This window comes from Emydura macquarii, unplaced genomic scaffold, assembly GCF_026122565.2.
Source record: "Emydura macquarii macquarii isolate MOO-44397 ecotype Brisbane River unplaced genomic scaffold, CSIRO-AGI_Emac_v2 contig_439, whole genome shotgun sequence".
NCBI lineage: Eukaryota > Metazoa > Chordata > Testudines > Chelidae > Emydura > Emydura macquarii.
Window position 1 is genome coordinate 86,485 of NW_027130576.1, and position 71,348 is coordinate 157,832.

The window sequence follows — 71,348 nt, forward strand, 5'->3', positions numbered from 1 at the left end:
CCTCCCACTTGCTGGACACAAAACGCTCGCAGAAGAAGCCAGCATTGAGGTGTTATTAGTATGAGGAAAGCAAGGATTCATGGTAGCTATTCTTGAGCACAATCCGCTAGTATCTGATCTAGTCACCATTTAGAGATAAGCAGCTATAGAGAACACACCTCTAAGAGTGCTTTGTAAATGAAAAGATTCGTAGATTCCAAGGCTAGACTGAAAGATCGTGATGCTCTAGTCTATTCTCTCCTATAACAGAGGCCAATCCACATCCCCCAAATAATTCCTCGATCACATATTTTGGAAAAAAGAATCCAATCTTGATTTAAAAATTGCCACTGATGGAGAACCCACCACAGCCCTTGGTAAATTGTTTCAATAATTAATTACTCTCAGTGTAAAAAATAACACCTTCTTTCCAGTCTGAATTTGTCTAGCTTCAATTTCCAGCCATTGGATTGTGTTAGAACATTCTCTGCCAGATCGAAGAGTCCGTTATAAATATTTAGCCCCCAGCTGGGAACTTAGAGTCTTGGATCAAGTCACCCCTTAACCTTCTTTTTGTTACACTAAATAGATCCAGCTCCTTGAGTCTATAATTATAAGGCATGTTTTCTAATCTTTTAATCATTCCTGGGGCTCATCTCTGAAGCAGTTCCAGTTTATCAACATCCTTCTTGAGCTGCGAACCCCAGAACTGGACACAGGATTACAGCAGTGCCAAATACAGAGATAAAATAACCTCTCTGCTCCTTCTTGAGATTCCCCTGTTTATTCATCCAAGGATTACATTAGACCTTTTAACCACAGCATTTCACTGGGAGCTCATGTTCAGCTGGTTTTCTTCCACGGCCCCAAAACCTTTTTCTGAGTCAAGGCTTTCCAGGGTATAGTCCCCCATCCTGTAAGTATGGCCTACAGTCTTTATTCCTAGACTTATTTATTCCTACATGTACATTTACCCACATGTAAACACATATTATTATTATTATTATTTGCTTACATCCAGTTTACCATGCAACCCATATTTCGGTACATCAGTGACCTTGTCTCTTCATTATTTACCACTCCCCAATCTTTGCATCATCTTTAACGTTGTGATTTTATGCTTTAATCTAAATAGTTTGTGAAAACGCTAAATAGCATAGGGCCAACAACCAATCCCTGCAGGAGTACACTGGAAACACACCAGCTAGACGATGGTTCTCCATTTGTAATTACATTTTGAGACCTATCAGTTAGGAAGCTGTTAATCCATGTTGATTTTATGTATGAAGTGCCGCTCTAGCTGTGTCAGTCCCAGAAAACTAAAGACACAAACATCTTTTACTGGACCAAGTTCTGTTGGTGAGAGAGACCATATTTTGAACTTTCACAGAGCTCTTCTTCAGGTCATAGCTCTGTATAAGATAGCAAGCTTGTCACCATGAACAACAGAAGTAGATCCAATAAAAGATGTTACCTCACCCACCTTGTCTCTTTATTGTTGATTTTATATCATTCTAGGGCTTTTTAAATTTGTAATGTCAGAAGGTACCAAGCCAAAATGTCTTACCCCCTAAGTCCTTTATTAATAGAGTCCTCTATCAGCTGCTCTGTTATCTAGCCTGAGATTGATGTCAACTGACAGGTGCATAATTACCCAGGTCATCCCATTTCCCCTTTTTAAATATTGGCCCAACATTAGCTTCTGTAACTTCTCTGAGGTGCCAAGGTTTATTGAAAATCATTAGTAGCAGTCCAGTGATCCCTCTGCCAGCTCTTTTAAAACTTTTGGATGTAAATTCTCCGGACCTGCTGATTTGAATATGTTTGACTATTGTGGCTGCTGTTTAATATCCTCCTGAGATACAAGGGGAAAAGAAATAGTGTTGTTATTATCATCATATGATATGATTACGTCATCTGTTTTTTCCCCAAATGCAGACTACAAATATTTATTGAACATTTCTGTATTTCTCATTATTACTGATAATTCTACCATTTCTATTTAGTACTGGATCAATATCATTGTCAGGATTCTTTGTGTAATATATCTAATATTAATTACTATGTAATATATATCTCTTAATATTATTTATATTCTATGTACTATAACAAAAAACTACTTATTTTCCTTAAGTTGACTGTCTGTAGATTTCTTTTTGAGCCTCTTGGCTTCCCATATCAGCTTTCTAAAATTCCTATCTTCTCATCATCAGCATATGTCCATTTGATAGGATGGTCATCAGCCAAGTGAAGAGCCAATAGCCCACCACTGAAGTAAGTGAGCGGGCACTCATCAAGGATATGCAGTCTGAAGTTGACCGCATCTACAGCATGGGTTATTAGAGAAACCCCCTTTGAAGAGATTGGCTGCACAATTGCCTTGTCCTGTTTGTAACTGATTCAGGGAACACCACAAGTGCCTTGACTGGTCAAAACAAGGCAGGCATATGATGGGTTTGATGAAGAGAAGGTGATTAATGACTGTCATCACTTACCACTCGTTATACCAAACAGATTCTACCACCATGTCCTATGGTGGCCTAAGTGACCATTAAGGACATTTAGATGACAGGTGAATTGGCAAATGGTTGAAGAGGTCTGAGTGCAGAGGCAAGTCACTCTTCTCATGGATCTTGGCCAAGAACACGATGAAGGCCTCTTCATGATGAATATGGGGCACTGTTGTGTTACTAAATATTGGCAGCCACGGAAACAGAGTTGCACGTAAAGTCCTGGTAGCAATGTGCATAGTCAATGATGCCTTTAGCTGAGCTTTTCCAAGATGGCTCCTGGCATATTTCATGTGCAGAATGCAAATGCAAGTCATGAGTGAAATATTTTCTTAAACAGCCAATGCCTGCAGCCCAGCCTCACTTGGTTTACCTCTCCGGGACATTGGATAGGTCATTGACATAGCACAAACACTTTAGGAAGACAATAGCCAAAGTCAGCGTTCCTAGCTTCTGATTTATATTCATTACTATCAACTTGCCCTTTCTCCCACTTGTTTTATTGGCCATCTTTTTTACCAGTATGGCCTCGTTCCTTGAAGATGCATGGCATCACTCAAGTTCCCACTAGTGGAAAACAAAGTTCATATAGTAAACATAAGGAGAGGAACTAGAGTGTGTAAGTGGGATTTTCAAAGAACATAAGAACAAGCATACTGGATCAGACCTATGGTCCATCTAGCCCAGTATCCTGTCTTCTGTACCAGATGCTTCAGAGGGAATGAACAGCACAGGACAATTATTAAGTGATCCATCCCCTGTCATCCTGTCCCTGCTTCTGGCACTCAGAGGTTTAGGGACACACCTGACCGCATCCCTGACCATCTTGGCTAATAGCCAGTAATGAAGCTATCCTCCATGAAAGTATCTAATTCTTTTTTGAACCCTGTTATACTTTTGGCCTTCACAACATTCCCTGGCAATGAGTTTACAGATTGACTCTGCTTTGTATGAAGAAGTGTTTCCTTTCTTTTATTTTATAACTGATGAGTATTAAAATCATCCAGTGATCCCTATTCCTTGTGCTCTGTGAAGGGTAAATAGCATTTCCTTATTTACTTTCTCCACACCATTCATGATTTTATAGACCTCTATGATATACCCCCTCAGTCATCTCTTTTCCAAGCTGAACAATTCCAGTCTTTTTAATCTCTCCTCACAGAGAAGCTATTCCATACCCCTAATCATTTGAGTTGCCCTTTTTTTTTAAACTTTCCCAATTCTAATATATCCTTTTTAGGTTGGTGAGACCAATACTACACTCAGTATTCAAATCATTGGTTTATATAGTGGTATTGTTCTGTTTTCAGTTTTATTATCTATCCTTTTCCTTATGGTTTCTAACATTCTGTTAGCACTTTTGACCACCACTGCATATTGAAAGAATGTTTTCAGAGAACTCTCCACGATGACTCCAGGACCTCTTTCTTGAGCAGTAACAACTGATTTAGACCCCATAATTTTTATATGTAGAGTTGGGATTGTGTTTTCTAATGTGCGTTACTTTGTTTGATCAATATTGAATTTCATTTGTCATTTTGTTGCCCTGTCACCTAGTTTTGTGAGATCCCTTTATAGCTCTTCGCAGTCTGCTTTCGACTTGTCTATCTTGAGTAATTTTGTATCATCTGTGAACTTTGCCTCCTCACTGCTTATTCCTTTTTCCAGAACATTTATGAATATGTTGGACAGCACTGGTCCCAATACAGATCCTCAGAGGACACCAATATTTACCTCTCGCTGTTGTGAAATCTGACCATTTATTCCTAGACTGTGTTTCTTGTGTTATAATGAGTTAATGATCATGAAGGAACCTTTCCTCTTATCCCATGACTCCCCACTTTGCTGAAAAGATTTTGGTAAGGTACATTGTCAAAGGCTTTCTGAAAGTCCAAGAACACCAGATCCACTCGATCCCCGTTGTCCACATGTTTGTTGACCCCTAAAATAGGGTTGGTCCTGCTTTGAGCAGGGGGTTGGACTAGATGACCTCCTTAGGTCCCTTCCAACCCAAATATTCTATGATTCTATGAAATAATACTAACAAATTGGTGAGGCGGGATATCCCTTTACAAAAGTTCTGTTGATTCTTCCCCAACATATCAGGTTCATCTTTGTGTCTAATTAGGCTGTTCTTCACTATAGTTTCAACCAAATTGCCTGGTACTGAAGTCAGGCTTACTGGCCTCTGGAGCCTCTGGAGCCTTTTTGAAGAATTAACATTATGTTAGCTAGCCACCAGACATCTGGTACAGAGGACTATTTAAGCAATAGTTTAAATGTCAGAGTTAGTAGGTCTGGAAATTTCATATTTGACCTCCATCAGAACTCTTGTCTGAGCAATATCTGGTGCTGGTTAATGTATTGATTTGTTCCAAACCTTCTCTATTGACACCTCAAGCTGGGAAAGTTCTTCAGAAGCCTAAAGAAGTTTGCTACCTAACATCTATTCAGATTCAATGGGAGTTGGGCAATTAATTCCCACAGGCTGCTTTGAAAATGCCACCAATAAACTAGAGCTGACATCTGTGCTTCTGTGTGTCTGTGCTCTTCTCATAGCGGTGCCAGTACGGGAGCTCCATTGTCACCTGCACGAGGGTAGCTTGCAGCTGGTTGATTCTACAGACTTCGACGTTACTGATAAAAAAAGACCACACGCTCGGTTTGATGGAGAAGGCTCAGCTTGTTTTTGGTCAACAAAACACACACGAAGCTCTGGGTTCACTGACACATGTATACCCGTGACAAGGTGTTGGCTCAATCAATATAATGTTGTCCCCTCGGCCAATACAAAGTTGTCCCTCCTATTACTTTTATACACTTTTATCCTTTTATACAGGGACACAAACAAATTATGTATTACATCCACATGTTACTGCCCTTGTACCTTGTAGTCCTAACAAAAAATCCTCTTCTATTATCCTGTCATCCTGTCCTGATCTTTACAAGGCATCAGTGTGTTCCTCTACCACCCTGTAGGAATTTGTTTATATAGTTACTTAAGTATTCTGAGTTTTCTCACAACATGCTTTCAGGTGAGGAACGTGCTTATTGGTTAGCTGACATTCTGACAAGGCCTACTTTGGTTAAAAACATAAGAACATCAGAACAGCCATACTGGATCAGACCAATGGTCCATCTAGCCCAGGATCCTATCTTCTGACAGTGGCCAATGCCAGGTGCTTCAGAGGGAATGTACAGAACTGGCAATCGAGTGACCCATCCTGTGTTGTTCACTCCAAACTCTGGGCAATTGGAGGTAAGAGAGACTCGGAGCATGGGGTTGCATCCCTTCAGAACTCTAGGGCGTATCCCATCTAATCCTGGAAATGTATTACAGTTTAATTTAGTAATTTGTTCCAACATCTCCTCTACTGACACCTCAGTCTGGGAAAGTTCCTCAGATTTGTCACTTGAAAAAAATGGCTCAGATGTGGAAAACTCCCTCACCTCCTCTGAAATGAAGATTGATGCAAAGAATTCATTTAGCTTCTCTGCAATGGCCTTATCTTCCTTGAATGCTCCTGTAACATGTCGATCAACTAGTGGCCCCACTGAATGTTTAGCAGGCTTCATGCTTCTGCTGGGCTTAATTTATTTTTTGCTGTTAGTCTTTGAGTCTTTGGCAAGTTGCTCTTCAAATTCTTTTTGAGCCTTCCAAATTATACTTTCACAAATGACTTTCCAGAGTTGATTCTCTTTTCTAGTTTCCTCAGTAGGATTTAAGTTCCTATTTTTAAATTATGCCTTTTTGCCTCTTACTGCTGTTTTTACCTTGTTGGTTAGCCATGGTTGCATTTTTAGGTCCTCTTACTATGTTGTTGTTGTTGTTGTTGTTGTTGTTTTTAATTTGGGGTATACCTTTAATTTGAGCCTGTATTATGGTGTTTTTAAAACTTTTCTGTGCAGTTTTTTAACATCACTTTTGTGACCGTATCTTTTAATTTCCATTAAACTAGGTTAATAATATTAGCTATGCCACAGGCTCCAGCAAGGCCTAAAACACCCAAAGGGAGTTGGGAACCTAACTTCCTTAGGCATAACGTAATTAACAATGCATCGATCCACAGAGATCTTGAGAAGAAACATTCAAACCTAGCATGGAGGGTGGTGAAGCACTGGAATGGGTTACCTAGGGAGGCAGTGGAATCTCTATCTTCAGAGGTTTTTAAGCTGTGGCTTGACAAAGCCCTGAGTGGGATGATTTAGCTGAGGTTAGTCCTGCTTTGAGCAGGGGGTTGGACTAGCTACCTCCTGAGGTCCCTTCCAACTCTAATATTCTATGATTCTATTATCTTGGAAACTCCAGCATCAAAAAATTTACCTCTTCCCACTTGAGATCATCTGTGAGTGAATAGCAGGTGCTTATAGTAAAACAAAGAGAGAATGGCATGCACAAAGGAAATATTATATTAGGTTTTGATGTAGGTGTCCAAGTGCCATTGCAAGATAAAAGAAATTGGCTGTCCTTTGAAAAACCCATGACTTTATCGTTTTGCCTCATATTTAGCTATATCAATTGCCTTCAGGACATTGTAATTAAAGCTCTGTCCTTTTGATAACATTTCTACTAGACCCTGGCTTTTCTAAAATCACTTAACATTCCCCTGACTGTCTTTCCCAAGGCTTCCTTCACCTCTTTGTTTCTTAGAGTGTAAATGAAAGGGTTTAGTAGAGGAGTGACAATAGTGTTAAAGATGTTGACTGTTTTGTTCAAGTCTAATGTGTCTTTTGCAGAAGGCTTGACAAAAAGAAAAATGGTGGAGCTGTACCAAATGGTCACGACGGTAAGATGGGCAGAGCAAGTGGAAAAGGACTTTGCCAGCCTTCAGCTGATGGGAGTCTCAGGATGGTGGCGATAATGTAAATGTAGGAGACCAGGGTTATGATGCATGCAATCATGATAACAATGAATGAGTCGATGAACGTTGCCAGCTCGATGAGGCGTGTGTCAGTTCAGGAGAGCGCTATCCAGGAATCTATGTTACAAAGGAAATGATTGATGACGTTAGGGCCACAGAACGACAACCTGGATATTAGCGACACCAGCACAGAGATAGCCAAGAACGTACACAGCCAAGAGATGAGGGCCAGCTGAGCAGAGAAGGTGCTGTTCATGAGGCAGCTATAGCGCAGTGGGTGGCATATGGCCAGATAGTGGTCATAGGCCATCACAGCTAGGAGGAAACATTCTGTGGCCCCCAAGGAGAGGAGAACAAACAATTGCAGGAGGCAGGCAGTGGAAGAAATTGTTTGGCTCGTGCCTACCATGACAGCAATAGCCTTGGGGACACATGCTGTGGTGTACCAGATCTCCAGGAAGGAGAGATTGCAGAGGAAGAAGTACATGGGGGTGCACAGGCGTTGGTGTGTCCTCACTACAGCTATGATGGACACGTTCCCCATGATCATGAGGAAGTACATAACAGAAAAAATCCCAGCAAGGGACATCTGGAGATACCAAGTGCCAGGAAAGCCCAAGAGGATGAACTTCTGCACGCTGGTTTGGTTTCTTATTTCTGTCCCAGCCATGACATCCATCTGTCAAGACACAAGAGCTCATAAAGCATTTTAACATGTTGAACACACATTTGGATATGGAAAGTGCAGACTGCAGATATCTGATACTAAAACTATGAGAAGAGACGAGAAAATGGGTGCTACTCAACACTGTCCTGCCTTATGCATCTCTCCACCTCCACAGTAGAGATGGGATCTCCACTCATCATTCTTCTAAGGCCCATGAGGATGCACTGGGGTGGCTGACCCTATGGTGTCTTTTCTCTCTTGCTGATTTAGTCCATCAACCCCACTCCACCCACTCATGAGAAAGCCTTGTTATTAGGCCTATTCTCTTCATGCCACACCTTGGGAGATAACTTTTCTCTCTGTTCCCCACAGAGTGGCAGTTTTTGCACATGTCCCACTGAAAGTTGACAGGATTTCTACTCTTAAATCACTTACAATCTTCTGACCTTCACAGGGGCTAGTGTTCCTTAGACCTAGAGCTGGTCAAAAAAAGATCGACAAAACTGCTTCACTTTGAAAAATACCGTTGTGTTAAAATTGAATTAATCACAGATATATGCTAGGTTTAGCTGAAAATCTCATCAAGGTGGTGTCTCAGATCCAACATGGAATATCTGATTAAACCAAAAACCTGGAAAATATCAGCTCTTTAGCCCAGGGATGGGGGCACTTATTTGAGATGTAGGGGACTCATTTTTGTGCCATGTTGGAATAAAAACAAAGTGTGAAGCCGGGGCATTTTCCACAAAATGGAAATCTTGTTTTTTGGCAAGCACCACTTAGTCCATTTTGAAAAGCATACCTCAAATTCTCAGCAACGTGGAAACTACACTGGAAACTAACATTTCTATTTATTATTTCTTGTGTGTCTTCTGGTAGAATCTTAAGGTCCCACCTATGGTTGGGAAACAGTTTGTACTAAGCACTGGAAAAACGTATCATAGAAGCCGTCCCTACTCCAAAGAGCTTACAATCTAAACGACAAGACAGACAAGCTGGTAGAAACAAACAACAAAAATGCAGCTTCCCGGATCTACAGTGCAGATGTACAATCCCCCTCTTCCACTCACCTCCCCTGGGTCAGCTTCACTCAAAGCTGACAGTCTAGGATAGACCAGAACAATATTTAGGAATCATGTTCCAAGCGCTATTCAATGTCAAATGCTTAAGAAACAACCTATAACCCACCCCACTATTGCACATACTTTTGCCACATTCTGCAAAGGCCATTGCCCCCCGAACTGAGAAAGATGTCAGTTTATGGCGTGAAGAATAAATGGGTGATCGTTGTTGTAGCCTGGTATTTTCAAAGGGGTCTAAGGGAGTCAGGTACCCAGCTCTCAGTAACATTCGGTGGAAGTTGGGTGATTAACTCCCGTATGCGTCTTTGAAAATCCCAGCTGCACAGTTTGAAATCCCTCTCATAGAGATAATAATTCTTGTGTAGTTCTTTACACCTACAATGTGTAGAGAATGGCTATTCAGTCACACCACACATCTGAGTGCTAGAGGCCTGAGTTAAGGCACAGTGGGGTGAATGGTTGACCAGGCAAGTATCACTACTCCTATTGTACAAGATGGGCAACTAAGTCAGAGAGTGGAAGTGATTTGTCCAAATCAGAGACACAACTGGGCAGAGAACACAAGAGTTCAGATCCCTCCTTCTGTGCCCTGCTTTCAGATATAAACACTCCAAAACCTCCAGCTGCCAGAAGCTGGGACTGAAGAACAGGCATGCATCACTCAGAATTGCCCTGTTCTGTTTTTTCTCTCTGAAGCATCTGACACTGGCCACTGTCGGAAGACAGGAGAGTGGGCTAGGTGTACCACTGGGCTGATCCAGTAGGGCTGTTCTTATATTCATTGTATCTACACTTCTCTATTTTCCTGAGCTTAATTAATGAACCAGTAAATTTGAGAGGTGAATTTGTTAGCGCTCCTGGAAATATTTCCATTTCCATTTAAACATTTTGGATGGAAACTCTCTCTTTGATGAAATGGAGACTTTAGCAAAAAATATTTTCATAGAACAATTTTGGATTTTCATAAACATAAAAATTCAGTTTCCAGTATCTGAATCTTAGAAATGTAGGACTGGCAGAAGTCATTAAGTCTAGCCCTATTTCCTTTTGTTCCTCCTAGACTATATACTATATTGAAACAGAGGAATGAGCTATAACCATTCTTCCAGTACAGATAGGGTGGGCAAACAATGAGGCAAACTTTTGGGACAGCAGGGGGCTTTTCAGGTATCTCATATTACCAAGAAAAAAGAAGCTATTTCCCTATACAGTTACTTTGAATTACAATTCCAGCAGTATCTGGCTAGTGGATCTAACTTACCAGCTCTGTTGATGGAGCTTGCCAATATAAATTCCCTTCACAATCTTTTTCTCTCTAGAGGATGCACAATAGATCTGGCTGCTGATTAATGGCGCTTTGTAAGGTGGTATATTTTGCTTTTCCCGCACCTAGATTTATATTTGTTACAGAAAGATTTCATACCTGATTCTTATTTCCAAGAAGGTCACTTTCAACCACTGTAGCAGTGTCAAAGGGGACTTAAAGTCTGTGTGATCATTTTGAATCATTTCCATTGTATGGACCCCTTACACTGCTGGAGTGGCGTGAAGTATTGTCGGTATAAAAGAGAATCTGCCACTTCAAAACCAAAGACTGGCAAATTTGGTAGATATCTACATCTCTTTCGATCACCATCCAACTATCTTTACCCCTACTCACCTTGTTCATGCACTGCAGCTCAAATTGATCAGATGAGGGGAAGTGTTTTGTACTCCACCGTCAGCTCCCCATCACCCTGGGGACACCTGATCTCAACAGAATTTCACAGACTTCCCTGGATAATATAACACATTCTACTAGGTCAGGATTCTCTCCTGGCTGAAGTACAGAGATGGAAGGCTGGAGACCAGCACGCTAGTTCAGCCTTTCCCAAATGCTCCCTGCACTGCGTGAGCCTCCGTGTGTTACTCAAACCCATCCCTCAGCCTCATTTTCCCCATCTGTGAAATAATGAGAAATGCCCTCATTTGACCCCTCCCACTTCCTGTGCATGGACAAAGAGCTCACAGAAGAAGCCACCACTGTGAGCTTTATTGGTCGTAGAAAAGCAACGATTTATGCTGCATATACCTGAGTGCAATCCACGAGCAGCTGATCTATTCACCATTCACAGATATACAGGGATAGAGCAATCCTGTAACCAAGGAAAACATCAATACGTACATACATAGATTCATAGATTCGGAAGCCAGAGGGGAAGATTGTGATCATCTAGTCTGACCTCCCATATAAAACAGGCCATGCAGCACCCCAAAATAATTCCTGGAGCAGATCTTTGAGAAAAAAAAATACCCAGTGTTGATTTGAAAATTGAGAGTGACATTGAATTCACCACTAAACTTGCTAAATTGTTCTGATGATTAATTATTCTTACTTTAAAAATTAACATCTTACTTCCAGATTGAATTTTCCTAGCTTCAACTTCCTGCCAGACTGAAGAATTTGTTATAAATATTTGTTCCCCATGTAGGAACTTTCAGTCTGTGATCAAGTCAACCCTTAACCTTCTTTTTGTTAAGCCAAATAGTTTGAGCTCTTTGAGACTATCACTATAAGGCAAGTTTTCTAGTCCTTTAATCCTTCATGTGGTTCTTCTCTATACATTCTCCAATCTATCAACATTCTTCTTGAATTGTGAGTACAAGTACTGGACACAGTATTCCAGCAGCTGTCGCACCAGTTCCAAACTGAGATTAAAAATAAATTCATCTGTTCCTATCTGAAATTCCCTCTTTATGGATTAACTTTTTAGCCACAGCATCTCAGTGGGAGCTCACTTTCAGCTGACTATCCATCCTGGTCCCCAAATCTTTTTCAGAGTTGCTGCTTCTCAGGATAGAGTCCCCCACCCTGTAATTTTGGCCGACAATCTTTGTTCTGAGGGGTATAAATTTACATTTACCCATGTTAAAACACTCATCGTTTGCTTACATTCAGTTTATCAAGCTGTTCATATTGCTCTATATCAGAGCCCTCGCCTCTTCATTATTTACCACTCCCCCAGTTTTTGTGTGATCTGCAAACCTTATCAGGGATGATTTTATGTTTTTTTATCGATCACTGATAAAAACACTAAATAACCTAGGGCTAAGAACTGAACCCTGCAGGACACCTGCTCAGTGATGGTTTCTAATTAACAACTACATTTTGACACCTAGCAGTGAGCAAGCTGTAAATCAATTTCATGTTTGCTCTGCTGATTTTATATCTTTCCAGTTTCTTAATCAAAGTGTCATGCGGTTCCAAGTCAAATGCCTTATAGAAGTCTAAGTCTATTACATCCGCACCATTACCTTTATCAGCCAAACTTGTCATCTCATCCAAAAATGATATCCAATTAGTCTGACAGGATCTATTTACCATAAACCCATGTGGACTGGCATTAATTATTGTATGCTATGTTAGTTATTTATTACTTGAATTTTGTATCAGCAGCTCCATTATCTTGCCTGGGATCCATGGCAGGTAGACAGGGCTATAATTATGTAGGTCATACTATTTTCTTTTTTTAAATATTGGCCCAACATTAGCTTTCTTCCAGTCTTCTGGAACTTCCCCAAGTGTATTGAAAATCAATATTAACAATCCAGTGATGTCCTCAGCCAGCTCTTCTAAAACTCTTGTATGCAAGTTCTCCAGCCCTTTTGCTTTTAAAATGTCTCACTATAATATATGATATAATAGTTGATATTTTACATCCCTCCATGATATTAGTGGACAGCAAATTGTGTTATTATCATGATATGATATGACTACGTCATCTGTTTTTGTTTCCCTGAATGCAGACAAGAAATATTAATTGAACACTTTTGCCTTTCTGCATTATTATTGATAATTCTATCATTTAATCCAATAAAGGACCAATATCACTCCAAGGACTCTTTTATACTTAAAAATATCTTATTATCCTGAACTCTGCTGGTCATAAACGTATTCTTGTGTCCGTTTTGTGAAGAAGTACTTCCTTTTGTTTGTTTTAAACCCACTGCGTATTCATTTCACTGAGTGACCACTAGTTCTTTTGTTATTTTCTTATGTTAATTTTTATGTTACGTGAAGGAGAAAATAGCACTTCCTTATTCACTTTCTTCACACCATTCCTGATTTTATGGGCCTCTATTGTATCCCAACTCTGTCATCTCTTTTCCAGGCTGAACAATCCCAGTCTTTTTAATCTCTCCTCACAGGGAAGGAATTCTATAGCCCTAATAATTTTTGTTGCCCTTTTCGCTCCATTTTCCAGTTCTAATATATCTTTTTTGAGGTGTGATGACTAGAACTACTTTCAATAGTCAAGGTGTTGGTTTATATAGTGACATTATGATATTTTCTGTCTTACTATCTAACCCTTTCCTAATTGTTCCTAATATTCTGTTAGCATTTTTGACTGCTGCTGCACATTGAGTGGATGTTTTCAGAGAACTATCCATGATGCCTCCAAGATCTTCTTCCAGAGTGGTGACAGCTAACTTAGACCTCAAAATTCCGTATGTATAGTTGGCATTGCATTTTCCAGTGTGCATTACTTTGCCTTTATCAGTATTGAATCTCCATCCTTAGAGGTTTTTAAGGCCCGGCTTGACAAAGCCCTCACTGGGATGATTTAGCTGAGGTTAGTCCTGCTTTGAGCAGGGGATTGGACTAGCTAACCTGCTGAGGTCCCTTTCAACCCTAATATTCTATGATTCTATGATTACTTTAGCTTAGGCGTCAGGCCTCACACCTGGCCTGTTATGCTAGGTCTCATGTCTCAGGCTCTGACTTTCTGCTACAATGTGCTTGGCCATCAGCAGGATGCACATGGACAGTTAGTCCGTGGCATCTTGGGTGGGGTAGGCTAAGTGTCTCACTACCGCTGCAAATCATTAGGAGTTAGAGATCAGATTTTAAAGGGAATTTAGGTTCCTAACGCCCATTTAAAACAGTGGGAGTGGGCCTTCTAAATACCTATAGCAAACTGCTCCTGGGATCCTAAGCAGGGTAAATGCCACTAAGCACCTAGCTGCATCTTTAGGTGCCTAAATAGCTTGGAAAATCTGGCCTTTGACTCCCAGCTCCCACTGACTTTCCATGGGAGCGGGGCCTCTAAATCCCTTACGCCCCTTTGAAAATCTCAGCCCTGATGTTTACTCCCTTCTTTGGTCTTCATTATGAATGCTATCTTGTATGGTGTACTCCGGCCTAGTTTGACAAAGCCCTGACTGGGATGCTTTAGGTGGGGTTGGCCCTGCTTCGAGATGCAATGATAGCACATTCTGCACCTACATCTCATGACCATGATTTTGCCAAGGATGTGTACAGGTCTGAAGGCCCTGAACCCTCTTATAACTGTTTGAGATCTGAAACTTGTGCCATGTGTGCCTGGTCTCCTATGTCATGGGGCGCCTTTTTCTGTCTGGCCTAAATAAACCCTTCAGGAGAAGTTCCAGAGGGGTAGCCGTGTTAATCTGTATACAGCAAAAACAAGCTTATGTCTGCACAAATTTGTTAGTCTTTAAGGTGCTACAGGACTCTGGTTGTTTCTTCAGGAGAAGAACATCTGTACTGTGCTAGGCACACCGTGGCATCTAGATGGTGCGATTGTAATAAGAAAGCCACCAAGAAGGATGGAAACTTAAAAGCCCTCGAGGTTTTTGAGTCTACTCTAGTGATTGCCCCTTATTGAATATTTGCACAGCAGTGTTGTCTTGACAGCTTCTTACTGCACTATGAATAAATCAGTCTGAATTTGGGGCAGTCACACAGGTCGAGCAGAACTAAACAAGCAGCTCTTCACCAGCTTGTGTGTTGCCTGGATATTTAAATGGCCTGGAGTTAGCGAGAGTGCAGGCCAGATCCTCACCTAATGTTGATCATCAAGTCAAGAGAACGATGCTAATTGACACCAGTGGAGGATCTGAGCCCGTGTCTGCAAGAGGCATGACATCAATACATCATTACATGTGTTTGTATAGTATTCTAGGTTAGTGACTCACAGATTTACTTGCAGGCGTCAGGGCACTGGAGAGCTGGGAGATGAGACTGATTTATGAGACACTATTGCTCATTGCCTTGTAAAGTTACACCCAAAATAAAAACGTTGGGGAACCACTAGTCTAACAATGAAAGAACCTTTGGACGTTTACCTCCAGATCCTCTGCTGGTGTAAAGACTTCATCTGAGCTGTCTATTTACATCACTTGAGACTCATACTCCATTGACTCAAACTGAGCTACACACATTTATATCTACTCAAAATCTTCCCATTGACATCAACAGAGCGAACCTGATTTACATCAGATGGGGATCTGAAATAACACCTTTTTAGTGATGCAGAAAATTGCTTTCCAGATCACATAACATATATGCCAACTAAAATGACCCCAGAAATTTTGTTCTACCCCCCACTACCAGAAGCTTAATGCAGTGTCATCACTGGGGATGATTCGCCAATTGCTTTTGACATCTGCTGGCTTTTACATCATGAAAAGTGAATGTAGAGTGGCCGTCTGATGCCATCATTAGTGTGAGGAGGAAATAGTGGAAATAGTGATCTGACCAACCACTCTGAACTAATTTTCTACAAATAGAAATGACAACACAAGATGCGAGACCATGGAAAACAGGGGTATCTATGCTGTGTACTAGGTGTGACGTAGAAGCGGAGGCTAAGGGATGCACATGGTGCTACTATACGATATAGTATATATAATATACGATTCCCCTCTATTTGGCATTGGTGAGGCCGCATTTGAAGTATTGTGTCCGATTTTGGGCCCCCCACTATAGGAAGGATGCAGACAAATTGGAGAGAGTCCAGCGGAGGGCAACAAAAATGAATAGGGGGCTGGAGCACAAGACTTATGAGGAGAGGCTAAGGGAAATAGGCTTGTTTAGTCTGCAGAAGGAAGAATGAGGGGGGATTTGATAGCAGCCTTTAACTACCTGAAAGAGGGTTCCAGGGAGGATGGAGCTAGGCTGTTCTCAATGGTAGTAGAAACAGAACAAGGAGAAATGGTCTCAAGTTGCAGTGAGAGAGGTCTAGGTTGGATATTAGGAAAAACTTTTTCACTAGGAGGGTGGTGTAGCACTGGAATGGGTTACCTAGGGAGGTGGTGGAATCTCCATCCATAGAGCTTTTTAAGGTGCAGCTTGACAAAGCCCTGGGTGGGATGATTTAGTTGAGGTTGGTCCTGCTTTGAGCAGGGGGTTGGACTAGATGACCTCCTGAGGTCCCTTACAACCCTAATCTTCTATGATTCTGTGATTCTAAGTGCAAAAGCTTGACTCCCTCACCAACAGATGTGGGTCTAATAGAATATACCACCTCACCCATCTTATCCCTTTAATATCCTGGGACCAACATGACTGCAACAAATTTGCAAACACCTACATCTCTCTCAATCTGCCTTCTCATCCATTCACCATTCATCTGTCTAATCATCTCTCTGCCCACCTGATCTATCTATCTATCTATCTATCTATCTATCTATCTATCTACCTATCACTTAAGTGGGCACATTTGCTGTGTTGTTGTAGCTGTATTGGTCCCAGGATATGATAAAGAGAAGGAGGGTGCGGTAATATATTTATTGGACCAACTTCTGTTGGTGTATGAGATACTCTTTTGACCTACACAGAGCTTTGATTCAGTGGGGGATAGTTAATATGACACCATTTTTTTAAAAAATGGCTCCAGAGGTGATCCTGGCATTTACAGGCCAGTAAGCCTAACTTCAGTACGAGGAAAACTGATTGAAACTATAGTAAAGAACAGAATTATCAGACACATTGATGAACACAATTTGTTGGGGGAAGAGTCAACATGGCTTTTGTAAAGGGAAATCATGCCTCACCAATCTATTAGAATTCTTTGAGGGGGCCAACAAGCATGTTGACAAGGTTGATCTAGTGCAGGGCGTCCAGCCAGTTTTTTTGAGATGTGCTGCCACCCAAAGTGAAGGCATTGACACTTAAAGAGATTTCTCTGCGTACGGCATTGCCGTTTAAGAGTCCGTGAAATATCTTAAAGCATCAATGCCGGATGCAGAGAAATCCCTTAAAGCGGCAATGCACTCAGTCCGGCAACACGGTCCCCCGTGAAATCCCGCTGCTGTGAAGTGAAGTGAAGTGCAGTTTATGAGAATTTGGCCTGTCACCATCAGCGAGTTTGACACTCCTGATCTAGTGGATAGAGAGTACTTGCATTTTCAGAAAGCCTTTGACAAGATCCCTCACCAAAGGCTTTTAAGCAAAGTAGGGAGTCGTGGGATAAGAGGGAAGGTCGTCTCCTGGATCAGTAACTAATTAAAAGACAGGAAAGAAGGGATAGGAATAAATGGTCAGTTTTCACAATGGAGGGAGATAAGTAGCAGGGTCCCTCCGGGATCTGTACTGGGACCAGTGTTGTTCAACATATTCATAAAAGATCTAGTAAAGCGGGTAGACAGTGAAGTGGCAAAGTTTGCAGATGATACAAAACTACTCAAGATAATCAAATCCAAAGCTGATTGCAAAGAGTTACAAAGGGATCTCACAAAACTGGGTGACTTGGTAAGAAAATGGTAGATAAAATTAAATATTGATAAATGCAATGTAATGCACATTGGAAAACATCATCCCAACTATACATACAAAATGATGGGATCTAAATTAATGTTTGCCACTCAAGAAAGAGACTTTGGGGTCAACATGGATCTCTGAAAACATCCCCTGAATGTGCAACATTAGTCAAAAAAGCTAACAAAACCACTAGGAAAGGGACAGATAATAAGTAAATATTATAATACTACTGTGTAAATCCATGGTATGCCCACACTCTGAATACTGCATGCAGTTTTGGTTGCCCCATCTTAAAAAAAGATACATTAGAACTGGAAAAGATTCATAGAAGTGCAACAAAAATGATTAGAGTTATGGAACAACTTCCATATGAGGAGAGATTAAAAAGATGGGGACCTAGTGTTCAGCCTGGAAAAGAAATGACCAAGGGGGGATATGATAGAGGACTATAAAATCATGAATGGTGAGGAGAAAGTGAATCAGGAAGTGTTATTTACCCCTTTGCATAACATAACAACCAAGGGTTGCCCAATGAAATGAATAGGCAGCAGGTAGAAAACGAACAAAAGGAAGTGCTTCTTCACACAAAGCACAGTCAACCTGTGGAACTCCTTGCCAGAGGACGTTGTGAAGGCCAAGACTATCACGGGGCTCAAAAAAGAACTAGATAAGTCTATGGAGGATAGGTCCATCAATGGCTGTTAGCCAGGATAGGCAGGGAGTAATAGCCAGTAGGTTTAAAACTAACATAGGAAGTATTTCATTATACAAAGCACAGTCCACCTGTGGAACTCCTTTCCAGAGGATGTTGTGAAGACCAAGACTATAAGAGGGTTAAAAAATAATTAGATATGTTCATGGAGGATTGGGCCATCAATGGCTATAAACTATAGGGATGCAACCCCATGCTCTGGGTGTCCCTAAGTTTCTGACTGCCAGAAGCTTGGACTGAACAACAAGGGGTGGATCACTCAATAACTGCTCAGTTCTGTTCAATCCCTCTGATCCATCCGGCACTGGCCACTGTCAGAAGACAGGATACTTGAGCGGAATGACCTTTGGTCTGACTCAATATGGCCGTTCTTATGTTCTCATGTAGGCAGGGGCTGATGACATTTCAGTCGTGGAGATTAAATTTCCCAGTCATGGAGATTAAATTTCATGTAAAAATATACCATGCTCTTAGGTAACTGACATATATTCCTTCTCACTCCATTTGCAGCTGATTTCACAGTCAAAGCAGGTGGGAATTGGAGCTGAGAAGAGGCTCCAAGTATCACGATCCCCTGGGGGCTAATCAAAGAGGTGGCAATGAAGACTGTCCATAGTGTGTAAGGCACTTGACTTTAAGTATGCAGCTGTTTCTATAGGTCTGATCACACATCTGGAGTGACAGCCGCCTAACAAGAAGGAAACCTGATCAATTTCATTTGAAACGTTAATTTCATTGACTCTCACTTGATTATTACATTAAAAAATCCTTGTTTCATTATGTGCTCATTAAAATAATACCCGTTAGCAACGTATCTACTAAGAAGTAATTTCTCCAATTAGCCAGGCAGCACCCGTGACTCTATAGAGATTTACAGGAGGAGACACAGGTTGTTATAACGTCACTTGCTCTAAACTGCACTTTGAGAAATGTTACACTCACCTGAGATCCAGGCACTGCCTGGAGATCCAACAAACCTCTCAAGCAACTAAGCACCAGCGGCAGAAACAAAGTTACTCCTTGTTTTAATGGGTCCCGGAGAGGGCCGTTAGATGGAAACATTATTGAGAAAAGCAGGTCCCGGCGGCAGTCCCATCGGGGCTGATTAGGAAAGAAAGTCAGAAGCATGGATTAAAGTTAGACAAAGAAGTGTAAAGGGAAAGGGTCAAGCCAGTTCTGCCAGCCCCTGTGAAAGCTGATCCTTCATTCAGAAATTCCACCAGAGTGCCCCCAAGTGAGGGAATGCAAGGGGAGGAGGGAATGCTGTGAAACTGACATGTAGACAAACCAGAGGTTCCCACTCAGTTGGCTAAGGCAGCATGGCCCAGGCACAGTGAGCGAAAGGCAATTCCAGGATTCTAGGCCTCAGTGACAGAGATCAGCCAACGCACCTGGATTGTGATAGGCTTTGCTGTCCCGCCAGCAATCCCCAGCTCTGCCCTCAGCCCTAACCCACAGCCCACCCCACCTAGTGCTATTAATGTCTGGGCTCACACACACACACAGGTGCACCTCAGTCCTGACTCTATACTGCCCTGGCTGTCACAGCCCGCGCCACACCTCTGCCAACCCGCAGCCTCCTGCTATCCCAGTCCTGGGCTCCTCCTTGCCCCCTAAAGCTCTGCCAATGCCCATTAATCCTGGCTTGTAACCCCAGCTTCTATCCCATGTCTGGGCTAGCACTCAGAACACACACAGCTCTGCCGCTGCGCTTCAACCCCGACCCGCAGACACCTGCTGTCCTGTCCTCTCCCTCCACCTCTGCCAGGGCCCTCTCACAAATTGTGTGGTCAGTTGCTTGACCGCTCTTTGGTTCAGCATGAAATAGGTTCAAGAATCATAGAATATCAGGAGGTATCTAGTCCAACCCCCTGCTCAAAGCAGGACTAACCTCAGCTAAATCACCACTCCAGCCCCTCACTCCAGGGACCAACCCCTCCTCGATGTGTCCTGATTTCCCCACCTCGACCCTAGGAGCCAACCTCCACTGTTGTGCCTCGATTTCCCCACCCCGGCCCCTTGCTCCAGGGACCAACCTGAACCAATCCAGCCATTGGATCATGTTACACTTTTTTACACTAGATGGAATTGCCCATTATGAAGCACATGTTCTCCATGTAGATACTTATACACTGTAATCTAATCACCCCTTAACCTTCCCTTTCTTAAACTAAATACACTGAGCTCCTTGAGTCTGTCCCTAGAAGGCATGTTTTCCATCCTTTAATGAATCTCATGAGCCGTCTCCAATTTATCAACGTTCTTCTTGAACTGTGAATACCATTAATGGACACAGTATTCCAGCCGCATACCTAGGTACAATCTAATGCTTTGTCTAGTTAAGACCTGATCCAATTCCCACAGAAGCTAATGAAATTCTTTCCTTTGAGCTGTGAATGATCTGTTGTGTGACTGTCTGAAGCATAGTTTATTTAGATGCAGTCTAAACTAAATCATCCTAGCCAAGGCTTTGTCAAGCTGCACCTTAAAAAGCTCTATGGATGGAGATCCATCACCTCCCAAGGTAACCCATTCCATTTCTTCATCACCCTCCTAGGGAAAAAGCTTTTCCTAACATCCAACCTAGACCTCCCCCACTGCAACTTGAGACCATTGCTCCTTGTTCTGTCATCTGCCACCACCGAGAACAGCCTAGCTCCATCCTCCCTGGAACCCCCTTCGGGTAGTTGAAGGCTGCTATCAAATCCCCCCTCACTCTTCTCTTCTGCAGACTATGACGAAGATCAAAGAATTAGTCTGGTCTACGACGAGAATGACATGGCTTCTCATGACAAAGTGAACACAGCCTACCTGGTGGGAAATACTTTATTACAGATGAGAGTGTCTTTAAGTCTAGGGTCTAGAATGTGGGCTGTGATTTTATTTTATATGTAACCGTGTGTTTCCAATATTTCTACTTGGTGTCATATCCATATGCTTTGTTAAATAAATGTTTATTTGTGTTCACTATCAACACATCTCAGTGCTGTGTTTTCAGCAGAGGGATTGAGGTAAGGTGTAATGAGGAAGCTGCAGTGTTTTCATTTGGGAGCTGGAACCGTGAATATGGCGCACGCAGAGTGCACCAGTGGCTTGGAGATGCTTGGAGGGTGCCTATCGCTGGCCTGCAGAGGGACAGCAGAGCCTGGGTAGGCTGAGAGAGGAGTGGCTTGTGTTGCCCATGGCTGGTGGAGTTGGGGAGCTGACCCCCAGCTGGTAGAGACACGCTCAGGGCAGGTGGCAGAGGGGTGCCTCATTGCCCTGGGTACCCGGGAAGCATCAAAGTCTCCTGAGAACTGTCAAATTTTAGTCTAACTAAAGTCTCAGCACAGGGGCACTTGGGTGACGGTGAATGGCCTATGTTATAGAGGAGCTCAGACTAGATGATCTAACGGTCCTGTCTGGCCTTGCAATTTAGGAATCCATGACTTTTCCCATTTACACCAGCTGAGTAGGTCATTGACTCCAGTGGATCTATGGTTCATTTACACCAGCTGGGAATCTGGCCCATGGACTCCAATGGAGCTCCAGCCAATTTACACCAGCTGGCGATCTGTCTCAGTGACTCAAAAGGAGCTGTGGCTGATTTACACCAGTTGCAGATCTGGACCATTTACTCCAAGGGTGCTATGCTGGGGTTTGGCCCATAGGCTGCAGTGGTCATGGAAAGTGGTCATGGAAAGTGATGGAAAGTGGTCATGGAAAGTGATCATGGAAAGTTTGCTGGAATGCAGAAGGAGAGGAATGCAGAAGGAGATAAGCCTTGGCCGGATTAAGCAAGCTACGTAGCCTTGATAGATAAGATGTAGCTAACTGTAAAGCATCAGCAAAAACACCTTATGAATAATGCATATCTTTGTAAGTAGAAATAGATATAATATAGGCCAATAGTGAATGAGGGAATAGGTTTAGGCCCTTGTAAGGGCGATATGTATGGTCTTGTCATGAATGTTTAAGTAGCAATAAGGTATAAAACTGTCTATAATCCACTGAATTGCCCCCCCCCCCCCCCCCCGAACCCCAGCCTGCTACCTCCTGCCCCCCTCTGCAGTGCTGGAGGCAGCAGGGGCCAGATTGGGACTGCCTGGGTGAGGCACATGTCCCATCACAGACTGCCGCCTTCCTCCCCTGAGCAACCCTGTGGGGCAGTGGAGCTAGAGTAGGCCACTCACTGGCAAAACAAAAAATCAGCACCTATGGACCCTTATGAAGAGCACAGCCTTCGGGAATCGGGGTCAGGGCTGGTGGTGGGCGCAGGTTCCTCACTTCTGAGTTTGGCCCGTGTAACGCTGACATCACTGGAACAGTCTCCGATGCTGCTCGGATGCAGCTCATGGGACCAACTCCCCTGGTAGCATCCCCAGTCAGTTTCGAACACTGCTAACGATGCCCTTTGGAAAATGGGTGAGCAGCAAAATAACCAACGCTCCCTGCTCTGCCTCTCCGCTCGAGATTACTGGCTACGAGTACACAGGTACGTGAGGAAAGACTTGTGGAAAGTCCTTCAGCTCAAGATAGTCAAGTGTTTTCCAACAGCTGCACAAGCAGGAGAGCCGAAGCATGTCTCTTGCTGGGATCGTGGACTAAGGGGCCTCACTCTTGCATCTTTGCTCCTGATGCAGGTAAAAACCCTCTCATTTATTTCACTGATCTTTTCCCCCACTAGGCTAAGGGAAAAAATATCTATCAATCCGGCTGTCTCAGAAGAACAGGTTGAAAGACCTGAGGGGCATAGGCAGTAACGTCCCTTGCATATTATCAGCCTCGGACAATCTACAGCTCAGTCAATCTACTCACCTGGCCTGCCATATCTGACCAAGCCTCAGTAGCCATCTCTCCAGGCCCGATCCTACAAAACCGATGCCCATAAGTCTCTGCACTCATCTGAGTGACCCTGCCGAGCTGATGTGAATGAGGTCACACGTGTGTAAACATTACGTCTTCTTGTGCAGTTGGGAGATGAAATGTAAAATCACTGGATAAGCCTGGGCTAGATAGAATCATAGAATCATAGAATATTAGAGTTGGAAGGGACCTCAGGAGGTCATCTAGTCCAACCCCCTGCTCAAAGCAGGACTAACCTCAGCTATATCATCCCAGTCAGGGCTTTGTCAAGCCTCAGCTTAAAAACCTCTAAGGATGGAGATTCCAACACCTCCCTAGGTAACCCATTCCAGTGCTTCACCACCCTCCTAGTGAAAAACTTTTTCCTAATGTCCAACCTAGACCTCCCCCGCTGTAACTTGAGACCATTGCTCCTTGTTCTGTCATCTGCCACCACTGAGAACAGCCTAACTCCATCATCCCTGGAACCCACTTTCAGGTAGTTAAAGGCTGCTATCAAATCCCCCCCTCATTCTTCTCTTTTGGAGACTAAACAAGCCCAGTTCCCTCAGCCTCCCTTCATAAGTCCTGTGCTCCAGCCCCCTCATCATTTTTGTTGCCCTCTGCTGGACTCTCTCCAACTTGTCCACATCCTTTTTGTAGTGGGGGGCCCAAAACTGGACACAATATTCTAAATGCGGCCTCACCAATGCCGAATAGAAGGGAATAATCACTTCCCGCGACCTGCTGGCAATGCCCCTCCTAATGCAGCCCAATATGCTATTAGCCTTCTTGACAACCAGGGCACACTGCTGACTCATATCCAGCTTTTCATTCACCGTTACCCCCAGGTCCTTTTCTGCAGAGCTGCTGCCCAGCTCGTCGGTCCCCAGTCTGTAGCTGTGCATGGGATTCTTCCATCCTAGGTGCAGGACTCTGCACCTGTCCTTGTTGAACCTCATCAGATTTCTTTTGGCCCAATCCTCCAGTTTGTTTAGGTCCTTCTGTATCCTATCCCTACCTTCCAGGATATCTACCACTCCCCCCAGCTTAGTGTCATTAGCAAACTTTCTGAGGGTGCTATCTACCCCATCCTCCAGATCATTAATGAAGATGTTGAACAAAACCGACCCCCGGGGAACTCCGCTTGTGACCGGTTGCCAGCTAGACATGTGTGGGAGTGTATTATCCATACACTGACCTGATGGCTACTTAAGTGGAAAGTTACAGCAGGCCTGGTGGTGGACACCGGGTCAAGTGAGGCTGCCTACAGGGAGCTGGAAGGTGGCCACTTTCACTCAGGCGCCTCACTGGCGGCAGTTCCGCGGACTTGGCCGCCATCCACTAGATAGTAGAAAGTATCCAAGGTCGTAAACAAGAAAGCTATGTAAGCTAAGAAGCTACCAATAATATGTAAGCTGTTCCCATGCTAAGTGTGTGAAATTATATAATAGCCAATCAGCAATTGTGTGACCATTGTATGCAGAGATGATAAAAAGGTATATAAGCTGGAGAACAAGATGGAATAAACGATTCTGCTTGCAATCGTATTGGTTGTTGTGCTTTATCCGTCCCGCATCCTCTGCCATCAGCAGTGGAATCCTCCCTCGTCCTCTGCTATCAGCATTGGAACCCAACAGACATGGAGCCGTTGATCACTACTCATTGAGCCCTATGCTCTAGCCAGTTCTCTATCCATTTTATAGTCCATTCATCCAACCCATACTTCTTTAACTTGCTGATAAGAATACTGTGAGAGACAGTATCAAAAGCTTTGCTAAAGTCAAGGCATATCACATCCACCGCCTTCCCTACATCCACAGAGCCAGTCACCTCATCATAGAAAGCAATCAGGTTGGTCAGGCATGACTTTCCTTTGGTGAATCCGTGTTGACTTTTCCTGATCACCTTCCTCTCTTCCAAATGCCTTAACATGGATTTCTTAAGGACCTGCTCCATGATTTTTCCAGGGATTGAAGTGAGGCTGACCGGTCTGTAGTTCCCTGGATCCTCTTTCCTCCCTTTTTTGAAGATGGGCACTATATTTGCTTTTTTCCAGTCCTCAGGGGCCTCCCCCTGTTGCCACGAGCTTTCAAAGATAATAGCCAATGGCTCTGAAATCACCTCAGCCAATTCCCTCAGCACCCTCGGGTGCATTGCATCTGGACTTGTGTATGTCTAATCCTTCTAAATAGTCTTGGACCTGTTCCTTCAGCACTGCGGGATGCTCACCTCCTTCCCATTCTGTGCCACCCAGCACATCAGTCTGGGAGCTGATCTTGTCTGTGAAGACAGAGGCAAAAAAGGCATTGAGGACCTCAGCTTTCTCCACATTCTCTGTCACTAGGTCACCTCCCTCATTCTCTAAGGGGCCCACACTTTCCCGAATCTTCCTCTTCTTGGCAACATGCCTGTAGAAACCCTTCTTGTTCCCCTTCACGTCCCTTGCTAGCTGCAACTCCAATTGTGCTTTGGCCTTCCTGATTTCATTCCTGCATTTTCGAGCAGTGTTTTTATAATCCTCCCTAGTCATCTGACCAAGCTTCCACTTCTTGTAAGCTTCTTTTTTGCGTTTAAATTCACCAAAGACTTCTTTGTTAAGCCAAGCTGGACGCCTACCATATTTGCTATTCTTTCTGCACATCAGGATGGCTTGCTCCTGTGCCCTCAATAAGGTCTTTTTAAAATACAGCCAGCTCTCTTGGGTTCCTTTCCCCCTCATACTAGCCTCCCAGGGAATCCTGCCCATCAGTTCCCTGAGGGAGTCAAAGTCCGCTTTTCTGAAGTCCATGGTCCGTATCCTGCTGTTCTCCTTTCTTCCTTTTTTCAGGAGCCTGAACTCGACCATCTCATGGTCACTGCTGCCTAGGTTGCCACCCACTTCTACGTCCTCTACAAAATCTTCCCTGTTTGTGAGCAGCAGGTCAAGAGAAGCACGGCCCCTACTTGGTTGCTCCAGCACTTGCACCAGATAATTGTCCGTGACACTCTCTGAAAACTTCCTGGATTGTTTGTGCTCTGCTGTATTTCTCTTCCAGCAGATGTCAGGGTGATTGAAGTCTCCCATGAGAATCAGGTCCTGTGAACTGGAAACTTTCCCTAGTTGAGTAAAGAAAGCCTCATCTACCTCATCCTCCTGGCCTGGTGGTCTATAACAGACACCCACCACGACATCACCCTTATTGTTCTTGCTTCTAAGCTTAACCCAGAGACACTCAACTGACTTATCTCCAGTTTCATACTGGAGCTCAGAGCAATCATAGTGCTCTCTTACATACAGTGCAACTCCTCCACCCCTTTGCCCATGCCTGTCCTTCCTGAACAGTTTATACCCATCCAAGACAGTGCTCCAATCTTGTCAGTTACTCCACCAAGTCTCAGTTATTCCAATCATGTTGTAGTTTCTTGACTGTGCCAGGACTTCCAGTTCTCCCTGCTTGTTTCCCAGGCTTCTTGCATTTGTGTACAGGCACTTGAGATAAGTAGCTGATTGGCCTACTTTCCCAGTATGAATCGGGAGGCCTCCCCTGCTGCTCCCTCCTCCTTCTGCTTCCTTGTGGTGTCCCTTTTCCCCACTTACCTTCGGGCTTAGGTCCCCGTCCCCCGTCGAACCTAGTTTAAAGCCCTCCTCACTAGGTTAGCCAGCCTGTCTGCGAAGATACTCTTCCCTGTCTTCGTTAGATGAATCCCGTCTCTTCCTAGTAATCCTTCTTCCTGGAACAGCATTCCATGATCGAAGAATCCAAAGCCGTCTCTTCGACACCACCTGCGTAACCACGCATTTACTTCCACAATGCGACGGTCCCTACCTGGGCCTTTTCCCTGAACAGGGAGGATGGATGAGAACACCACTTGCACTTCAAACTCCTTTATCTCTTTTCCCAGAGCCATGAAGTCCACAGTGATCCGCTCAAGATCATTCTTGGCAGTGTCATTGGTGCCCACATGGAGAAGTAGGAAGGGGTAGTGGTCTGAGGACTTGATGAGTCTTGGCAGTCTCTCCGTCACATCCGTAATCCTAGCTCCAGGCAAGCAGCACACTTCTCTAGTTTCCCGGTCTGGACGGCAGATGGATGACTCTGTCCCCCTTAGGAGGAAGTCCCCGACCACCATCACCCTTCTCTTCCTCTTGGGAATGGTGGTCGTGGAACTCCCGTCCCTAGGATAATGCATCCCTTGCCTTCTGATCAAACGGGTCTCCTTCTGATCCATTCCCTCCGAAGGGTCCTCCAAATCGGTCTCCGCCGTAGTACTTGTGCAGGGAGGATGAAAATGATTCCTTACTTCTATCTACATGGTGGGCACATAGGTTCTCTTTCTTTGGGAGGTCACATGATGCCAATTTTCTTCCCCGTTCTTCAGTTTCGCCTGCCCGGCCTTCTCTGAATCTTCCTTACACTCTGCCTGTGCGTGATGGAAAATGACATTGTTTTCTTTAATGCAACGCAGGGTTGATATTTGGGTCTCTAGTCCTTTAACCTTCTCTTCCAATAAGGAAACCAGCTTGCACTTGGTACACATGAAGTCATCTCTATCCTGTGGGAGGAAGACAAACATAGCACATCTAGTACAGGTGACAACAACAGATCGCTCCCTCTCCATATCTTTACTCTGAGAGCCTCTTCAGATGCTGCATTTCCTGCTCAGTAACATCTGAAAGGCAAAAACCCGCTGTGGGATCTCTCCTCAGGCGAACTCCCAGGCAAACTCCTTCCTTCTCCTCCTGTTAGCCGCCCCTCTGTTCTCCGCTCAGCTGGTTCACAGCTGGCTGCTTTTTATAAGGCTGGGGCAGTTGCCCCGTCCCTGCAATTACCCCTCAAAGCCCTGCCCCCACAATTAACCCCTCAAAGCCCACCTGGATCAAAGCACTCCCAATCAATCAATCAATCAATCATTCAATCAGACACACCCTCACCTGCCAAACGGTCCCTGTAACTGCACCAGTCACAAGCACACACACACAGTCAGCTGTAACTTGCACCAGTCACACAACTGGTCTCTCAGATACTCCCCCCTCTAGCACAGCACACACAACACAGCTCCCCTCACTTAGCACTCACCTGGGCTCCTCTCGGACAGATCCCAGGCAAACTCCCTCCTTCTCCTTCTGTTCGCTGCCCCTCTGTTCGCCGCTCAGCTGGTTTACAGCTGGCTGCTTTTTATAAAGCTGGGGCAGTTGCCCCGCCCCTGCAATTAACCCCTCAAAGTCCACCTGGACAGTCCCAATATTTGGGGTTTTGTCTTATATAGGTACCTGTTACCCCCAAACACGGTACCAATTTTTCACACTTGCCATCTGGTCACCCTATTGTTAGGGTAGTTCCCTGCACTATAGCAGAATCAAGTTCCAACCTCTGTGCCAATGAACAGTTCATTATTTTACCCAAAGTGCTGCAACTGGGACAGGCCTTCCCCAGAATATGCCATAAATTCCAGTGAGGGCGCTCACCTACAATGAGGGACTCTGAGCTATAACTCCCATGAGGCTTTGCTGAGGAATTTATGAATCCAAATAGTTCCGCTTTGGGATTTTCAATGAAAAAACAGAAGTTTTCCATGAAAAGCTTTTCACAAAAAAAAAAAAAAAAAAAAAAAAACAAAGAAAGAAAGAAAGAAAAAAGAAAAGAAAAGAAAAGGAAAGGAAAAAAAAGAGTGACAAAGGCAATTTTCAGTTGAAAACTGGAAGTAAATTTGTCTACCAGCCCTTCTGGTGGGTGGTGCTCAGTTCTTGTCATAATGACTTGCCCTGTCTCATTGTTGTCTTTGTTTGTTGTATCCACCTGTCTTGTGTCTTATACTTTGATTGTACGGTCTTTGGGGAAGGGACTGCAGCTTTGTTATGTGTTTTTGACATCGTTTTTTGGATCTATGACTGGGAGTCCTATGCACTAGCTTCATATAAAATTATTATTATTATTAATAATAATAATATCAAATGTAATTTGTTACATGTTGTGATGGCATGCAGAAACCCGGGGGTAGTTTGGCTCCCTCTCACACTGTGATGCTGTGAAAAACCACAAACCTCTAGCAGGTATTGCACTTATATAGCCATCCAAAAGCAGGGACTTCACCCAGCTCAGTTCAATGAATGCTTTCCAGCTGCTCATGAACCAACAGTAGAGAAACTCCAGCTGGATCCTGAGCCCAGGAGCCCAGGACCACACCGTCGATCCTGGTCAAAAAGCCTGACCAGTGGAGATTGTTAGCCAGTCTGCTCTTCCTTCAAAGTGGAACAGGTATGCACCAGCTTCTCTTACTGAGTAGTTTGGCTAAACCCTTCACTCAAAGACACACTGATTTAAGATAAAACATTAAACAAGTTTATTAACTATAGAAAACTAGATGTTCAGTGATTATCAGTGGCAAGTGTAAAGAGATTAAAAGATGTTACCAAATGAAACAAACATAAGATCACAGTTTAAGTCAGGATATGTCTATACTGATGGTAGCAAAGTTGCTACAGTCAGATTGACTTTTCTGAATTGATTGAGCGGTCAGCAAAGACCTGTTCAATCGATCCAGAAATCGACCTAGTTAAACCACTTCCTGAAGTGGTGTAGTGCTGTGTCAATGGGAACGCAGTTTGCATCGACGCAGTGCAGTGAAGACACAGTGCAGAAGGGAAGCACAGCAGTCGATAGGAGTTACACAAGCTACTCTGCATAGTTTGTGTAACTCCCGTCGAATGCTGCCGAATCCCCAGGTAAGTGTAGACCAGGGTATATAAACACTAACAAACTCAGGCCTTGTCTATGCTAGCACTTATGCCAGCAAAACCTTTGTAGCTCAGGGGTGTGAAAAAAACACCCCGAGTGACACAAGTTTTGCCGTCATAAGCACTAGAGGGGACAGTGCTTGTTTGGCGGGAGATGCTTTCCTGACGACATAACTGCTACCACTCGTTGAGGTGGTTTCCTTATGTCGGCAGGAGAGCTCTACTCGTTGACATAATGCAGCCACACAAGCTCTCTTTTAGGTGTAGTCTAGCCCATAGCAATGTCTCACACTTCTTAGCTGGTACAAACTGTTTCTTAAAGGTAGGTTGGGCAACCTTCTTTGCCTGGGATTCCCATCCTCCCTTGTAAAGTCCTTTTGTTTTCCAGATGACCCGTCCGGTGTTGAGTGGACTGGGAGTGGAGCCCAGCCATGATGCCTCATGCCCCCTTTTATAGTCCATTGCAGCTTGCTAGCACAGTCCATGCATGTGAGAAGGTGGCTGCTTCCCATTGATCAAGGAACCTCATTGCGAACACGCATCCTACGGTAAAGCCTTGCTGTAAGCTTAATCCCCGGTAGTGGAAACTTTCCTGAATGGGTCTTTACCAAGTCTGGTCATCCACTGTTGTACCTGAAAAGCCGGGATAGGTGGTTCCCATCTCACGCCATGTTCTAATAGCATTTACAACACTATTTTATAACTTCCCATACTATAGCAGCAGGAACAATCCAACAGACTATGAATGTTTAGCAAATCAAGACTTTTAAAATAATACCACACAAGGCGTACTTTGTACAGAACATATTAAAATTACATGACATTGGTCAGTCATATGGAGTTTCTGAGGTGGTGTTTTCAGACGCAGAGTGTCACACATATTAGTTGTAGGAGAGTAAAGAGTTAAAAGCTGGACAAGTAGTCAGGCCTAAATTACAGGGAACAGGGTCAAGGGAAGGGCAAACCTTGTTTTGATTAATTGGTGTAAATTTTAGCTAGAGTCTGTTATCTCTTTTCTTCTCCTTCTTTTCTGGCCATCTGTGCAGGGGAGAAGTCTATTGATATTTCTGGACAAGGCCTTTTGGTGGGAAAAAGTATTATCTTCTTTCTCCCCCTGGCATGCCTTTATTTCAAAGAATGTTAGTGTAAAATGTATAGGTTTTAAGGTGATGTGCCTGACCTCTGTCTGGTAATCCTGTAAACAGCAAACAGGGGCAGGTATAATTATATTCACTATGTACTTGTTAATATTAATTTTATAGGTGTCAAGGTAACCAAATAAGGGTCTATGGGGAGTTGCTGAAAATGTATACATTTACATACTGCTATGGATAAAAGAATTGTAAAGTAATTCCCTCGTTGCTCTCTCCCAGCGTGGAGGTTGAACGAGCAGGCAATAAAGGTTCCATCTTCTCAATCCACCCCCGGGACAATCTGTTTGATTATTTCTAACATTAATAGCTACTTTTCAATAGAAGTAATATATTATTGATTACTTTCGGAATACTTTGAAAGGATTATTCTGCAGGAAAAACCCTCCAAATAGATCTATAATTCACGGACACCTTAAATATTTATTCCACTCAGCCTCATCACTTTAACATCTATTCTGCTTCAGATTTACAGGAATTTATTTTTTTCATACAAAATACATTGTTTCTAATATATTGTGATGGCTAGAGTCAACAGATGGCACCATTACTCATTGTCTTACAAGATCTTTTTCTTAACATGTGAGCAACTGTTCAGCCTTTGAAGAAATGCTCTATTGTTGTTAGTTTGATGATGCCGTTCTTTTGGAAGGAGCTGTTGCAAGTTGAAAATAGCAAGAGGGTTTGCTCTCAGCTTCAATCTCTCTAACTAGAGGCAATTCTTGAGGTGGAGTTACTGGAGTGTGGGCTGAGATTTCTAACAGAGGGGGATTGCCTGTGTGTCATTTGTGACCACCTCTGTTCCAGGTCTGGCGTATAGAGTGTAAACAAACAAATTGCAGAAGAAAATATTCATAGGTTCTCCTTCAGTGATAAGCCAACCTGCATGGCCTCAACATCAGATAGATAGATAGACAGACAGACAGACAGATAGATATGACAGTGTATACTAATGGCACCTAAGGATGATCTCATTGAAGTTGACAGGAGCTGCATGTGCTCAGTGCTTCAGACATATCAGGCCCAAGGTGTTGGAAACTGGGTGCGCAATAATTGATCCAGCTTAAAACTGGGAAATGTGTTGGTCATACTGACACTGAGTACTTTTAAAGTGAATTTTCCCTTGTTCCCCTCAACCCCCGACCTACTTTTCTTTTCCTGTTTCGCAGTTTTGGGGAGCTTGGGGGCACATTCCTTTAATTAAAAACTTAATTTCTGTGGCACAAAATTTTCAGTAAAATCTACATTTGAAGAAAAAAAAATCTTCCAAACCTTCCCTGACCATTTTTCACCAGATCTAACAAAAATAAGCATAGATATTAATGTAATTACCATTCTTTTCTTTTAATTTCAAATCAAATTTGCAATAAAAATATTTTAAGATGGCGGCGCTAGTCGAAGTAGTGAAAATTCACTTCAGTTTTTGTTGGCTGTTTAAGATACATAGAACAGTTTCGTCATGTGCTTTTTCTGCCAACATAGTCTCAGAAGTCACTTAACTGTTGCCTCCTTTCTATTAAAAACTTTATCAGAAGCCACCCGAGGCATCAGACTATTAAAAACCATGTGAAAATTCCTGTGAATCTTTGTCGAAAGAAAACAACCAGCTCTCACTTTGTCTGAAATTTTGACTATGATCAAATAAACATTTTAAAATGTTTTTAATTTGGAGAAATTCCTCTTTCCTCTCCCTTTTCTCACATTCTAATTTTCCCAATTTTTTGAAATTATCCCTCGCTCTTCCCCCCACTCACACACTTTCTCTTAGTTTTCAGGTCTTGGTTCTTGTTCTTTTAAAGGCAGGGAGAGGAAGGATGTAGAAAGTATAATTTTTTCTGACTTTCAAATTTTCTTTTGCTTTTTCATGTTTCAAAGAAAGAGAGAAAGAGATGAAAATAAAAAGATTTTTTCACAATTTACCACTGGGGAAGGGAATTAAAATATATGAGAAAGTAGCTCAAAACGGCTCTTCACAGGGAAGTTAGTAGGAAATAGCTCGGGTGTGACTTTAAAGTGCAATCACTATTCTGCACTGACGCCCCCACTGCACACCAATATGATTTGCACTAGCTATGCCGGGCTTTTCCCCAGAGGCACAAACCCTTAGTTTGAACTGTCTCAATTCCTGTGAAAATTAGCAATGAGTTGACAGCTCTTCTCAGGGCTTCCTTGACCTCTCTGTTCCTCAGGCTGTAGATGAGGGGGTTGACCATGGGAGTGAGAATGGTGTAGAAGACAGAGAACACTTTGTTAAGGACCCTCAGTGTGTCGGTGTCTGGCAGCACGTAGACAATGATCAGGGCCCCATAGAAAAGTGTCACCACGATGAGGTGGGAGGAGCAGGTGGAAAATGCTTTCTGCCTCCCGGTGGTGGACGGGACTCTCAGGATGGTGGCGATGATGTACACGTAGGACACCAGGGTTAATAGAAATGAGGGCAGGATGATTATTGAAGCCAGAATGAAAGTCACAGTGTCCACTAGGCTGGTGTCACTGCAGGACAGCTTTTTTACTGGGGTGATGTCACACAAAAAATGGTCAACTTCGTTGGGGCCACAAACCGATAACTGTGATATTAAGGATGTCAATGTGCTAGTAGCCAGAAGCCCACTGATCCAACAGCCAGCTGCTAGCTGGAGGCAGAACCTGCCGTTCATGAGTGCTGCGTAATGCAGTGGTTTGCATATTGCTAAATACCGGTCGTAAGACATCACAGACAAGAGGTAACACTCAACACTTACCAGAAAAGCAAAGAGATAATATTGTATGATGCACATTCTGAATGAGATGGTCCTGTCCCCAGTCAGGAGACTGGCCAGCATCCTGGGCAGGATGGCGGAGGAGTAGCAGGTCTCCAAGCAGGACAAGTTCCCCAGGAAGAAGTACATGGGGGTCTGAGGTGCTGATCAGCCACAACTAGCACAACAATGAGGATATTCCCAGACACAGACATAATGTAGATCACTAGAAACAGCAGGAAAAGAAGGATCTGTAGTTCTGGAAGATTTCCAAATCCGAGGAGGATGACGTCTGCGATGGACGTTTGATTTCCCCATTCTATGGTCGCCATTGGGTGTATCTATAGGAAGGGAAACAAATTATAGGGCTGTTATCAAGGGTCTCCTATGGACTGTCAAATCAGGAAGAGAAGGTGGATGAGGCATTTCTAGAACAAATAACAGAACTATCCAAACCACATTGCTTGGTACTAACACCCTGGCATCAGTTGGAAAAGTACAGCAAAACACAACATTTCCAATAAGTTCTTGGAATGTATTGGGGACAATTTTTTTCTTCAGAGAGTGGATGAAGTAGCCAGGGGGAAAGCCAGTGTAGATTTGATTCTGAACAACAGGGAGGAATTGGTTGTGAATCTGCAGGAGGAAGGCAATTTGGGTGACAGGAAACATGAAATGATAGATTTGATGATTCTAAGCAAAGGAAGGAGAGAGAGCTGCAGAAAAAGGATGGACATCAAAAGGAGCAGACTTTAACAAACTCAGAGAACTGGTAGGTAAGGTCCCATGGGAAGAAAATCTACAGGATAAAGTAATTCAGGAAAGCTGGCAATTTCTGAGGGCACAATATTAAAGGCACAACTGCAAACTATTTTGATAAAAAGGAAAGATAGGAAGAATACAAGAGGCCAACATGGCTCCATCAGGAGCTCTTTAATGACCTGAAAATCAGAAAGGAAGCCTTTAAAAAGTGGAAACATGGGCAAATTACTAAGAAGGAGTACAAAAGAATAGCAGAATCACTGAGGGAGAAAACCAGAAAGGCTAAGGTACAAAATGAGTTACACCTAGCAAAGGACAAAAAAGGCGATAAGAAGTGGTTTTTTTTAAATACCTTTGGAGAAAAACAAAGGAAAGTATCATAGAATCATAGAATATTAGAGTTGGAAGGGACCTCAGGAGGTCATCTAGTCCAACCCCCTGCTCAAAGTAGGACTAACCTCAGCTATATCATCCCAACCAGGGCTTTGTCAAGCCTCAGCTTAAAAATCTCTAAGGATGGAGATTCCACCACCTCCCTAAGTAACCCATTCCAATGCTTCACCACCATCCTAGTAAAAAACTTTTTCCTAATGTCCAACCTAGACCTCCCGCCCTGCAACTTGAGACCGTTGCTCCTTGATCTGTCATCTGCCACCACCGAGAACAGCCTAGCCCCATCCTCCCTGGAAGCCCCTTTCAGGTAGCTAAAGGACGTTATCAAATCCCCCCTCAGTCTTCTCTTTTGCAGACTAAACAAGCCCAGTTCCCTCAGCCTCTCCTCATAAGTCCTGTGCTCCAGCCCCCTAATCATTTTGGTTGCCCTCCACTGGACTCTCTCCAACTTGTCCACATCCTTTTTGTAGTGGGGGGCCCAAAACTGGACACAATATTCCAAATGCAGCCTCACCAATGCCGAATAGAGGGGAATAATCACTTCCCGCGACCTGCGGGCAATGCCCCTCCTAATGCAGCCCAATATGCTATTAGCCTTCTTGACAACCAGGGCACACTGCTGACTCATATCCAGCTTTTTATCCACTCTTACCCCCAGGTCCTTTTCTGCAGAACTGCTGCCTAGCTCGTCGGTCTCCAGTCTATAGCTGTGCATGGGATTCTTCCTTCCTAAGTGCAGGACTCTGCACTTTTCTTTGTTGAACCTCATCAGATTTCTTTTGGCCCAATCCTCCAGTTTGTTTAGGTCCTTCTGTATCCTCTCCCTACCTTCCAGGGTATCTACCGCTCCCCCCAGCTTAGTGTCATCCGCAAACATGCTGAGGATGCAATCTACCCCATCTTCCAGATCATTAATGAAGATGTTGAACAAAACCGGCCTCAGGACCGACCCCTGGGGCACTCCGCTTGTGACCGGTTGCCAGCTAGACATGGAGCCATTGATCACTATTCGTTGAGCCCGATGCTCGAGCCAGTTCCCTATCCATTTTATAGTCCATTCATCCAACCCATACTTCTTTAACTTGCTGATAAGAATACTGTGAGAGACCGTATCAAAAGCTTTTCTAAAGTCAAAGTATATCACATCCACCGCCTTCCCTACATCCACAGAGCCAGTCACCTCATCATAGAAAGCAATCAGGTTGGTCAGGCATGACTTTCCCTTGGTGAATTCGTGTTGACTGTTCCTGATCACCATCCTCTCTTCCAAGTGCCTTAAAATGGATTCCTTAAGGACCTGCTCCATGATTTTTCCAGGGATTGAAGTGAGGCTGACCGGTCTGTAGTTCCCTGGATCCTCTTTCCTCCCTTTTTTGAAGATGGGCACTATATTTGCTTTTTTCCAGTCCTCAGGGACCTCCCCCTGTTGCCATGAGCTTTCAAAGATAATAGCCAATGGCTCTGAAATCACATCAGCCAACTCCCTCAGCACCCTCGGGTGCATTACATCCGGCCCAATCCTTCTAAATAGTCTTGGACCTGTTCCTTCAGCACTGCGGGATGTTCACCTCCTTCCCATTCTGTGCCACCCAGTGCAGCAGTCTGGGAGCTGACCTTGTCTGTGAAGACAGAGGCAAGAAAGGCATTGAGTACCTCAGCTTTCTCCACATCCTCTGTCACTAGGTTGCCTCACCCATTCTGTAAGGGGCCCACACTTTCCCTAATCTTCCTCTTGTTGGCAACATGCCTGTAGAAACCCTTCTTGTTCCCCTTCACATTCCTTGCTAGCTGCAACTCCAATTGTGCTTTGGCCTTCCTGATTTCATTCCTGCATGTTCGAGCAGTATTTTTATAATCCTCCCTAGTCATCTGACCAAGCTCCCACTTCTTCTAAGCTTCTTTTTTGCGTTTAAGTTCACCAAAGACTTCTTTGTTAAGCCAAGCTGGATGCCTACCATATTTGCTATTCTTTCTGCACATCGGGATGGTTTGCTCTTGTGCCCTCAATAAGGTCTCTTTAAAATACAGCCAGCTCTCTTGGATTCCTTTCCCCCTCATATTAGCCTCCCAGGGAATCCTGCCCATCAGTTCCCTGAGGGAGTCAAAGTCCGCTTTTCTGAAGTCCATGGTCCGTATCCTGCTGTTCTCCTTTCTTCCTTTTGTCAGGATCCTGAACTCGACCATCTCATGGTCACTGCTGCCTAGGTTGCCACCCACTTCTACTTCCCCTATCAAATCTTCCCTGTTTGTGAGCAGCAGATCAAGAGAAGCACGGCCCCTAGTTGGTTGCTCCAGCACTTGCACCAGGAAATTGTCTGTGACACTCTCCAAAAACTTCCTGGATTGTTTGTGCTCTGCTGTATTGCTCTTCCAGCAGATGTCAGGGTGATTGAAGTCCCCCATGAGAATCAGGTCCTGTGAACTGGAAACTTTCCCTAGTTGAGTAAAGAAAGCCTCATCTACCTTATCCTCCTGGTCTGGTGGTCTATAACAGACACCCACCACGATATCACCCTTATTGTTCTTGCTTCTAAGCTGAACCCAGAGACATTTAACTGACTTATCTCCAGTTTCATACTGGAGCTCAGAGCAGTCATAGTGCTCTCTGACATACAGTGCAACTCCTCCACCCCTTCGCCCCTGCCTGTCCTTCCTGAACAGTTTATACCCATCCATGACAGTGCTCCAGTCGTGTGAGTTACTCCACCAAGTCTCAGTTATTCCAATCATGTTGTAGTTTCTTGACTGTGCCAGGACTTCCAGTTCTTCCTGCTTGTTTCCCAGGCTTCTTGCATTTGTGTACAGACACTTGAGATAAGTAGCTGATTGGCCTACTTTCCCAGTATGAATCGGGAGGCCTCCCCTGCTGCACCCTCCTCCTTCTGCTTCCTTGTGGTGTCCCTTTTCCCCACTTACCTTCGGGCTTAGGTCCCCGTCCCCCGTCGAACCTAGTTGAAAGCCCTCCTCACTAGGTTAGCCAGCCTGTCTGCAAAGATACTCTTTCCTGTCTTCGTTAGATGAATCCCGCACTGGAAAAAAAAATCAAAGATTGTGGTGGATGCTCCTTCAATGACCATTTTAAAATCAGGATTGGATGATTTTTTTCTGGAAGATCAACTGTAGAAATTATTCTGGGGAAGTTCTATGGCATGTCTTATACAGAGGTCAGCCTAGATGATCACAGTGATCCAAATATCTCTAAATCTAGTGTAGACATCTTCTCATAACACAGTTCTTGATTTTCGCAATAGTACGATCATCCTAGCTACAATTGTTGGGTTTGCATTGTAATTTGGTCCATTTTTACCCTGCTTTCTATCAAGGCACACCTTGGATGAGATTGTAGGATGGTGGATCTGACACCGTCCATTGACTCTAAGGGAGATTTGCCAATTTACAATGCACCTGCCTAGGAATTTGATTGTCATAGATGATTCTGATTCAGGCCATTACCCTTGTCCTTCCCTCCACAGGCAGCACACTATGTACCGAGGAGGGAAATGACCAACCGAACCAGCGTGACCGAGTTCCTTCTCTTGGAATTCTCTGACGTGCGGGAGCTGCAGCTTTTTCACCTTGTGGTGTTTCTAGGGATTTTCTTAGTTGCTCTGGCAGGGAATCTCCTTTTTATCACTACAGTAGCCCTCAGCCACCACCTTCACACCCCCATGTACTTCTTCCTGATGAATTTGTCCATCATAGACCTTGGCTCCATCTCCGTCACTGTCCCCAAGTCTATGATCAATTCCCTATTGAACACCAAGTCGATTTCTTATACTGGATGTGTTGCCCAAGTCTTTCTCTTCATTTTCTTCATTGAAGTAGACTTTGCTTTCCTCACCATCATGGCATACGACCGATACGTCGCCATCTGCCAACCACTTCACTGTGAGAGAGTGATGAACGGAAGAGCTTGTGTCCAGATGGCCGCCGGTGCTTGGATCAGTGGTGTTCTCAATTCTGTACTGCACACCGGGAACACGTTTGCGTTAACCTTCTGTGGAAATAACACGGTGGATCAGTTCTTTTGCGAAATCCCACAGCTCCTCAAACTTGCCTGCTCTGACTCGTACCTCGGTGAAGTTGGGGTTATTGTTTTCAATGCATGCTTGTTTTTAAGCTGCTTTTTATTAATAATAGCGTCGTATGTTCAGATCTTCACTATGGTGCTGAGAATCCCCACTGAGTGGGACCGGCATAAAGCCTTCTCCACCTGCCTTCCTCACCTCATTGTTGTCTCCTTGTTTATTTGTCCTGGTGTCTTTGCCTACCTGAAGCCCACCTCCATCTCAACGTCACGGCTGGATCTTGTGGTGGCTGTTCTCTATTCCGTGGTGCCACCAATGATGAATCCCATCATCTACAGCATGAGGAACAAGGAGATCAAAGGTGCCCTGAGAAAACTGACAGGGTGACCATAAAATATCCAGATTTCTCCCAAGACTATGGCTTTATTCATTATATCTATACAGATATAATCAACTGATGGCATTATTGTTTCCGTGGAGCTTTGATGTGCTCTCTCTTTATGTAAAATACTGGGCTTACACTGGTAATATATGCAAACTGAGTTCACTGAAGTCAATGGAGCTACTCTAGGTTTACACAAATGTAAATTAGGTAAGAATCTATATGTCAATCATAAATATATGTAGAAACAATTGTGTGGGAAGAGGCTGTAAAAGGGTATGAAGCGGTTGTGAAATGTTCCAAGTGTGGTATTCTGCGGGGGGAGCAGGCTGTGTTTGAGCATAGAGCAAGTACAGGTAGCCCCCATCCATGACAGTCAAAAGGCACAATGTGACCATTTGCGAATGTCGTGAGGCATTACTCAAAGTGGGCAGAGTTAAGGGTGTTTTAACTTAATTCTGTATTTCCTGGGTTTCAGAAGCTTGAGTTTTGTTCTGGACGTTCACGAGCTGTCACTGGACCAACTTAACAAAGTTTTTTGCTGTTTATTTTCCTAGGTTTTTTGACCAAAAGAGAAGCTATTGGTAGGAGTTAGTGGCCACTGTGACAGTTGTAGATAGCAATGGGCATGTATGGTTAGTGGATCAAAATTCTCTTTCAAGAATCTCCACAGTTTTCTGAAAATGGGCTGTATATTGGGCACTGCTTGGACAGTCTGGGTTTCCCCTCACATTCACTCCTACCCCCAGATACTCGTGGTAGATGCAGTACAAAGACTTGACACATTCAAACTGGGTTTAAACAGAGACTTGGAGTGGCTGTCTCACTTCCGAAGGTGAATAACTTTGCTCACCCATTCTCACCTCCTACTCAATGGCCGTCATTAGGTCTTAAGTACCGGACTCCACCTCCCCCATTGTTCTCAATGCACCTGGATATCTATAAGATGCTTCTGTGTTACCTATTGTCTGTATTACTGCATCTTAAGAAGAGAGCTGAAGTCTCTCGAAAGCTTATGCCTGCAAATATTAAATTTGTTAGTCTTTAAAGTGCCATAGGACTCTCATCGTTTTTGCTGTATACAGACTAACATGACTACCCCTCTGGAACGAGACTCTAGCTAGAATTTCACCAAGTAACAAAAAAAAGGTTCGCCTGTGCCATAAATCCATTTCCTGTCGCTTAGGCCCGACCACTTGTCCAGCTTTTAACTCTTTACTCTCCCACAGACATGGAGAAGGTCAGTGGGATTAGAACCAGCTCTCCTGCTCTAGCGCTGGTTCTGCTGCTCCCCTCTGCTGCCAGCTAAGCACAGATGCTGTTGGCGGGGGAACAGAACATACACATAACCAGACACAGCCCACCCCCAAGGAGCTCACAGTCCTAGCAGACAAGGCAGCGCAGCGTAGGGAGAGAAAACAGAGGCATAGGGAGCGGAATGACTTGCCCAAGGTCACAGAGTAGGTTGGTGGCAGAGCCAAGTCTCCTGACTGCCAGGGACCCACACACACATAAAGTTAGGGCAGTAAATGACACAGCAGAGAGGCAGCTGAGTGATGCTTCTAGCCCACGATGACACAGAGAGGGAAATGCAACTGGGATTTGGTGTCATCAATCAATCCATCAGCAGGTAGCAGGCCGCCTGGGTGGTGTTGCAGTGCAATCATTACAGAGGAGCTCTCACACGGGTACCGAGTAACACTATGTCATATTTCCGCTGAAAGTGGGTATCAGGCAGTGTTGGCATTTTAGTTTCGTGCTCAAGCTCAGAGACAGCAGTTTGAAGTGAGAGGGGATCCATCTTGGCTAGAAGTGTTGCGTTGGGGTTGTTCTTTGCTCCATCTTTCACACGGCATTTCATCAAGACACATCCTGAGCTAGACCTTCAGGTGGTGTACACCGCTGCATCTCCATTGACTTTACGGGAGCCTATTTACCTTCAGGTGATAACTAACCACTCCTAGTCAATGGAAGGGACGAGAGCTGTGCACCTTTGACGCCCACATTGTGAGATATTACAGAGGGGAATCAGGGCCATTCCCTCTGTCACTGTAATCCCAACCGTTATCTTTGTCCTTCCCTCTACAGTCATCAGAGAATATACAGAGGAAGAAAATGTCCAACCGAACGGCTGTGACCGAGTTCCTTCTTCTGGGATTCTCAGATGTTAGGGAGCTGCAGATTTTGCACTTTGTGGTGATTACCTGGCAGCCCTGATGGGGAACCTTCTCATCATCATGGCCGTAGCGCTCGACCAGCATCTTCACACCCCCATGTACTTCTTCCTGATGAATCTATCCATTCTAGACCTTGGCTCCATCTCTGTAACCCTCCCCAAATCCATGGTCAATTCCCTCATGAACACCAGGTTGATTTCTTATCCTGGATGCATCACCCAAGTCTTTCTCTTTGTCGGCTTCACCACAACTGATTTTGCCTTGCTCACCATCATGGCGTACGACTGATACGTCGCCATCTGCCAACCACTGCACTATGAGAGGGTGATGAACAGGACAGTTTGTATTCAAATGGCAGCTGGTGCCTGGATCAGTGGTACTGTCTATTCTGCACTGCACACCAGGAACACCTTCAGGTTGTCCTTCTGCCAGTCCAATGTCATCAATCAGTTCTTCTGTGAAATCCCCCAACTACTCAAGCTCACCTGCTCTGACTCCTACCTCAGTGAAGTTGGGTTTATTGCCTTTGGTGTGTTTATAGGTATAAACTGCTTTGTTTTTATAATTGTGTCTTATGTTCAGATCTTTAAAGCAGTGCTGAGAATCCCCTCTGAAGAGGGCCGGCATAAGGCCTTCTCCACCTGCCTGCCTCACCTCAGTGTGGTCTCTTTGTTACTTTTCACTGGCTTGTTTGAGTACCTGAATCCCACCTCCACCTCAGCATCAAATCCGGAGCTGCTGATGGGTGTTCTCTATGCCATGGTGCATCCAGTGATGAATCCCATCATCTATAGCATGAGGAACAAGGAGATCAAAGCTGCTTTACAGAAACTGATTGTGTGGAGGATATTCACCAAGAATTAGAATGTCCGTCCTTGCTCCTTGACTGTGATTTCATTCTGAGCTTCTTTATCGACTGATGACAAAATTGTCTCCTTGAGACGCGTGAAATATCTTTATGAAGTAATAAAATCCAGACTAACTCCACTGAAGTCAGAAGAGTTAGTGAAGGGTTACAGCAGTGTAAATAGGATCAGAATCACTATATCTATCCATAAATCTGCCTACACACCTATCTGTTAATTTTAGAGGTTTATACTGCTACCATCCCCACACGACCTGACCACGTTGCACAGAATATCAATAGCCTAACATAGATAAACAGATAGACTTTGCCCTTATTTACACTGTGTAAACCTAGAGTCACAAGATGTAACAAGTAAAACAAACCCAGCAAAGTGCTTATGCACATCGGATTCACTTAAAGCACATGATGAGCAATCACTTTCAAGTCAATGCCCTTAGTTTGTAGATAGCAGAGATAGTCAGAAAATTTTGACCCAAAAAAATTCCCTGCCAAACAAACAGTTTCAGCTAAAGAAAAATTTTTTGGAAAGAATTCAGTTTTAATGATATTTTATTATTATTGAATTGGAAAAATTTAAAACAGTTGTAAACCTGTCTTGACATGAGTAATTAAACATGGAGAAGGTCCCATTTTTTGGGAGACAGGATAAGGGACATAACTGGATCAGAAGGCTGGAAACAGAATGTCTGTATTATCTAATACAAGGAGGAACACCTGGTGAACTATTCACAATGGACAAGATTACAATGAATAGGATAATTTGGGAACAAAAAGAAAAGCTAAAGAGGAAGTTGTACGTGGACAGAGAATGCTGTACTGAGATTGGTTCCTACAAAGTAACCAAGTCAATCCCAAAATGTGCAACACAATGTATAGCGAGTGCAATGTAATGTGTAAAAGTATACATGTACTTCTTCCTGGGGAACTTGTCCTGCTTGGAGACCTGCTGCTCCTCCACCATCCTGCCCAGGATGCTGGCCGGTCTCCTGACCGAGCACCGGACCATCTGATTCACAATCTGCACCATACAATATTATTTCTCTGGTTTCCTGGTAAGTGTTGAGTGCTACCTCTTGTCTTACGACCAGTATTTGGCCATATGCAAACCACCGCGTTACGCAGCCCTCATGAACGGTAGGTTCTGCCTTCAACTAGCAGCTGGCTCTTGGATCAGCGGGCTTCTGGCTAGTAGCACAACGACGTCCTTGATATCACAGTTAGCGTTTTGTGGCCCCAGTGAAGTTGACCATTTTTTGTATGACACCACCCCAGTAAAAAAACTGTCCTGCAGTGATACCAGCCTGGTGGACACCATGACTTTCATTCTGGCTTCCATATACACCCTGCCCCCATTTCTACTATCTCTGGTGTCCTACGTGTGCATCATCGCCACCATCCTAAGAGTCCTGTCCACCACTGGGAGGCAGAAGGCCTTTTCCACCTGCTTCTCCCACCTCATCGTGGTGACACTTTTCTATGGGGCCCTGATCATTGTCTACGTGCTGCCAGACACCGACACACTGAGGGTCCTTAACAAAGTGTTCTCTGTCTTCTACACCATTCTCACTCCCATGGTCAACCCCCTCATCTACAGCCTGAGGAACAGAGAGGCCCAGGAGACCCTGAGAAGAGCTGTCAACCCATTGCTAATTTTCACAGGAATTGGGACAGTTCAAACTACGGGCTTATGCCCCTGGGGAAAAGCCCGGCGTAGTTAGTGCAAATCGCTATTGGTGTGCAATGGGAGCGTCAGTGCAGAATAGCGACTGCTTCACCACCATCCTAGGGGAAAATATTTTCCTAATATCCAGCCTAGACCTTCCCCCCTGCAAATTGAGACCGTTGCTCCTTGTTCTGTCATCTGCCACCACTGAGAACAGCCTAGCTCCATCCTCCCTGGAACCCCCTTTCAGGTATTTAAAGGCTGCTATCAAATCCCCCCTCATTCTTCTCTTCTGCAGACTAAACCAGCCTAGTTCCCTCAGCCTCGCCTCATAAGTCTTGTGCTCCAGCCCCCTCATCATTTTCGTTGCCCTCCGCTGGACTCTTTCGAATTTGCCCACATCCTTCCTGTAGTGAGGGGCCCAAAACTGAACACAATACTCCAAATGAGGCCTCACCAGTGCTGAATAGAGGGGAATAATCACTTCCCTCCATCTGCTGGCAATGCTCCTACTAATGCAGCCCAATATGCCGTTAGCCTTCTTGGCAACCAGGGCACACTGCTGACTCAGATCCAGCTTCTTATCCACTGTAACCCCCAGGTCCTTTTCTGCAGAACTGCTGCCTAGCCCGTCGGCCCCCAGATTGTAGCAATACTATTATTATTATTATTAATAATAATAATAATTTTCTATGAAGCTAGTGCATAGAGTTCCCAGCTACAGATCCAAGAATCGATGTGCAAACACATGAACAAAGCTGCAGTCCTTTCCCCAAGGACCTGACAATCTGAGTGTGAGACACAAGACGGATGGAGACAACAAACATAGATGACAGAGAGAGAGGGCGGGTTTGGATTCAGATATTCCTCGGCAGAGCCTCGTGGGAGTTGTGTCTCCCAGCCCCTCATTGTAGGTGAGCTCCCTCCCCGGGATTTATGGCACATCTTGGGGAAGGCCTTTCCCAGTCGCTCCACTTTGGGTAAAATAATGAACTATTCATTGGCCCAGAGGTTCTGCTAGAGCGCAGGGAACTGCACTAACAATAGGGTGACCAGATGGCAAGTGTGAAAAATCAGGACAGGGGGTGGGGTGTAATCGGCACCTATATAAGTTAAAGCCCCGAATATCGGGGCTGTCCCTATAAAATCATGACAGCTGGTCACCCCACCTACCAACCAGACTACAGCATCTTTTTTTCTTTCTGGCCCAGTTCCTGTTTAAATGGTTCGTTCCAGGTGGAACAGCTTCAGGAGGAGAGATTCAGACAACACCACCACAGAGTAGCAAATAGCCCCTCTCTCAAGCAGATTGGGGATTTACCTCCCGGTCTCCTACATCCCAGGGGAGCGCTCTGAACTCTGGGGTGAAAGGGGGACTCTGCTTCCAGCTGTGCTTTGCTCAGGGCCTGACCTGGTAGGCACGTGCGCTCCAAGGTGGCCTTAGATGTTTTGAATGCCCCACTTGGCGTCTAAATTGCTTTAAAAAGCAGGTCCTTGCTGACCCCCATGTTTAGAATTCGAAGCAATTCTAACCCAAAGACTGAAGGGACCATGAAGGCTGAATTCCAGTCTCTGTCCCAGAGGTGTTTTCCATCGAGAGTCAGTGGATTATGGTTGGAGCGCCCACCAGTTCTGTACCTGCTTTGTGGTCTCCGGTCCCCAGGGCTACCTCTCCTCCTGGGAAAACTCTCACTGACTTCACTGGGAACAGAGCTAAGCCAGTGTTTGGTGCTTGAGAAACACCCACGTAAAAGTCTGCATTGGTTGAGGTCATGGAGGTGCTACAGGGATGTCTGTTTCCTGGCTTGCCTTGAAAATTCAGCCCAGGTGAGGAAGGTTCAGTGAAGGCAGAGGAGAACCTCAAGGGCTTGGTTTGGTCACCCGTGAAATGTATTGAGAGGATGAAAGTCTGCAAAACCAGTCAAGCAAAATCAACAGAGTTATCCACTGCCTGCTAGGTAGAGCGAGGGTGGAGTGGACCGAGGCGTAGGAGTGGCCTTTCTTATCAGTCGAATTGTTCCCCCCAGATCAGGGGTGAAGGAGGTTGGTTTGTCTGAGCAGGGAGTCATTAGCTCGGCCCGCTCTGGTTAACGAGGTGAGGTTGGCCTGACAGAGGCTGCCCGTGCAACTGTGCCGCTTAGAGAGAACAAACAAGGAAAAGGTGGTTGTGTGTCCGTGAGTGTGTGTGTAATAGCGACCAAATGAAGAGAAGAGGAGAAATCCTGAGATCCCCACTCAGTTTTACTCAGTCCTTATGCCAGTTTAATTCGGGAAGATGTAAAAACTGCCTCGTTGGGGTCTTTATTCCGACTCAAGAAAATAAGAACAGCCGTACGGGCTCAGACCAATGGTCCATCTAGCTCTTTTTCCAGATCATTTATGAATGTGTTTAACAGCACTTGTCCCAGTACAGACCCCTGGGGGACACCACTATTTACCTCTCTCCATTTGGAAAACTGACCATTTATTCCTATCTTTCGTTTCCTGTCGTTTAACCATTTCTTGATTCATGAGAGGACCTGACCTCATGAGGTGCCCGGCAGTTCCCATTGATAGTCAATGGGAGTTGGGTGCCTAAATCCCCTAGGTACTGTTGAAAATCCCACCCTAAGAAATTAGTGATAAATAAAGCTGGTCAGAAAATGGACAAGAAAAAAAAATCATGAAATTTCAGACACTGACTAACTCGTTTTTTTGGGGGGAGTTTTCAAAAGTTTGTTAGAGATATTGGAGTACTGACTTCAATCAATTTATGTTTCTAATTCCCTTAAGTGCTTTTGAAATTTTCATTTTTCCACAATAATTTTTACCATTACAATTTTCTGAGACATTCTACTCGGTATTAATATTTTATTTTCACTGATAAAATCAGCGTATCTATCTATCTATCTATCTATCTATCTATCCCCATACACAGCCACTATCTATCTATCTATCTATCTATCATCATCATCATCATCATCTTTGCACATAGCGGGGCAGGATGGAAAAAAATTGCATTTTTTGAAAAGTTTCAATGTTTCAAAATTTGGTTTCCAGCTGCAATTTTCAAACCTTCCTGACCACACTTGAGTCAATACTAAGTTTCCACACCAAAAAAATTCAGTTTTGAAGAATCGGCTTTTTCAAACAAAGAAAAAGTGCCCTCAAAACATTCCTGACCACCTCTGGCCCCGGCTTATCCAGTGATCTCCCATTGCATGGCCCGCCTGCAGGAGAAGACGTAACATGGACACAAACGTGTGACCCCCATTCATGTCAGCTCAACAGGGTCGCTCAGATGAGTGAAGAGACTCGTAGGCATCAGTTTTGTAGGCTGGGGCCAGCAGAGATGGCTACTGAGGCTCGGTCAGATATGGCAGGCCAGGTGAGCAAGTGCCCACCACAGCTGTAGCTTGACCGAGGCTGACAATGTGCAAGGGACATGACACCCCGCAGGTCTCTCTGTCTGTTCTTCTGAGACAGCTGGATTGAGAGATATTTTTCCCTTAGCCCAGGGGGGGGAGAGCATTGGTTAGATTGCTATTTTCCAAAGGACATTGTTATCAGTGTTAGACACACTGCACCCCATCTACACCCTTATGGTGTAAGTGTGTATGGTTTAATGCAAAGTGTGTGGTGTGCCGTGTTCTTGGAACACCCATGGCACACTGAACACTGTTGTTATGATAGTGCGCTTCTCGCAATGTCACACGCGTGGTTATGGAGCTCTGCTCTGAGCAGGGGGTTGGACTAGATACCTCCTGAGGTCCCTTCCAACTCTAATATTCTATGATTCTATGAATGTTCCCAAATGTGCATCTCACATCGTTTGGAGCGGATCCAGGCCGACACTGACTGCAGAGTGAGCGTCCACACCTCACTAAGGCCTGCATAAAACAATCTAACTCTCCCAGGAACAACGGACTCGCCTGAACATCTGCTAAGGTGTTGCTCATTTGATTCAAGTGGAGGAAGCCCTGCTGGACGTGGGGTGGTGAAGGAACAGGGGTTAAAGGCAGAGACATTCTGATCTCTTGAGCTCTCTCTTGCAATCCACCGACAAAACAAGATCAAGACAGACTGCCCCCGGGCAGGGAGCCTGGTTGGAGGCTGTCCAACCAGCCTGTGGTGAGCACCATCTAACGACTGTAAGGCCACTGAAGTGCTGAGTTTAGTTGAGGATGTGATTTGTTTTTATTTATTTTTGTCTGATTTATATTCCTCTGGCGTAGAATCACTTAACATCTTTCTGTTCTTCATACATGTACTGGTTTGTTTTATCCAAAGCAGCGCTCGTGGTTTGGGTGCGTGTTGAGACTTCATTAAAAGTGACAGAGCTGGGGCAGATCAGGGTCTTTGATAAATTGACGGACATCTGAGCTTGCAGAGTCCAGTGGCAGCACTGAATTCTGTAAGACAGCAGTTCCTAGGGTTTCATTGGGGTATGCCTGGGGGTCGGGTGTGTGTCACAGCATTGCGTAATCCCATGAGTGGCTGGCCAGAAGAACTCATTCACTAAAACAGGGACCACTTGTTTGCAGAAGGCTGTGCGTGGGCTGACCCAAGAGTGGGTGATTCACACAGCGGGGCAAGTACAAGACAGGTCCCAGGAGTGGAGGGATTGGGGGTGACACAGCGATATGTCAGTCCAGACTGGAGAGGGGAACGCCACAACGGGCCAAACTCAGAAGTGAGAGGAACCTGCGCCCACAACCAGCCCTGACCCCGATGTCCCAAAGGCTGTCCTGTGGATCTGAACTTATAAGACACAGACACCGCGTAGGATGTACGCACTGGTCTCATAGAGTTATACACGATGGGAAATCTCCTGTCTGTCTGTGGGTGAGCAGTTGTGTCAGACAATTCAGGGTCATTACAGGGCAGGTAGCACACTTTGGTCATACTGATATGGAGGTTTTATGATCCCGATTCAACAAGACACTTAGGTATGTGCTGAATCTTTAGCATATGAGTAGTCGCACTTACTTCAAAGAGACTAATCCCATAGGTGCACGTTACGTTCTGTGATGAATCATGGCCTTTCTTTCTTTCTTTCTTTCTTTCTTTCTTTCTTTCTTTCTTTCTTTCTTTCTTTCTTTCTTTCTTTCTTTCTTTCTTTCCAGAGAAATATCATATGGATTGAAACCACACGCTCTACTCTCTGTATGGCAACAACCACAGGAAACCATCATTTCACGGTTGGCCTGTATCGGGAGAAAATGAAATTCTCTCTTCGGAGACTCTCAGCATTTGCACCTACTGCTCAAAATCCACCCACTGTTTTGGCTACTTGGAATTTTTTTTTCTCCATAGAAAATTTTGACCAAAAATATTTTTTCCCATCGAATATTTCTGCAGATCACATCGGGATAAGAAAGCAACGTACTTGAAAACAAATAATATTTCCATTACCTGCTGACACCTCCCATGGCAGCTTCTATATCTCTGGGTTTTTGTAGGTGAACACTGAGGCCAAGCCATGGTGATGCGGCTTGTGTAGCTGCATTATGCTGATGTGAGAGCTCTCCCGTTGACATAATAAAAGCAGCTCAACAAGCGGCGGTAGCTATGTCAGTGGGAGAGCCTCTACCACTGACGTAGCGCTGTGCACATGAGTGCTTATGATGGCAAAACTTAAAAACCACACTCCTGAGTGACAAACGTTTTGCTGACTTGCATGCTAGTGTAGACATGGCCTTAGTCTGTGGCATGCTGGGGTGTCCATCTATAGCACATTAGTGTGCCATGCACTAAGCGTCTTATGGCCTGGACCATGGTGCCATGTGCTTCAAGTTCCCTAATGTGCTTTAATTTACTCGTGTTTCAAAACACAGTGAATAAGTGAATGAAAATGCATCAAAAAAGTATTTGTCAGACTCATTCAACAACCACCCCTTAAAAAGGAAAAGATGGTGGTGGCTGGGATGAGAAGAGAAGGAGAAAAGAAAAAAAAGAGAAAATAATGGAAAAATAAAAAAGTGAAAAAGAAGAGAGTGAGAAATGCAAAAAGAAGAGAGAGACAAGGCAAGCAAGTAAGAAGGTAAAGAGAAAAGAAAAGAATTGTCTTGGTTTAGAGTTAGCTGCACCTCTGTCCCCTCGCCGGGTCTCTCTGGTGGACTCCAGGTGTCAGGCCTCAAGCCTTCACCTCTCTGGTGTGGACTGCTATGTTTCTCCCACTCCCAGACTGGATCCCTGGGTGACAGCACTCTGGATATCAACCAGAATTACTTAGCAGGGCTGACTGAACTTAGCACCAGCAAGGCCCCCACGGGGAGCTGTGACCAGGGCTGAATACACTGACCCAAAAGAGCCTTTTTCAGACAAAGTATTGTTTAATCTTAACAGTAGGAGCTCAGCATTGGAAGAAAAAAGGATTAAAACAACTAAAGGCTACACCCGTGTTTATCTTACCTAAAGATTTGCCTTCCCTTGGCAGAACCTCTAGGAAGGCTCAGGTTCCTTGAGGAAACCCTCAACTTTTGGAATTTTTGTTTCCTAAACTATCTCATCCAACTAGGGTCACCTCTATGCAGGGAGCGTGTCTCTTTAAACCCGCCCACACTCAGTCTTTTGATGTTCCTCCCATCACAGGTGGAGGGATACAGTCCTGGGAAAACTGGTCCGGCAGACCCACCACAGGCAAGGAAAGCAGATCACGATTTATTGGCCTTGGTATCTGGTGAGGAACTCTCACTTGAGCTGTTGTCCATCTTCCTGGGTAATTTCCTGAAGCCCGGCTATTGAATTAACCCCATATATGCCAATAAACAACGTCTGTACAATCCTCAGGACACGCAATGTTCAGCAATTATTACAGGTAGTGCCAAATTCAATAGAAGAATGTGTAGCTATATATTACAGGGTTCAAACCAATATTTTTTTGGCCATCACCCTTCTCAGGGCTTCCTTCACCTCCTTATTCCTCAGGCTGTAGATCAAAGGGTTCAACATTGGGGACACGACCGTGTAGAACAGGGAAAGGAGTTTGTCAGTGTTGAGTGAGTTGCTGGATTTGGGCTTAAGATACGTCACGATGGCGGAGCCGTAAAACAAGGTAACCACGATGAGGTGGGAGGAGCAGGTGGAGAAGGTTTTGCTCCTGCCCATGGCTGATGGTCTCTTGAGGATAGCATGGAGGATGTGGAGGTAGGACACAAGGATGAGCAGGAAGGGCACCATGTTGAAGAGAACAGAGCTGATGAAAATAGAAATTTCATTCTTGTAGGTATCCGCGCAGGCCAGCTTCAGCACCGGGGGCAGGTCGCAGAAGAAGTGGTTGATCCTGTTCGGCCCGCAGTAGGGCAGAGTGAATATGAGAGTTGTCTGCTCAACGCCCACCAGCAGCCCGATGAGCCAGCACACCGCTGAGAGCTGGAAACACACCGCTCTGCTCATCATGGCCGTGTAGTGCAGAGGGTGACATATGGCCACGTAACGGTCGTAGGACATGGCGGCCAATAGGCAGCACTCTGTGATCCCCAAGAAGATGAAGAAATACATCTGAGTGGCGCAGCCCAGGAAGGAGATGCTCTGGTCCTCGGAGAGGAAGTTCACCAGCATCTTGGGGATGATGGACGAGGTGTAACCGATTTCCAGGAAGGACAAGTTCCGGAGGAAGAAATACATGGGGGAGCGAAGGGCAGGGTCCACCAGCGTGAGCGTGATGATGAGCATATTCCCCACTATGGTAAGGAGGTACATCAGCAGCACCAGGAAAAAAAGGGAAACACGGAGCACCAGGAGGTTGGAGAAAGGCACGAAGAAGAAGTGTGTCACCACTGTGTGGTTCCTGCTAGCCATGGCCTATGGCTTTTTCCTATCTGTGGAGGCGATAAAAGTGTTCATGAACTGGGTGAGTTGGGTGACTCCTATAAGAAATACATACGTTATCTGTGACACACCAGAGAGGATTGCTCTGTCTCAGAGAGCAGGCCGGGCTTCATTTCCCATTCCCCAGGTTGCAGAGGCTGATATCCTTGGCACCTGTTCCCAGCCAGACCACACTGGGTGTGTCTACACAGCCTTTTGGAGCAAGCAGGAGCGAGTCTCCCAGCCCAGGCTGGCAGACTCCTGCTATGGGGCTCGCCCGTATAGCACCCATCTCCCGAGGCTTCAGATCCCAAGTTCCAGTCTCACCCACCACTTCACACGTTGTCTACGGGGCTATTCTTAGAGCACTAGCGTGAGCTCCGCTAACTCAGGCTGGGAACATATTGTGTAGACAGACCCCTCTGGAGCTCTACCCTGAAAACCTGGAAGAAGTCCCGACTCAAATGCCTCGTCCAAAATTTAACGTGGCTCTTCTTTGCTCCATCGCTCCAGGTTTCACCGTGTCACGCTGGCTGGATTGAGGGTGGGGGGGGGGGGAGCATTTATTATATTATTTAACATCAGTGTGTCAAAATCATAGTAATTCATGTGAGATGTGTCATGTCAGGTACTGTTAGAAAGGCTATAATGTGCTAAGTAAGATGATGATGTTTATGTTCATGTGTTATGTGTGTAATGGAAGTTATGGCTATGGTTGCTATATCTGTATTTCAAACTGTACTGTGTCTGGGCGACTCCCCAGACAGGAAGGCTGCAGCACTACCCTGCTTAATGGCTCATTAACAAATTCACAGGTACAATGGGCCCAGGGGGAGAAGCCAGGGATACACCTGATGAGTCACCAGGACTTGCTCATGTGACTCTGGACTCCATTTTGGTTCCTGTGAAATTCCACAAGCAGCATGGCACAGACCAAAGGACAGAAAAGGCAGCTGCCCGGGATCCATTTTGTCTTCAGTCAGGTTCAGCTTTCAGCCACCAACGTACCTCTGGATCAAGCCATCTGCAAGTGAAACAAAGGACTGAGACCCAGCCAGATACTGGATGTTCACCAGAGGGACTGTACAAGCTGCAAACTCCACAATTCTAATGAAAACCTGATATCTATGGACTTTCAAACCATTTGTATGTATCTGATTTGCTTTGAACCTTTAACATTTCTCTTATGGTTTGTTTCTTTCTTTTTATAATAAACCTTTAGTTTCAGTTACTAAAGGATTGGCTGCCAGCGTGGGATTTTGGGTAAGATCCAAACGTACATTGATCTGGTGCTGTGGCTGACCCCTTGGGGTCAGCGGGAACCTTTTTGGTAAAGAGCATAGAATTTAAATAACTGGTCTCTTTACTGGACCTAGTGGCTGATTGGGAGCCAGAGACTGAAATGCAGTAAAGGGGGCTCTGGGCATTTGTATTTTGACTTCTTGATAAGCAGTGTGGGGGAATCAGAAGCACTGTTTGTGGCTGGTTGGGAAGTCTGACTTCAGTGTCACCCACCAGTGCTGGGAAAATCTGCTCTTCTTTTGCAGCCTGCCCTGACCTTGGCATTTTCAGGTAGCTGCCCTGGGCACGGACAGGTCACACACCGCACAGGGGATTTCACGCAGCTACACACTGACACAAACCGAGTGCACGTGTAGCCCTTCTGCCAGTCAGAGTCAGCAGCAGCAAGGGCCGGGTTCAGTCTCTAGGGCTTCCTTTTCGGCAGCGCAACACAAAACCGGCTGGCGCCCCCACCCCATAACCTGGGACAATCACACACCACCCCTTGGAGGCCTTTAGAGGCAACACGTCCCCTCTGGCTAGCACAGAGGCTGAGTGTAGCAAAGAAACTGTTAATTAAAGGGGAAAAGTGACCTGTCATTAACCTGGGAACGTGCCTCGAGCAGGATTCACAAGCATAAAACCACAAGCAAAACCCCCACCCCCGAGTACGTTGGGCAGCTTCCATTTGCCTCGGGCTCTTCAGTCCAGCAACCAGGAGTTCCTGTAATGTGCCCCTGTCCTTAGTCAGGGCAGCCCCAGAGTTCAGCGGTGCACTGCAGAGTTCAGCTGCCTGGTTGGGGTGGATGTTACCTGGCAGTTCTGTGTTCTTGGGGAACCGGGGCACAAAACCCCGACTCTCTGGCTCACCTGAATCCCCCCCCCCCAGCCTCTGCTTGAACCAGAAACCAAAAGCAATGAAGAAGCGGTGGGAGACACACCTAAACCCCTCCACACAAGGGTGATAGGGTTAAGGCAACTACCCATGCCTCATCTGCATCAGAGATGTAAAAAGGAGCATCTCGATCAGCACATCGACTGGAGAACAGAAGCCTCATCGACATCGAAGATGGAAGAAGAATTAGCCTAGCAAATGGAGAACCCATCTCCAAAGCAGGGACCGCACTGGACTCTGGGACTGGCAAAGCGGGGACTCACGGCATGATGGGAGATCTCTGCTCCTGATGTAAATGAACCCAGCTCTGCACACACCCAGCTCCGCAGTTATCATCAGACCAGTCTAGTTATTGATCTGCAGAACACTAACTCTGCCTGGCTGCACTGTGAGCTCTCCCAAGGAACATGGCCCAGAGCCAGGAGTGACCAGCTCCTATTGTCCAGCACACAGAAAACCACTCTGGGATACGTCCTTGAGTCATTGTTTACCCATAAACAAACCTGGGGTCTACAAAAACCCTCCCCAAGTTCAAACCCCTGGTCTCATGCCTGGATCCAAATGCAGCATCAGCTCCACTGGGACTTCCCCTTTTCCTGACTGGTCGTGTCGGGGGCTCTGCCTGTCCCAAGCGCTCCGGACCCTAAGCTGAGCAGCCTGAATGCTGGGAACCTCTGAGCTGCACGGAGTGGGGAGAGCCCCCCCTTCTTCCCTCAACACTCTCTCTCTCTCTCTCTCTTAGGCCAGGTATAACTTTCTTCTTTTGTAATCAAACCTGGGCCAGCTTCTCCAATACCCCACCTGTAACTGTGTAGTATTGTAGTATTGTGTAGTATTGTGTAGTATTGTAAGCGTGTGATTGTTTTCTCTCCTTATATGGTATGACTATTAATATCATAAGTTTTATATACCTGGCAATAAACTAACTGTTATACTCACGCTGGTTCCCAGTCTCTCTCTCTGCTAGTACAATTGTAGAGTGACCGGGGGGGAGCAGCTGAGAAGTGCTGCTCTGCCTAGCCTACAGAGTCCAGGGGTATATAAGGGTGGCAGCTGAAAAGTGCTGTTTGGACCCGGCCTGCTCAGAAGTGCGCTCTATTCTGGTGTGGTGTAAAGGGGCAGATAAGGGTGGCCGCTGAAAGTGCTGTGTCACCAGCCTGTTGAGTGCAGGGACACATAAGGGGTCAGCTGAGAGCGCTGATGGCCCGGTCCGCTCAGATGAACTTGGTTAATCTGGAATGTGTGTGTGTATCTGTGGGGGGTGGTTATTTGAATCTGGGGCTGGAAGAACCCAGCCCTGGAAACCTTATGTCCTGCAGGATAGCTCCATTGGGAGGGGACGTGTAGCCATACGAACACACAAGTAACACAAGCAGTACATTAGTAGAATCACACCCCCCCTTCCAGGAATGTAACCCTAATAAATGCGCATATCCCCAGGTGACAGGCAAATCTGGTAACATGGATGGGGAGGAAAAAGGCCCTTTGCTCCTTCAACTGAGTGGCCCCTCCTCCAGCCGAATGGCCAGCTGCTCCCCGCTCCGCTGGCCCCCCTGACAGCTGTTACCGACACGCACCATCACCTTCTGCTACCACCTGCTTCTCTACTGAGACCTCTGCGGGTCGGTCCCTTGATGTCCACCCAGCAGCTCTCGGTGATTGTCAGCTCTTAGTGGGGGACCGTCACTGCTGCAGCAGGCTGGGCAGAAAACGCTGCCACACAGCAAGTGATTTCAGCTTCAGTGATCACTTAACGAAACCACAGACTCCTAATGCAGCCCTTAATTAGCTCCATCTCTGAACAGTGAGGAGGAGCTGGTTGAACACAGAGCCACCACTTCCTAGCAGGATACCAGTCCCTATGTCTTTTACCTTTCACAGCCGTCTGCATCCCCCTCCCCTGCTTCCCGCGTTCAGTTCAGATGCGGGTGACCTCTCCATCAGGGCAGGATAAGCACAGTTCTGCTGCCCTTTGCTCATACAATAAGGGGACCAGCATTTTGTCACCCCTGCAGTTAACGCGCAAGTGATTTGTGACCCAGCACTGGCCAAAGAGATCATTTGGGCGAAGCAGTTCCATCATGCAGGGAGGGTCTGCTCATGCAAATACAGCCGAGTCCTGAAGCTTTTTGTCCCCAGCCCCACCCTGCCCCAGCCAGCTCAGCAGGGGAGAGCTCATTCAGACCCTGCGTACACACAAAACAGATACAGATCTATGTGCCCATGCTCCCCTTTCTCTTTGTTAACACCTGGGGGCTCAAAAATGATTTATTCAGAGAAGGTGGATGTGCCAGCCAACATTTCAGCAGGGTTTTCCCTTCCGCTAACAGCTCATGGAGTGAAATAACCCACCCTTTTGTCTGTTTAATAGGCTTGATTCTCCCCGCAGTCCAGTTTGACACCATTGTAAATCAGTTGTCTTCAATAAAGTTACGTCTGGTGAAGTAAGAGGGGAATCTCTCCTCCGTAGGTTGTCAAGAAATCTATTTACTTATCCATCCTTGCCTGTGCAGTATCTATCCATCCATTCATCCTCATACATACTTCTGTGTATAATTTCATATGCACTATCATCCATCCATCCATCCATCCATCCCCTTACACTCTATCTATCTATCTATCTATCTATCTATCTATCTATCTATCTATCTATCCCCATACACACCCACTATCTATCTATCTATCTATCTAAACACCCCAGTGAGACCCCACCCTGAAAAGGAGCCGGGCAAAAAGACATTATCAGGTGCTAGCTCTTGTCCGTCTGCAATTCTGATTGAACTGAGAAGCATACTGAAGGCTGATTTACCTCTTTCTTTGATCTATTGCAAGCTGGGATCATTCAATGCGACCTCTTCTCTCGGCACTTCAGGGGCCAGGCTGCAGGTTCTACAGTCAATCTTTTCACACCATCTCTCCGTGTATCTGGTTTCTTTCGGCAAAGGGCCGTGCACATCGGATGTCTGTTCTGCTGCCCTGCTCACTGTACATTGTGCCGTGTATACAAGTGGCTCTCTCCGGTGTCTCATTATTTATCCTTCATGCAGGAAGGTGAAATGTCCCTGGACATTACTGCAGGTGGGAATTTTCAATAAATGTCCAGGGAAAACGTAGACATTGCTAAGAGACTCAAACTCCTACCCTGAAAGGGAAAGAAACCGGGAAAGGAGAATGTCTGATCTCAAAGGAAATCTCTTCTTTTTATTCTCTGTTTGTTTCTCTCTCATTACCGAGTCTATATCAGGTGAAAATATATTAAGAGTGAAATAATAACCCAACAGGTCCAGAGCTAAAGCTTAAGGGCCTGTATCTTTTGTGCAATTAAACCCGATGTTGTCCTCCATCACCATCACAAATAGACCCCATTCCCCAGGTTACAAATTTCAGGGGTTAAGTGCGCTTCACCTATTCTAGGTCATTCCCCCGGAAAAGAGCCAATGAAATGAAATACATTGCCAGTTTTACATCAGCACTAACAAGACTTCATTAGGCACGACTTGTCACCCGTATGCATGGGATAGGCATTGGAGAACAGCAGGATAAGGCTTTTATAAGGCACCCAAGGGAATTAGACACTTAACTTTCGTTGAATTTAATGGAATTTGGTCACCAAACTCCCTCAGGCGCCTTTGAAAATCCCCAATCCCAGGTTATGCATTTTACAGCCAGAGCATCTTCTGCTAGCCACAGACCCCCCCTTGGCTAGGGACGTGGTGGGTTCTCCATTACTCAACGTCTTTAAATCATGATGGTATTTCTTTTGAATAAATCTGCTCTAGAGAAAAACAGAAGTTATGGGCTAGATGCAGGAATCATTGGATGAAATACGCTGGCCTGTTTACACAGGAGTTCGGACTGAATTAGGTTTGGAAACAATTGATTTTTATTTTTTTTTAATAATTTTGACAGATAATATCAATGTTCATTTTTAAGCATTTTTATTTGTATTGATTTGATTTTTCATAGCTGGGGGAATTCAGACACTTTTTTAATGCCAGTATTTGTAGAGATTCAAAACGTTAACGCCCTCGAAACTGTTAACACACAAATTGTCAACTGCACATTAATGTAAATATCCGGAAATCAACAAATCCAACACATTTTTATTATTCATTCAGGAGTCCATTCGTAGCAATTCAAATCCGAAAGCCTAAATCACTGGACTTCAACTCTACCAAGTTCTCAGGAAGCACTTGTATTACTTTGCCGATCTGTAAGTTTTGATTACTGTCGATGGAAATATATTTTCGTCGGTTTGTGTGTGTGCGGTGAAATCGACGTTTGATGACATTTGCTGATGAAAGTCTAATCCTTCCAAACCTATTCACAATGGCCCATTCTGGGCGTACAGTCCATGAAAACACTACAACTAGTTTTAAGCTGGAATGTGATGAGTTTAATGAACAAGATTTTATGATGGGATCGCCTGCTGGGGACTGAAGCTGATGACTTAGGAGGTTCTTCCCAGACCTCTGTCCTATGTCCCTCAAACAAGGGAGCCTTGAACTGTTGATCCACCTGTATGATGGATCTGATCCCAAAGGCTCCATATAGCCCTGAACAGGGCCGTATTATCCATTAGGCACAATAGGCACAGTGCCTAGGGCCTACGAAACTTTCAGGGCCTATGAAAACAATTTTTATATATAATTTTTTATTTTTATTTAAAAAACTATTTATTAATAGCTTAAAATCAAATAAGTTATTTCGTTTAGGGGGCTTACGAAGGTCTTAAAACGGCCCTGCCCTGAACAGATCCAGCTGGGACAATTTGATAATAGAAGAAATATGGACTCCTAAGTATGTGGAAGGAATCTAGAAAAAGGAACTATGCAGAAAGTGGGGGAAGGTGGCAAAAACCTCACTGTTCACAAGTTGTCGCTATTTCCCAACTGGAAAAATTGGAAACCAATACAAAAGTTTGAGAAGAGAAACAATAGTTATGGGCGAAAAAGTAGGTTTTTTCACCACTTTCCTACGCCTCTCCCAGCTGGCAGACAGGGTTCCTTTTAGAGCCCTTTTTTCAGCACTTAACAGCGTTTCATGCATTTTCTTTTTGTTTCCCAACTATTCGCACTAAGAAAGTGAAGGAAAGTGTGTGTGTGAGTGTGCTGGTGGTGGCGGATGGGGAAACAGCAGTTTCAAAATGATTTTTTTCATGGGTTTTTTCATGAAAATGTATTGTTTTGAACATTTCAAGGTCCCGTCCTCCTCCACCCACTAAAAAACCCTCAAATGTTGCTTTCCTCAAAGCCTGGCAATTAACCCCCCGAGGTGCTGATTAGCTGAGCGAAGGACTGTTCCTTCTCTGACTCAAAACGGAACAAAAAAAAATCTCACCTGTCATTTCCCAGGATAGAGGCCTCGTCACCATAATTCAGCGTCGGTTCCTGTCCAATGGCCCTTTTTAGAGAAGAGCTGCCCATTTCTCAAACCTTAGCTTTTGCTGCCATCAAGTGGACATTTCACAGTGTAACTGCCCCTTTCGTATTATTTGATCATCTACCAATGTCTGTTGGTCACCATACGGCATAACGGGTCTTGCTCCATTCTTTATCCCCTGTCGCCACTGAGCAGCGTTATACAGTATAACTGCACATTTCTCAGCCCTTACCTTCTGCTCTGTCCTAGTGGTCTTCGGACACTCTGTCAGCACTGTTCTCATTCCTTTAACCTCTTAGCCCACCTTCTGGGGCATGAAATACTGCGGTGACCCCTTTTTTTACCCCCTAGATTCCATCACACGCTATAACTTACCCCTTTCTCAGTCTAGAAAAGCTACCACCTCCAGTGGCCATATAAATAGATATGTCAGTAAATCCATTTACTCATGGCTGAATATCGGTGACATCATAGCAGGATTTTCTAAAGCCTTCATGACCCATCGCTAACTTTGAGCAAGTGATCTGCCACACACGATCCATCTATCATCTATCTGGTCACCCCCTCCTATGCTGACCCTTCGCCATTCCTTCCACGATAACTTTCTCAAGGTTATTTCCATCCCTGAGCCTGATAACCTTTGTCTCCAATAATATTTCTAACTTTGGCGTGCATATTTTCTTTTCCATCCAGGAAATACACAAGAGCCTTCGCCAGCACCACCTTTTGAAAGCTTCAGTTTTCTTAGCAGCAGCACGAACATCTCATGATTCATGTTCCTAAATCACTGTGGAAAAAATTAGGCTTTTCACCAGTCGCACCTTCATATGTGTCAAGATGCCACGAAGTTGATGCATACAGGATCGGGGCCTTCTTCTTGTTAGTAACCACATGCTACCCTCTGCTGCTACATTGGACAAAATAGCCTAGTCTGCTTATTCAGCCCAGCTGCCCTCTTCCGTTTAAAAATCCATTACATTCTGTCTCCATCTAGTGGAAGATATAGGTTAATACCAATCCTTTTCTGTGTCTGAACCTTTTCTTTGCTCATTTGGTTATATCATATCCTGACATTTCAGACACTATGTAAAACTATTGGGATCACCCTTAGTTATGTCGTTGATATTTTTGTTTAAAAAAGAAAAGATCCCTGAGGGAGAAATTCTGGGTTAATATCTCCAAAACCGGGAAGAGTTTAAGTAAATACTGTTTAAATACTTAGAAAAGAAACAGTGTTTCCTGACTGACAGTTATTACACCTCTTTTCAGCTGATCTGAACATTGGTGACAAAGGGGGGATGAAATGAAGGGGGGGGTTGAAAGTTTTTGATTAGTAAGTTGCTTCACTGCAAAATGGTCCATCACTTTGAGTCCCTTCCAAGTGGTAAAATTCAAGCTTTTTTCTCCTCACCATCGCAAAACTCTGCACCTCTTTAAATGTCCAAAGATGGGGATGGCAACAGGCAGCAATTAAGGGGTGGCAGATGTCCCAGGCTAACATCCCCACACAGGCTGCACCAGGAGTTAATATTGTTATTGTCCAAATATGTATTTTGATTAAAACGGACTTTTTGTCGGAATAAGAAATTGGTGAAAATTTTGTCTCCGTTCTGACCAGTGCCCAGTTAAAAATTCCATGATGGGAACATGGTTATGGCCAACTCCCTCCCGGGTCCTTCCACTTCGATGGACAATGCTGACCCAACCTCTGGCTGGATTCTCCGTTGTGTCATAAGAAATGATCTGGAGAAAGAACCTTTATCATACCGTCAACCACTGTGCTTTGTTTGTATTAGGCTGTTGGGATTTGGTTATCAGATTTTATTGTCTATCACAGAGAAACAATGATCAGCTGGGATGTAGTCAGGCATTTGCTTAGATATTTAGTGGAGTTTGTGCCTTACACAACATGTCAGCTCTGCGCATTATCAGATGCGACATACCCTTCTCCCCGACCCTGGGATGAATGCTTAGCCAACAGCACGGAGAAAAATACCAGCATCCTCTATGTATCAGAGCTGAGAAAGAGAGGTTGATAGAACTGTCCAACAATCTCAAGTTCCGATATGTTACATAGACACAACACAGGTCCATAAACACTCTGCCTCAGTAACTCCATGGAGATTATCTCCATTTCTTTTTCACATCAGCCCTGAGATATTCAATGGGAGCTTTCAACTTAATTCAATGGGGGCTGATTGTCCAGATCAGCCGGGCGGCTTTGAAAACGCAGCAATGATCTAGGATTCTCTGCGTGTTTTTGTGAAAGCCACATATTGACCGACGGCTTTGCTCGCGGCGTCCCTGACCTCCCTGTTTCTCAGGCTGTAGATGAGGGGGTTAACCAGGGGAGTCAGGACGGTGTAGCAAAGCGAGAGCACTTTCTTTAGCACTCCCAGTGTATCAAGTGTTGATAGCATGGAGACACTCAGTAGGGTCAGGTAGAAAATGGTCACCATGATGAGGTGAGAGGAGCAAGTGGAAAAGGCCTTTTGCCTCCCGGTGGCGGAAGGGATTCTCAGGATGTTACCGATGATACACATGTAGGACGTCTGGGTTAGGAGGAATGGAGGCAGGGTGAATACACAGGCTAGTATGAAATTCAGCACTACGATAAGGTGTGTGTCCCCGCAGGAAAGCTTTAACAATGGGACGGGATCACAATAGAAATGGTCGATTTCATTTGGGCCACAGAATATAAATTGGGACATGAACAATAACACGTTGGAAACAGCCAAAGAACCGTTTAACCAGGACCCAGCAGCCAACTTGAGACAAAACCTGGTACTCATAAGAGCTGAATAGCGCAGGGGTTTACATATCGCTAAATACCGATCATAAGACATCGCTGCTAGGAGATAGCATTCGGTAGCTGCCAGAGAAGCAAATAAATACAGCTGTGTGATGCAGCCACCCACTGAGATGGTTCTGTCCCCAGTCAGGAGACTGGCCAGTATCCTGGGCAGGATGGTGGAGGAGTAGCAGATCCCCAGGCAGGACAAGTTCCCCAGGAAGAAGTACATAGGGGTGTGGAGGCTGTTTCCGGCCACGGTTGCGATGTAAATCACAAGAAACATCTGTTTGAGTGATTGATTGGATCCAGGTGGGGCTAATTGCGGGGGCGGGGCTTTGAGGGGTAAGAGCAGGGGGGGGGCAACTGCCCCAGCCTTATAAAAGGCAGCCAGCTGCGAAGCAGCTGAGCAGCGAACAGAGGGGCGGCTAACAGAAGGAGGGAGTTTGCCTGGGAGCTGTCTCAGGTGAGTGCTAAGTGAGTGCAGCTGTGTGGGGAGTACCTGGGAGACCAGGTGTGTGACTGGTGCAAGTACAGCTGACTGTGGGTGGGTGCTTGTGACTGGTGCAGTTACAGGCACCATTTTGGCAGAACAGAGGGGCGGCTAACAGAAGGAGAAGGAGGGAGTTTGCCTGGGAGCTGTCTCAGGTGAGTGCTAAGTGAGTGCAGCTGTGTGGGGAGTACCTGGGAGACCAGGTGTGTGACTGGTGCAAGTACAGCTGACTGTGGGTGGGTGCTTGTGACTGGTGCAGTTACAGGCACCATTTTGGCAGTTGGGGGTTTGTCTGTTTGAGTGATTGATTGGATCCAGGTGGGGCTAATTGCGGGGGCGGGGCTTTGAGGGGTAAGAGCAGGGGGGGGGCAACTGCCCCAGCCTTATAAAAGGCAGCCAGCTGCGAAGCAGCTGAGCAGCGAACAGAGGGGCGGCTAACAGAAGGAGAAGGAGGGATTGCCTGGGAGCTGTCTCAGGTGAGTGCTAAGTGAGTGCAGCTGTGTGGGGAGTACCTGGGAGACCAGGTGTGTGACTGGTGCAAGTACAGCTGACTGTGGGTGGGTGCTTGTGACTGGTGCAGTTACAGGCACCATTTTGGCAGTTGGGGGTTTGTCTGTTTGAGTGATTGATTGGATCCAGGTGGGGCTAATTGCGGGGGCGGGGCTTTGAGGGGTAAGAGCAGGGGGGGGCAACTGCCCCAGCCTTATAAAAGGCAGCCAGCTGCGAAGCAGCTGAGCAGCGAACAGAGGGGCGGCTAACAGAAGGAGAAGGAGGGAGTTTGCCTGGGAGTTCGCCTGCGGAGAGAGCCCACTGCAGGGCCTTTCAGGCATTGCTGAGGAGGCTCTCAGAGCAGAGATATGGAGATGGAGCGATCTGTTGTTGTCACCTGCACTGGGTGTGCTATGTTTGTCTTCCTCCCCCAGGATAGAGATGACTTCATCTGTACCAAGTGCAGGCTGGTTGCCTTATTGGAAGAGAAGGTTAAAGGACTAGAGGCCCAAATGTCAACCCTGCGGTGCATTACAGAAAACAATGTCTTTCTCCATCAGGCACAGGCAGAGGGTAAGCAAGATTCAGAGAAGGCCGGGCAGGCGAAAATGAAGAACGGGGAAGGAAATTGGCAGCATGTGACCTCCCGAAGAAAGAGAACCCATGTGCCCACCATGCAGATAGAAGTAAGGAATCGTTTTCATCCTCTCTGCACAAGTACTACGGCGGAGAATGATTTGGAGGACCCTTCAGAGGGAATGGATCAGAAGGAGACCCATTTGATCAGAAGGCAAGGGATGCATTCTCCTAGGGATGGGGGTTCCACGACCACCATTCCCAAGAGGAAGAGAAGGGTGATGGTGGTCGGGGACTCCCTCCTAAGGGGGACGGAGTCATCCATCTGCCGTCCGGACCGGGAAACTAGAGAAGTGTGCTGCTTGCCTGGAGCTAGGATTCGGGATGTGACGGAGAGACTGCCAAAACTTATCAAGTCCTCAGACCGCTACCCCTTCCTGCTTCTCCACGTGGGCACCAATGACACTGCCAAGAATGATCTTGAGCGGATCACTGCAGACTATGTGGCTCTGGGAAAAGAGATAAAGGAGTTTGAAGCGCAAGTGGTGTTCTCATCCATCCTCCCTGTTCAGGGAAAAGGCCCAGGTAGGGACCGTCGCATTGTGGAAGTAAATGCGTGGTTACGCAGGTGGTGTCGAAGAGAGGGCTTTGGATTCTTCGATCATGGGATGTTGTTTCAGGAAGAAGGACTACTAGGAAGAGACGGGATTCATCTAACGAAGACAGGGAAGAGTATCTTCGCAGACAGGCTGGCTAACCTAGTGAGGAGGGCTTTAAACTAGTTTTGACGGGGGACGGGGACCTAAGCCCGAAGGTTAGTGGGGAAGAGGGACACCGCAAGGAAGCAGAAGGAGGAGGGGGCAGCAGGGGAGGCCTCCCGATTCATACTGTGAAAGTAGGCCAGTCGGCTACTTATCTCAAGTGCCTGTACACAAATGCAAGAAGCCTGGGAAACAAGCAAGAGGAACTGGAAGTCCTGGCACAGTCAAGAAACTACGACATGATTGGAATAACTGAGACTTGGTGGAATAACTCTCACGATTGGAGCGCTGTCATGGATGGGTATAAACTGTTCAGGAAGGACAGGCAGGGGCGAAAGGGGGAGGAGTTGCACTGTATGTAAGAGAGCACTATGACTGCTCTGAGCTCCAGTATGAAACTGGAGATAAGTCAGTTGAGTGTCTCTGGGTTAAGCTTAGAAGCAAGAACAATAAGCGTGATGTCGTGGTGGGTGTCTGTTACAGACCACCAGACCAGGAGGATGAGGTAGATGAGGCTTTCTTTACTCAACTGGGGAAAGTTTCCAGTTCACAGGGCCTGATTCTCATGGGAGACTTCAATCACCCTGACATCTGCTGGAAGAGCAATACAGCAGAGCACAAACAATCCAGGAAGTTTTTGGAGAGTGTCGCTGACAATTTCCTGGTGCAAGTGCTGGAGCAACCAACTAGGGGCCGTGCTTCTCTTGACCTGCTGCTCACAAACAGGGAAGATTTGGTAGGGGAAGTAGAAGTGGGTGGCAACCTAGGCAGCAGTGACCATGAGATGGTCGAGTTCAGGATCCTGATGAAAGGAAGAAAGGGGAACAGCAGGATACGGACCATGGACTTCAGAAAAGCGGACTTTGATTCCCTCAGGGAACTGATGGGCAGGATTCCCTGGGAGGCTAATATGAGGGGGAAAGGAACCCAAGAGAGCTGGCTGTATTTTAAAGAAACCTTATTGAGGGCACAAGAGCAAACCATCCCGATGTGCAGAAAGAATAGCAAATATGGTAGGCGTCCAGCTTGGCTTAACAAAGATGTCCTTGGCGAACTTAAACGCAAAAAAGAAGCTTACAAGAAGTGGAAGCTTGGTCAGATGACTAGGGAGGATTATATAAACACTGCTCGAACGTGCAGGAATGAAATGAGGAAGGCCAAAGCACAATTGGAGTTGCAGCTAGCAAGGGACGTGAAGGGGAACAAAAAGGGTTTCTACAGGCATGTTGCCAACAAGAGGAAGATTCGGGAAAGTGTAGGCCCCTTAAAGAAAGAGGGAGGCGACCTAGTGACGGAGGATGTGGAGAAAGCTGAGGTACTCAATGCCTTTTTTGCCTCTGTCTTCACAGACAAGATCAGCTCCCAGACTGCTGTACTGGGTGGCACAGAATGGGAAGGAGGCAAACATCCCGCAGTGCTGAAGGAACAGGTTCAAGACTATTTAGAAGGATTGGACATTCATAAGTCCATGGGGCCGGATGCAATGCACCCGAGGGTGCTGAGGGAGTTGGCTGAGGTGATTTCAGAGCCATTGGCTATTATCTTTGAAAGCTCGTGGCAACAGGGGGAGGTCCCTGACGACTGGAAAAAAGCAAATATAGTGCCCATCTTCAAAAAAGGGAGGAAAGAGGATCCGGGGAACTACAGACCGGTCAGCCTCACCTCAATCCCTGGAAAGATCATGGAGCAGGTCCTTAAGGAATCCATTTTAAGGCACTTGGAAGAGAGGAAGGTGATCAGGAACAGTCAACACGGATTCACCAAGGGAAAGTCATGCCTGACCAACCTGATTGCTTTCTATGATGAGGTGACTGGTTCTGTGGATGTGGGGAAGGCGGTGGATGTGATATACCTTGACTTTAGCAAAGCTTTTGATACGGTTTCTCACAGTATTCTTATCAGCAAGTTAAAGAAGTATGGGTTGGATGAATGGACTATAAAATGGATAGTGAACTGGCTAGAGCATAGGGCTCAACGAGTAGTGATCAATGGCTCCATGTCTAGCTGGCAACCGGTCACAAGCGGAGTTCCCCAGGGGTCGGTCCTGGGGCCGGTTTTGTTCAACATCTTTATTAATGATCTGGAGGATGGGGTAGATTGCACCCTCAGCTAGTTTGCAGACGACACTAAGCTGGGGGGAGTGGTAGATACCTGCAAGGTAGGGATAGGATACAGAGTGACCTAAAAAAACTGGAGGATTGGGCCAAAAGAAATTTAATGAGGTTCAACAAAGAAAAGTGCAGAGTCCTCCACTTAGGAAGAAAGAATCCCATGCACAGCTATAGACTGGGGACCGACGAGCTGGGCAGCAGCTCTGCAGAAAAGGACCTGGGGGTAAGAGTGGATAAAAAGCTGGATATGAGTCAGCAGTGTGCCCTGGTTGTCAAGAAGGCCAATGGCATATTGGGCTGCATTAGGAGGGGCATTGCTAGCAGGTCACGGGAAGTGATTATTCCCCTCTATTCGGCATTGGTGAGGCTGCATTTAGAATATTGTGTCCAGTTTTGGGCCCCCCAATACAAAAAGGATGTGGACAAGTTGGAGAGAGTCCAGCGGAGGGCAACCAAAATGATTAGGGGGCTGGAGCACAGGACTTATGAGGAGAGGCTGAGGGAACTGGGCTTGTTTAGTCTGCAAAAGAGAAGAGTGAGGGGGATTTGATAGCGGCCTTTAACTACCTGAAAGGGGGTTCTAGGGAGGATGGGGCTAGGCTGTTCTCGGTGGTGGCAGATGACAGAACAAGGAGCAACGGTCTCAAGTTGCAGGGAGGGAGGTCTAGGTTGGACATTAGGAAAAAGTTTTTTACTAGGAGGGTGGTGAAGCACTGGAATGGGTTACCTAGGGAGGTGGTGGAATCTCCATCCTTAGAGGTTTTTAAGCTGCGGCTTGACCAAGCCCTGGTTGGGATGATATAGCAGAGGTTAGTCCTGCTTTGAGCAGGGGGTTGGACTAGATGACCTCCTGAGGTCCCTTCCAACTCTAATATTCTATGATTCTATGATTCTATGATTCTATAAGAGAATAATTTGCAGGTCAGACAGATCCCCGAATCCCAGGAGGATGAATTCTGCGATGGCTGTTTGGTTTCCCCCGTCTGTATCTGGCATGGGTTGAGACTAAGAAGAATAAAGCGAACTGTGGAATTGAATTGGAAGAATATAGAGCTGAAAGTTAATCAAATGTCATGAATTAATGCCATAAATATTCACAAACTCTCTGGGTTACCAGCTGAAATTTTCAGGATAAATGTTGTTACAAGGCTAAGTGGTTGCTTCCTCCTCCCCCCTTCCCTCCCCGTCCCTCCCACACACTTGCACTTCTGGTTTTCTAAGATTTTAATAGAAGGAATTTTGGATACACTTTAAATGTTAAAAGTTATGGTTGTGGAAAAATCAGCCAGACACAAGAAAATATGGAGGTAATTCCTCTCTTTTGCCTACGATCCACAAGGAGATTTGTAAAAGGAAGAGGTATTTTAAGCAATAATCTGCCACCCCCAAAAGGGGGTAGAAAATGTTCTTTTTGTCTTTCAGAACTTCAGAAAAAGTGGGCATCAGCAAAACAGCTGAAGAACACCACCATGAATTTCTTATTGTAACAAAGATTGTGTTTCGTGTTGTTTCTTTTGTTACTAACATTGTGTGGTATACTACATTAAGCAGAAGAGAATCAATGAGCACTGGAAACAAATATATATCAGTGTGGATCTGGTACAAATGGGCTTGGGAAATCTTAAAGCAAAATGGAATATGTGGCAGTGGTTAAATACCACAACCTGACTGTTGTACAAAAACAAATGCAAATTAGTAATAGAACTGCTTTGGTTATTGGATGTACTGAAATGCAGTCTCAGCTTGGCTACTTTAGAACATGAAATGTATTGGGTAATATCTGCAAATGTTAAAGTGTCATCACATTTGTTAAGGCAAAACAAAGAAGGTAATTGTTCTATTTCTATAAATCAGACTGGATACAATTGGTGTCACGCATGGTCAGATCGGAGTTGTTGATGGGAGAAATCATTGTTGGAATGGCCCACCAGCAAACACCGAAGACAAAACTGTGGAAAGTTAGCCCGCTCCCAACCTCGCACATGGGATCATTTTGGCTTCCCCGTATTTCGAGCCAGTGGGCAGGAAGGGAGGGAAAGCTATTAGATTCCCGGGGCTGTGTTATTTGGGACCTCAAAATTGGGTGTGCTCTTCCCTGCCTGTCGCCCCTGAACCGTGCAGCAAAGATACGTCATTGGGAACATGTGTATGGGATGAATTGGACAATGTAACCTGAGTTCTGTATAATGGTATGTGTGCTTGTGTAACCTCATGGGAAAAGGTATATTGGGACAATGGAAATGTTAGCCATCCACCTATAGACAAATGTAAATGTAATGTCAGTGTGATTTATACAGGAAACCATACCTACCACCTTCCCAAAGCAGAATACGATCCTGCTATTTATTTCATGTGTAACAATAGTGGGGCTAATTGCGGGGGCGGGGCTTTGAGGGGTAAGTGCAGGGGCGGGGCAACTGCCCCAGCCTTATAAAAGGCAGCCAGCTGCGAAGCAGCTGAGCAGCGAACAGAGGGGCGGCTAACAGAAGGAGAAGGAGGGAGTTTGCCTGGGAGTTCGCCTGCGGAGAGAGCCCACCGCAGGTTTTTGCCTTACAGACGTTGCTGAGCAGGAAAGTGAACATCTGAGCAGGCTCTCAGAGCAGTGATATGGAGATGGAGCGATCTGTTGTTGTCACCTGCACTGGGTGTGCTATGTTTGTCTTCCTCCCACAGGATAGAGATGACTTCATCTGTACCAAGTGCAGGCTGGTTTCCTTATTGGAAGAGAAGGTTAAAGGACTAGAGACTCAAATGTCAACCCTGCGGTGCAGTACAGGAAACGATGTCGTGCTCCATCAGGTACAGGCAGAGCGTAAGGAAGATTCAGAGAAGGCCGGGCAGGCGAAAACCAAGAACGGGGAAGAAAATTGGCAGCATGTGACCTCCCGAAGAAAGAGAACTCATGTGCCCACCATGCAGATAGAAGTAAGGAATCGATTTCATCCTCTCTGCACAAGTACTACGGCAGAGAATGATTTGGAGGACCCTTCGGAGGGAATGGATCAGAAGGAGACCCGTTTGATCAGAAGGCAAGGGATGCATTCTCCTAGGGATGGGGGTTCCACGACCACCATTCCAAAGAGGAAGAGAAGGGTGATGGTGGTCGGGGACTCCCTCCTAAGGGGGACGGAGTCATCCATCTGCCGTCCGGACCGGGAAAATAGAGAAGTGTGCTGCTTGCCTGGAGCTAGGATCAGGGATGTGACGGAGAGACTGCCAAAACTTATCAAGTCCTCAGACCGCTACCCCTTCCTGCTCCTCCATGTGGGTACCAATGACACTGCCAAGTACGATCTTGAGCGGATCACTGCAGACTACGTGGCTCTGGGAAAAGAGATTAAGGAGTTTGAAGCGCAAGTGGTGTTCTCGTCCACTTCTGGATCTACCCCCATATCCCTTCCAGTGACACACTGCAACTTCACCATGATACTTAAACACACATTCCACTGCTGCCCATGGCCAGAATCACAGCATGGTTTGGGAGGAACCAAAATCAATAAATATATCAACTCAAATGTTGGGCTAAGATTTTTCCATACCATCTGGTGTCTGATCTTTTGTTAGAATTTATGGGAGTTCATCTAATAATAGATCTTGGTAAAGTTAGCATTTTAGGGTCCTGTTGGGAAAGGAATAATTCCTTTCACCCCCCTCGTGAAAGAACGTTTCATGTCTTAAATTGTGAAGTGGAGTCAAGTCTTCCTTAGTAATGATGATGATGACAAACAGAAGGAGAGAGTTTGCCTGGGGTCTGTCCCAGAGGAGCCCAGGTGAGTGCTACGTGAGGGGAGCAGTGTTGTGTGTGCTGTGCTAGAGGGGTGAGTATCTGAGAGACCAGGTGTGTGACTGGTGCAAGTTACAGCTGACAGTGGGTGTGTGCTTGTGACTGGTGCAGTTACAGGGACCGTTTGGAAGTTGGGTGTGTGTGTGATTGATTGGATCCAGGTGGTCTTTGAGGGGTTAATTGCAGGGGCGGGGCAACTGCCCCAGCCTTATAAAAAGCAGCCAGCTGAGCGGTGAACCAGCTGAGCGGGGAACAGAAGGAGGGAGTTTGCCTGGGAGTTTGCCTGAGGAGAGAGCCCACAGTGGGTTTGTGCTTCCCATGAAATAGAGCATCTGAGGAGGCTCTCAGAGGAAAGATATGGAGAGGGAGCGATCTCTCGTTGTCACCTGCACTGGATGTGCTATGTTTGTCTTCCTCCCACAGGATAAAGATGACTTCATCTGTACCGAGTGAAGGCTGGTTTCCTTATTGGAAGAGAAGGTTAAAGACCTAGAGACCAAATATCAACCCTGCGTTGCATTAAAGAAAACAATGTCTTTCTCCATCGGGCACAGGCACAGTGTAAAGAAGATTCAGAAAAGGCCGGGCAGGCGAAAATGAAGAACGGGGAAGAAAATTGGCAGCATGTGACCTCCTGAAGAAAGAGAACCCATGTGCCCACCATGCAGATAGAAGTAAGGAATCGTTTTCATCCTCTCTGCACAAATACTACGGCGGAGAACGATTTGGAGGACCCTTTGGAGGGAATGGATCAGAAGGAGACCCGTTTGATCAGAAGGCAAGGGATGCATTATCCTAGGGATGGGGGTACCACGACCACCATTCCCAAGAGGAGGAGAAGGGTGATAGTGGTCGGGGACTCCCTCCTAAGGGGGACGGAGTCATCCGTCTTCCGCCTGGACCTGGAAACTAGAGAAGTGTGCTGCTTGCCTGGAG

General features: G+C 45.4%; 5 protein-coding genes and 2 pseudogenes across 5 annotated transcripts; 3 read left to right on the forward strand and 4 right to left on the reverse strand.

Moving 5' to 3' along the window:
• Window positions 1–7,059: 7,059 nt before the first annotated feature.
• Window positions 7,060–8,021, reverse strand: LOC137146366 (olfactory receptor 6F1-like; annotated as a pseudogene).
• Window positions 8,022–33,113: 25,092 nt separating this feature from the next.
• On the reverse strand, window positions 33,114–34,117 carry LOC137146367 (olfactory receptor 6N1-like; annotated as a pseudogene).
• A 4,323-nt stretch (window positions 34,118–38,440) lies between these two features.
• LOC137146368 (olfactory receptor 14C36-like) lies at window positions 38,441–39,355 on the forward strand. The gene has a single exon (XM_067537624.1). The coding sequence runs from the start codon at window positions 38,441–38,443 to the stop codon at window positions 39,353–39,355; it is 915 nt and encodes a 304-aa protein (XP_067393725.1).
• Window positions 39,356–41,815: 2,460 nt separating this feature from the next.
• LOC137146369 (olfactory receptor 14C36-like) lies at window positions 41,816–42,391 on the forward strand (the record flags this gene model as incomplete). The annotated part of the gene is made up of 1 exon (XM_067537625.1): window positions 41,816–42,391. A coding segment is annotated over one exon (576 nt), but the record flags the coding sequence as incomplete, so codon positions are not given.
• Window positions 42,392–43,126: 735 nt separating this feature from the next.
• Window positions 43,127–44,113, forward strand: LOC137146370 (olfactory receptor 5P55-like). The gene is made up of 2 exons (XM_067537626.1): window positions 43,127–43,188; window positions 43,453–44,113. Exons 1-2 carry the CDS (start codon window positions 43,127–43,129, stop codon window positions 44,111–44,113), a joined length of 723 nt encoding a protein of 240 aa, XP_067393727.1.
• Window positions 44,114–50,904: 6,791 nt separating this feature from the next.
• LOC137146362 (olfactory receptor 10A4-like) lies at window positions 50,905–51,840 on the reverse strand. Its single transcript, XM_067537621.1, has one exon. It carries the CDS (start codon window positions 51,838–51,840, stop codon window positions 50,905–50,907), a length of 936 nt encoding a protein of 311 aa, XP_067393722.1.
• Window positions 51,841–61,647: 9,807 nt separating this feature from the next.
• LOC137146371 (olfactory receptor 226-like) lies at window positions 61,648–62,268 on the reverse strand. The gene has a single exon (XM_067537627.1). The coding sequence runs from the start codon at window positions 62,251–62,253 to the stop codon at window positions 61,648–61,650; it is 606 nt and encodes a 201-aa protein (XP_067393728.1). The 5' UTR covers window positions 62,254–62,268.
• Between the last annotated feature and the right edge of the window lie 9,080 nt (window positions 62,269–71,348).

Coding starts and splice junctions, on each gene's coding strand:
- LOC137146370 (XM_067537626.1), top strand. CDS start 43,127: ATGGACAAGATTACAATGAATAGGATAATTTGGGAACAAAAAGAAAAG. Junction 43,189..43,452: donor GAAAAGCTAAAGAGGAAGTT/GTACGTGGACAG, acceptor TTTCCTGGTAAG/TGTTGAGTGCTACCTCTTGT.
- LOC137146362 (XM_067537621.1), bottom strand. CDS start 51,840: ATGGCTAGCAGGAACCACACAGTGGTGACACACTTCTTCTTCGTGCCT.
- LOC137146371 (XM_067537627.1), bottom strand. CDS start 62,253: ATGTCTTATGATCGGTATTTAGCGATATGTAAACCCCTGCGCTATTCA.
- LOC137146368 (XM_067537624.1), top strand. CDS start 38,441: ATGACCAACCGAACCAGCGTGACCGAGTTCCTTCTCTTGGAATTCTCT.